Source organism: Zosterops lateralis (assembly GCF_965231275.1).
Source record: "Zosterops lateralis genome assembly, chromosome: 16".
NCBI lineage: Eukaryota > Metazoa > Chordata > Aves > Passeriformes > Zosteropidae > Zosterops > Zosterops lateralis.
The window spans coordinates 2,383,520-2,454,116 of NC_139776.1; the positions used below are offsets into that span (position 1 = coordinate 2,383,520).

The 70,597-nt window shown below is 44.2% G+C and overlaps 2 protein-coding genes across 3 annotated transcripts; both read left to right on the plus strand.

The window, feature by feature from the left end:
• The first annotated feature begins 2,900 nt into the window (after nt 1–2,900).
• Nucleotides 2,901–38,309, plus strand: LOC310915809 (formin-H-like). Of its 2 annotated transcripts, XM_083872950.1 has the most exons (17): nt 2,901–3,058; nt 14,361–14,465; nt 15,740–15,826; nt 16,746–16,919; nt 18,905–19,053; nt 21,146–21,301; nt 22,223–22,631; nt 23,563–23,725; nt 27,361–27,472; nt 31,960–32,050; nt 32,741–32,827; nt 34,376–34,528; nt 34,991–35,120; nt 35,261–35,293; nt 35,782–35,885; nt 36,911–36,994; nt 37,663–38,309. In XM_083872950.1, the coding sequence occupies exons 1-17, from the start codon at nt 3,023–3,025 to the stop codon at nt 37,765–37,767; spliced, it is 2,178 nt and encodes a 725-aa protein (XP_083729076.1). In that variant the 5' UTR covers nt 2,901–3,022; the 3' UTR covers nt 37,768–38,309. The 2 variants fall into 2 exon arrangements, with proteins under 2 accessions (XP_083729076.1, XP_083729075.1); XM_083872949.1 differs by lacking the exon at nt 37,663–38,309 and having other exon boundaries at nt 36,911–37,439.
• Nucleotides 38,310–48,905: 10,596 nt separating this feature from the next.
• On the plus strand, nt 48,906–56,266 carry CBLN4 (cerebellin 4 precursor; the record flags this gene model as incomplete). The annotated part of the gene is made up of 3 exons (XM_083873447.1): nt 48,906–49,800; nt 53,544–53,660; nt 56,069–56,266. The coding sequence occupies exons 1-3, from the start codon at nt 49,537–49,539 to the stop codon at nt 56,264–56,266; spliced, it is 579 nt and encodes a 192-aa protein (XP_083729573.1). The 5' UTR covers nt 48,906–49,536.
• Nucleotides 56,267–70,597: the final 14,331 nt, after the last annotated feature.

Sequence of the window (70,597 nt, forward strand, 5' to 3'; positions counted from 1 at the left end):
GGGAGAGAAAAACCTGTGAGGTTGTTGTCGTGGTTTGAAAGCAAAACAAGTGAGAGGCTCCAAGTCAGAAATACAATTTAATAAGAAGAAAGGCAAAATAAAATAAAATCAATGCAATAACACAAAGGAGCACTGCCAGAGTCAGAACACACCCTGAGCAGGGTGGGGGGAGCAGTCCAGGTGAGGGGCTCTTCCTGAAGCAGTGATCCCACAGAAAGGTCTGGGAGCTCTGCTCCTCTGGGAATCCAGTGGCTCAGGGCTGCTTGTCCTGTCCCAAATCCCAGATTCTCTCCAGGTGGGAATGCTTGGCTCCTCCCCCTGGGCATTGGGAGCATCTCCCCATGGGATGAGGAGTCGTGCAGTGGCTCCTTGATGGCCCATTAAACAGAGAGAGCTCCTGGAGGGAGTTCCCTGTGAGTCCTGGGCAAGGCATTGATGGGCCATGAGCAGAAGAGCCCAAAGGAGGGGCCTGGGAAAACACTGCCCCACCTGGTTCCAGCAGCTCATGGGGATGGGGATGGAATAAATACTGTGTGCACATCCTACACTGAAACCCAGGACATCCCCCCATTGTATCTCTTTTAGCCCTGTCCCAGTGTATTGTATCCCTGTTGTATCTTACCTATTGACACACCCCAGTGCTTGATGGCCCTGGCTAAAGGCTTCAGGTATCTCCACACCCCTTTTACCCCAAAATGGCCATGTAAATTTGCCCTGTACTTAAATCACTCCCCCTCATTTCCATCAGTAACTCCCTTGTACTTAAGGGGAAGTAAGAGAAGAAAATCCTCACTCAAACACTCGCACTTTGACCACCTGGGCCTTTGCCCTGAATAAACACCTTCCTAAGTAACACCAAGTGTGAGCTGCTCCTTCTTCTGAGCAAGGTCACATCTCTGTCTGAAATCCGGACCCAAAGGAATAATTGTTTATGTGGTGTCTGAAGAGCAGAGCTGGCCAGGAGGAAAAGCTCTGAAGGACCATAGGGAAAGGATCCTCTCACATCCCTGTGTGAGAGAAACCTGTCATTTCCCACTCTGAAATCCTCTGTGCTGCTACTACCACCTCATAAAGGGAAGTTCCTTGGGATCCTTTAATTTAAAAAGAAAATCGTCGTTCCTCAAGGGGTGAGGATTCCGAGGGGGAACAGGCCAGTACTAGAAATGGGATTCTCAGTGAATTGGTTGCTATTTTATTTTAACCAAATGGCTTCAGAGAGCTGTCAAATAAAGTGGTGTTTCCCACCAATCCTTTTTCTAGTTCAGTGAAAAATTTCCATCTGTCATGCTGGACGTGGAGCAGTCAGAACTGAGGGCATTGAAACACAATCTTTTATTAAATATTTCTTCAGAAGACATGGATTTAGCCAGGCCCTGTTCCATTATTGGCTGTGTTTGGCTAACACTCCTTCAAAGATTTACATTTAATCACTTCAAACAATTAAACCCTGTTTATATCAGCATATACCGACCTTCCATTTCATTTCCAGTGCCTCAAGTGATCTGGGAGAGCTCATTCCTCATCCTTTCCCTCCCAGTTCTTGTCCCAGAGCTCTGGCACTGATGGATGGGATTTGTGCCTGTGGGGGCTGAGGCAGGGCCCACCCTGGGCTCACCCTGCTTTGTGCCTGAGGAGTTTTGGGTTTCTGAAATTCTTTTCCCAGGGAATTTTCTGTAAACAGGAGAAATGTTTTTGTAGCTGTACCTTTGTTATTCATTCCTTTCCCCAGGAGGGACTTCTCCTTGCTGTCCCTCTGCTCTGCCCAATGGGAGTGAAGAGGTTTGTCTTTGTGTCACCAATCCAATTGGTCTGTGTGAAATGGGATAAAAGGGAGACACATCCCAAAAATAAAGGAGTCATTTTCAGCCTCCTGGAGTTCAGAGTTTGTGTCGTTGTGGTGTAAAACAGGGTCACAGAGGGATCCAGGGGCACCTGCTCTGCCCTGACCTCCCCAACTTCCTGCCTTGTTTCTATTAAAAATCTGCTTTTAGAGCAGCAGAGGAAGGAGACCCGTCACTAACCCCAAACGTTTTCAATTCCTGTTGCTTCTTAAAAACTCTGCTTTGCATTGACGTCTTGGAGCCTTTGATTTTCTCCCCTGCCTCTGCTTGGAGGAGCAGAAATTTCAAAACGTGAAGGGTTCACCTTCCCAGCTGTGTCTTTACAGAACTTTCAGTCCTCAGGTTGATTTTGACACGGGTTTGTGATGCTGCAGGAGTCACCATTTAAAGGTGGAGGAGCCAAGGGGTGTTTTCCTGGCAGCTGCTGAACAATTTTTGTCAGGGCTATTGGATTTCAGGAATGCTTTGCTGGTAATTCCCTCTCCTAATCACAGTTCTCTCCTCCAGTACAGACAGCAAAAAAAATTAAAAAGTTTAAAATGCTGTTTATCTTTTGCATTAAGCTGCAAGTGCCTCGGTGCTCCCATATCCATGCTGGAGTTTGGAGAGGGGTTAAAATTGTGCATAAAAACCCTTCTGGGAACACTGAGCACCGTGTTTGTAGCTCCTCAGGCAAAGTTCCTGACATTTAGCATGGAATTTATTTGGGAGCTAAGATGTATTTGGGTGTTCAGACAGCTGCAGTGTGATAAATCATGATAAATAGTGATAAGTCGTAATAAATAGTGATAAATCTTAATAAATAGTAATAAATCATAATAAATAGTAATTAATCATAATTTCAGCATTCAGGGCTCGGTGATTTCAGGAAGTCACAGGAACATAAATGCCAGTTCAGGAAAAGCAAACAACTTCTACTTTTTTTTTGTTTTTTTTTTTTAGTCTTTCCACAGAGCTGCCACAAGGAAGCAAAGCCTCATTATTGTTTCTTTCAGCTCTCAGCATAAAAGGAAGTAACACTTAATAAAAACCATTGGCTGCAAGATTTCATACGAGAAGAGAGGCAGAAAGAGAGAGAAGGAGCAGCAATGCTGAGGAGGAAGGAGCAGGTGTGATCTGTGAATGAGCTGCTCTTCCCCACCCTGCAGGACACCGATGAAACAAATAGAATTTCCCCGGCCATGGATAACACAAGAGCAGCAGACACTTTCTCACAGGTAAAAGCACAAAGTGTTATGGGCTGGTGTGGAAGTGCTGCTCGTGGAGATGGTTTTGGGAATGACTTTGTGCTTTATTGGCGAGGAGTTTGCAGCAGGGTTTGATGTAATGGACTATTATGGGGTATGAGCTCAGCCTGCTCCAATAGATCAGAGGGTGTTTGCAGAAGGTGTGCAGGAGACAATATTTCTCTGTGCTTTATTCTTGAGAAAGCTGAAACGTGCGGAGTTTTCCTGATACAAGGAGAGAAAATCTGTCTTTCTCTTGCCACGCTGGGAGAGGATTTATTAACACTTTATATTATCTGTGCTCAAAATTTCCATAAGGTAATTGGAGGGGAGGAAAAGTGCTTTATATTATGGGCAAAAGCAGCCTTTTGATAATCCTGCTGGAATCTGAGGTGATTGATGTGCCAGGATCGAATATACATCAGCTTGTGGGTTTGTCTGAGTGCCTGCCACACACACACACACACACCTGGAGCATTCTTGCTCCAATATTTGTATTTTTGGGAGTTTGGTACCTGGAGAATGGAGTTGTGGGGAGCTGTTCTCTGGCTGGGACAGCTGATGGGATTGGCAGAGGGAAAAGGGCAATTAGGGAAAGGGTAATTAGGGAAAAGAGCAATCAGGGAAAAGAAGGATTTGTGTTGAGTGCAGGGTCTGGGCTCTCCTGGCTGGCAAAGGGTGAGGAGGATCCAGCCCTGCCTGCTCAGGTTCCCCTCATTCCTCAAGTGTGAGAGATTTGCCAAGCCAGGCTCTGGAAAACCCCAGAGCACTCACCACAAATGAGATGGAAAACTCAATTTCTGCCTCTTTGATTTGTCACAGGGGCAAAAGGGCAGGGGCTGCCTGGGGTTACCTGCTCACCCTTGGCCTCAGGAGGGTTTGGGGCCGGGCAGGGACCCAAAAACTGAACTCTGGAGCTTGGCAGACCCCAATCCCTCCTCCTGAAGTGTGATAAAAGTGCAGCTCCCCTGTGGCAGGGCTGTAGGGAGGTGCTGAGATCTCTTTGGAGCAGCTGTTGATGCTGGAGGGGTTGGAAAGGTCCAACCCCATCCCTGGAAGGGTTTTCCCTTTCCCTGCTGCCCGAGCTCGGGGGGTTCTGGCTTGGCACAGGCACAACAGGCTCAATTTAAAATATTCAGCCCATAATTTCTCAATTCAACTCTCAATCTCACTCTCAATTTCAAATCTCCTGTGCTGATGCTGAGGCTGGGTCTGACAAAGCACCACATGGTGCCTGGAGGAGATTCCCAGGAAATATCTCCGCCTTGGAAATAAAACCCCAATAGGTTGGATGGAGTTTCCCAAAGTTTTTAAACCACTGCTGGGGAGGTGGGGGCAGCACAGATGTGCAAACAACCAAATATTTACTACCAGAGAGGGCTTTACACGGGTGAGAAGCAGCAAACAGGAAACCACGGCCAGATGGTGCCACTTTTCACTGATTTTCACCCCCTTGGGGCTGCAGTGGAGCTCCTGCACAGAGCTCAGCTCCTGCCAGCACCAAAATACCCACAGAGAGAGACTGTGCCTGAGAAAAAAAAAAATAAAAAATTTAAAAAAAATCGAGTTTTAGACTTCTTGTGAGCTGCCTTGAAAAGCTGACTTTATGTCTTCCTGAGGCTTTTCATCTGAGAGTTGATCAGATCGTGGTGCAGGGTCAGACCTTTCCCTTTTCCACCTGCTTTGCTTTAATCAACTGCTCTAAAGCACTTTATCCCTGTGGATTTCCCCTACAATTTTCATTGGGCTCTTTTCTTAAAGGCCACCTCTCTTAGCTGATTGATTTTTTTTCCCTATTTTTTTTTTTTTAATATTATTATTTCCCTGGTCTTTTCTGAGGTAGCTTAAAGTGGATTTTCACTGTATACTTACCAAGGGATCAATTCTATTTAAATGAGGCCAAATGATCCCATATTTTCTGATCTGTGTGTTCAGAACCCAGCAGTTCTGGTGGCCTGAGGGACAGGGGTGAAGCACATCCCCATCACCCAGACAAAGCTGAATTTACAGAAAATCCAGTTAAATTTCCTGCTGAATTTACAGAAAATCCAGTTAAATTTCCTGCTGAATTTACTGAAATCCAGTTAAATTTCCTGCTCCATCTGGAGCTCCACGTGTCCCGTTTCATTCCCGATTTTGCCCAAATTCCTGAAACTGGGAGCACAAGGAATATTCCTAAATCTTTTTTTTTTTTTTTTTTTTTGAACAGAAATTATTTTCTGACTTTAAGACTCAGCTTAAATAGGTGTCCACGTAGCTGATCCTGAGGAATCTGCCTGTTTAGAAAACATGGTGTATTTTTATAGGCAGGTATTGAGAGCAGAACAAAACCTTTTATATATATATATATATATATATATATATATATATCCCACCCTGTTGAATCTGTTGGAGTTTAGCAGGAGATGGATAAGGAGAAATTTACCTCAAATTTTATTTTGCTGGGATGAGTTATTAACAGCCCAGAATTTACTTCAATATTTTGCTGGGATGATTTATTAACAACCCAAAATCCTGGGGAAAGGAAAAGTCAGGTCAGAAATGACACATCAGCACAGGGATGTTTATTGGGGGGTTTTTTTGGTTGTTTTTTCTGGTTGTTGTTTTTTTTTTGTTGTTGTTGTTTGTTTGGTTTGGTTTGGTTTGGTTTGGGTTTTTTTGGTTTTTTTTTTTTTTTTTTTTTTTTTTTGGTTTGTTTTTTTTTTTTGTTTTTTAATAAGCTCTTAGTCCATGTTTTGATCAGAACATAATGAAGGGTTTGTTCATTAAATGTTCCAGCTAATTAACATGAAACTCATGGAGACCCTGGACCCTCAGTTAAAGGTGCATGAAATCAGTGCTGCTCTCTCTCTCTATTGCACCTCATTCCTCCTGCTCAGCAGGTGTTAATGTGCTTTAACAAACCTCCAGCAAAATGAAATCTCTTGTTCAGCACTTAAGAATTTGAGCTTTGAATAAATCTTTTTTTACAAGACACGAGGGCACAAGATGAGATTGTGTGCCTGTGAGCAGGAGGGTGCATGTTCTTCTCCAAAATAATCAGATGTCACTGTTAAGTAGCCCAGCAATCTTTGCCTCTTCACCAAATTAATTTGCCTCTCACGTTAATAAGCAAAGATGATAATCCTTGATGCTTCTCATCGCTGTGGATTATTTTAATTACCATTGCTGAAGGCACTGAATGTTATTATTTGAGTAATAAACTGAAATGCTCCTGTATGAGCCACCCTCTTTATTCCATTTCAGCCCATTTTGTAGCAGAGCATTGAAATTATACCTCAGCACCCCAAGAAATTGCTGGGCAAGTTCACACTTAAGTATTGTTTTGACATCAAGTCTAATTAAAAATGTTATGATATTTAAATATATTATGATGCTGAGGCTGGTTCTGATCGAGCAGCACACGGTGCCTGGAGGAGATTTCCAGGAAATCTCTCTGCCATGGGAATAAAACTCATTGACTGGTTTCTAAAGTTTTTAAATCCCTGCCTGCCCCTTTCCCCTGGAAAAACAGTGGAACCTTCAGCTCTTTGCAGATTGGGCTGAACTCAAGTGCGAAACAAGGTTTGATGCAGCCCAAAGCATTGGTTTAATTCTTCTTAAGGATGTTTAGTGGTGGGAAATTCCATCATTTCCCCAGAATGGCTCAGTGTTATCCTTATATCTCCCAAACATCTCAGCAGAGCCTCTTTGGCTGTAATTTCTCTCGTATTTCTCCTCATCCCACCTCACTCCTGCTCCTTCCCTTTTGGGAGCAGCTCTTTGTGAACCTGCAGCCTGTGCCTGGCTCTGAATCCCGATCCTTCCCTTGGAAATCCCAGTCCTTCCCTTGGAAATCCCGATCCTTCTTCCCTTGGAAATCCTGATCCTTCCCTTGGAAATCCTGATCCTTCCCATGGAAATCTTGGTCCTTCCCTTGGAAATCCTGATCCTTCCCTTGGAAATCCTGGTCCTTCCCTTGGAAATCCTGATCCTTCCCTTGGAAATCCTGATCCTTCCCTTGGAAATCCTGATCCTTCCCATGGAAATCTTGGTCCTTCCCTTGGAAATCCTGATCCTTCCCTTGGAAATCCCGATCCTTCCCTTGGAAATCCTGATCCTTCCCATGGAAATCCTGATCCTTCCCATGGAAATCCTGATCCTTCCCTTGGAAATCCTGATCCTTCCCTTGGAAATCACGATCCTTCCCTTGGAAATCCTGATCCTTCCCTTGGAAATCCTGATCCTTCTTCCCTTGGAAATCCCATTTTTCCAAAGCTCTGATTGCTCTCATTATCCTGAGCTGGGCTCACCCAGCTCTTTTCTGGAGGAAAATCTTCTCCTCCCATTCCGGCAAACCTGGAAATCATCTCTCCCTATTCCAGCAGAATCCTCTGGCAGTGCTGAGCGCTCTTATTTTGGTTTTTTTGTGCTGTCAGGAACCTCCCCGAGGGAAATTCCCTTTTATTGCAGCAGCACCACGCAGGGAGCTGCTGTCACTCTCCAGCTGCTCAAACTTCTGGGCTTTTTTGCTGCAAAAAAAAAAAAAATACGTTCTTCAGCCAGTTTTTGTGAAGCTGGCAGTTCCTGCTGAACATCCAGATTTCGTTTTCGTTCCTCTGCCTGCTGAATTATAGATTATTGCTGCTCTCGTTTGTTGTCAAGGTTGTTTGGAATTGGAGTTTTCCCTCGCGGTTCTTCCCAGCTGCCCGTCAAAAATCTGCACATTTAATGAACATCATCTCCAGTCCTTCAGCAGATCTTCTCATCAGATCACTGAGGAAACAGTGAACAGCAGCACACAACGGAGTCAGTCTCTGTGCAAGCAGCACCACTCCAGTTATCCTGAATTTTCACAGTGAAATTAATTTTCAAGTGTCGTTTCCTGAGGAGTTCTCAGAGCTGATGGAGCAGGAGGGTCTGTGATGGTGATTGAGGGAGAGTCTGAAGGGTTTGCCTCATGTGAGACCTATAAAATTATTGGGAAAGATGGGACAGGAAGGGCTGGTGGATATGATTGTCTGGTAAGAAATGCTGGAGATGTAAAACCTGTGAGTGGAATAGAAATGAAGGGCAGCTCTGAGATGTGACCATGGCAGGCAGGAGGACGGGGATGAGCTGGAGATGGTTGAGGGACAGAAAACAAAAGGCCCCAAGGGTGCAGCCCCTCTCCACCCTGCCAAGGCATCAGGGAAAAGGTGGATAAGAAAAGTCTCTTTAGAGTTTAGAATACAGGATGATGTGGTGATAGAGCAGTTCTCATGGGCTGCAGGCAAAGGCTGTAGGGTTTGTATCTGGCGCCGGTTGGTCACTGTAAATTAGAATATTCAACACAAAAGGAGATGGAATGGATTGGAACAAAGTCCTCACTCTCTTCTATCTCTCTTACCTCTCTCTTAACTCTCTCTTACCCCTCTCAGCTTTTTTTACCTCCCTCACCTCACCCCCTCTCCCTCTCTCTTTGGGGTTCCCTCCAGCCCAGGCTGTGGCTGAAGGCAAAGCCCTTTTTACCCACGACCCTGCAATAAACCCACGTGTGTCTAGAATATCTCAGCTCTGCAGAGCTCCCTCTCCCTGCCCTTCATGGCTGCTCCTGCATAAAATCTCTCTTTTTTTTTCCAGAGGGAGTATTAAGAAATGTTAAGGCTTTGAGATTCCCCAATATGGTGATATTTTTAATATAGAAAATAGTTAAAATTGTTGGTGTTGTAACTGTGCTATGGACACATCACTGGGCACCAGTTTATATCTTCATAATTCTGAGAACTGTTCTTGGAGATTTTTATGTTGTTCCAATCAATCACTCCACACCTTTATACCAGCAAGAAATAAATTACAATAAAACATCTTTGGGTTCCTCCAGCTCCTTCTGGGAGTGGCAGAATTTCCAGTGTCTTCAAGGAAATCCAGCTCCTGTTTGATGAATCCCTCCTTCTCTGAATAAATGTTGACAGATACTCTTCAGCCAGATATGGATCTGCACAAATAATGCAAAATATTATTCCAGGTGGATAATTTATTTGATGAATAGCAGCTCTGTTTGACAAATAACATTTGCCTGTCTCTGGGCCTGGCTACAAAAGATGGTATTGGCACATAAAAATACCACATCACTCACCTGGCTGGAGATTTCATGGAAATTAGAACTGAAGGACTTTCAGATCCCCCAGTCCTGGCAGAAAACTCCCCTGGAAATGTCTGAGAGCACTCAGTGTGTTTTGGGCAGAGTTCAGACCTGGTGAAAGTGAAGAAATTAGGAAGGGGAAGTTGATAACACTAAGCTCGAGATTTAAGGCAACCCAGATTGTGTCTGTTGTTTTTAAATATCACTGAAATGACACATTCAGCATTCAGGCAGAGTGAAGCCCAATCAGATTCATGCCCCAAAATTAATGAATTCTCTGTAAAGCAACAATTATCCCTGAGCTGATCCTTTCCTGGTGGGCTGAGCCCCCTTTTCCTTGGAGCAGAGAAGTGCCAGGAGATGCTGCTGGGGAGGGCAGAGGGTTTGGGACGAGCCCCCCCAGCTCCTCTCTGGATCCCCCAGGAGCTGCTGCCTCTGGCTCCTTCAGGGACCAGCTGAGGATGGATGTGGCCCTGATACCTCTGGGGCTGAGAGATTTCACCCTGCTGGCAGCTCCTGACTTTTTCACAAGGAAAAATTCCTCAAGAAAACTTCTCAAAACAATCTTGGGAAACAACTCTCCTCTCTCAGAACAATCTTTCTCCAGGTGGTGTTTTGCTGTTTCTCCAGTTTAACCAATGGGATCAGAGAGGTGTCGTTCCTATTCCCCAACCATGTTCAGTCTGGATGGGAACACCTTATAAAAGGCAGTGAGAATTAGACAATAAAAGCCTTTTTTCTGTGCTCTTTGCCTTCTGGAATATTTGGAGTCTCTCATATTTTCTTTCGTGTCCTACAGCGACAGATGTTCAGTGTTTAATCAGGACAAGTGTAAGGAATCCTTAACAATGAGAAGCTTGACTGGAACTGAATCAAACCTGCTCCTCTTTGGGGCAGAGACAGGATTTCTGCATTCTTTGTGACAGGATTTCTGCTCCTCTTTGGGGCAGGATTTCTGCACTCTTTGGGGCAGGGACAGGATTTCTGCACTCTTGAGGTAGGGAGCAGGATTTCTGCACTCTTGGGGTAGGGAGCAGGATTTCTGCATTCTTTGGGGTGAGGAGCAGGATTTCTGTATTCTTTGGGACAGGATTTCTGCTCCTCTTTGGGGCGGGAATTCTGCACTCTTTGGGGCAGGGTCGGGATTTCTGCATTCTTTGGGGCAGGGAGCAGGATTTCTGCACAACTGGGCTTTGTTGTCTGAGGAACTGATGGAGCTGGGGGCAGGTGAGCTGTGATCTCCTCCCAGGTGAGCCTGGAATGTCCCAGCCAGCGCTGGTGACAATTGTGACAATCCTGTGGGGCTGTGGAGCCCCATTTCCTGCCCTGGCTGTGTGTGCACACATCCCAGGAGCACTTCTGGCCCCAGATTGCTGTCACATTGCAGGGTTCAGGCAGGATGGCCCCAGGAATGGGAACAGGCTGAGCAAAAGGCAGAATTAGCTCAGACTCCTCTGCAGGCAGTGCAGGGAGAGGGTTCTCAGGTGTGCAGGGCTGGATTGTCCCTGGAGGAGCTCAGGGGGCTGCACAGGGGTCAGAGCCACCTGTGACCCTCTGGGGGAGTGAACCAGCACTCACTGCAGGCTGACAACCAAAAATAAAACCCCATAAAACACCATAAACCCCATAAATCCCCAAATTTTGGTGTTTATTCCTTGAGCAGTGCCCATGCTCCATGTTCTCCCTCTGCTCCAGGATCACTTGGATGATGTGCCTTTAACCCTTTTTTTTTTTTTTTTTTTCTCCTTGGGTCTTGGAAGATCTGGGATTATTCCGGAAATATTTCTACAGTGTCTGGACTTGATGCAAAGCCTCTGGTGAGGGCTCTGAGGGAAATGGGGAGAGGCAGGAAGGCCTGGGAGGGGTTTTGTGCAGGGCACCCTTGGCAGCTGCCCCAGAACAAGGCAGAAATCTCTCTCGTCACTGAAAACACATTTTATACCAGGCCAAAAAAAAAATCATAAAAACCTCCCCTCTCCTTCCAGAGAATGGCTGGAGCCCCATGTTCTTCCTTCAATTGTGAATTTTCAATTCACTTGTGTGGCTCTACTGAATTTGGGGAGGGGTGATGAAAATTTAATCTTGCTTTAACCTGGCAGGTGAGGGCATTTATTAACACAATCTCGTGTATTTCCTTAATGTGCTTCCTTTATAATAGAATAATTTATTTTTTTCCCTAAGTTTTGTTACTCAGTCTCGTATAAAACATTCATTTTGTGCCCTCCAGTCCCATTTTATCAGGCAATATAACACAGAGTGGCTCAGTGGCATTTTGGTGGATAATAAGACCAATTTTTGTTTCTTTTAAAGAAAAAATATAACCAAAACAAGCACATTACAAAAGTTGTGTCGTGCTGAGAGAAAAAGAGATAGAAAATGATAAAGGTCAGGGTCTGACACAGAATTCTTGTTTGCAAGTGAAAATACCATGAAACATGATTGTCAATAACCCAAGTGAGGCAGACAGATTTCTGACAGATAATTCTGACAGTTCTCACGAGCTGAAAAATACCTTTTTTTTAACCTCTCTTGGCTTTGGAAATATTCCCCTCCTGCTGCCAGATGTGCAGAGAGTTCAGAGAGGTGTAAAACCAACAATGTGCTGTTAAAAAAAAAGTGGTTTTTTTTAAACTCTGCCCCAAGCAGTTCCTTGATTCTCTGTCAGGGATTCTCTGACTCCCCAACAAACCTTCCTGGTATTAAATGCACAGAAGGATTTGTTTCTCTTTTGTGAACGTTTTTTCCCTCATCCATTATTAAGCAAATTAAGACGTGTTCCCTGTTTCTTTCACATCTTGGGCAGAAATTCATTTGAGTCTGGAGGAGACTTTGGTGAAAGTAATGAGAAAGAAGAATTGAATATTGAGTTGAATGTCTTCCTTTCTGCAATTTTTTTTAAACAAAAATAATCTTAAAATATTAAATTTGAAAAAAAAAATGGAATTAAAATTGTCATCCTGCTGCAAAAACTCTTTGAACCTTTCTCCAAAAAGCCTAACAGGCAAAAATAAAAATAGTTTCCAGCTTCGTCTCAGGAGCTGCTCTCCTGAATAAACAGCTCTTGCACTTTGGAGCTGGCAGAGCTTTGCCTCAAGGCAACTGTATTTTTCAGTTCAAATATATCCACGTTCCTGTTTACTCACACAGAGCCCGTTGGGTGGGGAATTGTCTGGTGGAGTCTGATCCTGCCCCAATGTGAGGCCGGTTAAAATTCCAGCAGCGAGTGGGGAGGTCATTGGGGGAACCTCCTGTGAATGAATGATCAGGGAGCTTTTCCTCCTCCCTCCTCCTCCCTCACTGCTCCTGTTGGTGTTTGCAGCCTGGAGCTGGGCCAGCAGTTACCTTTCTGTTGGCATTGAAAAGAAATAAATACTTCTTATCAAACTAATCTTTTAAAACAAAATATTTCCCTTGCTCCCGGTTTCATTTGGAGGCTGGAAAAAACTTGCAGAGTGTGTGACCCCCCCCCCCCCACCCAGGGACTGGGTGAGAAATTTGGATGACTGGCAGAAATTTGGTAAAATAATAAATAGTTGGTAAAATAATCGGTCACAGGTTGGACACAACGGTCTGGGAGGTTTTTTCCAACCTCAGCGATCCTGTGTGGCTCCAAGAGGAGCTTGGGCTGCATTGCTGGGGCTGCATTGCTGGGGTTGTATTGTTGGGCTGCACTGCTGGGGCTGCATTGCTGGGGTTGTATTGTTGGGCTGCACTGCTGGGCTGCATTGCTGGGCTGTTCAGCAGAGGAGCTGCTCTGTTTGTGGGGAGTGGTGGGGGTAGGAAAAGCAGGGCAGGTCCTCAACATCTCCAGCTCCAACTGCAGGGGAGGCTCCTTCCCAACCCTCCTGCCTCCTTCCTAACCTTCCTGCCTTTCCCAAACCTCCTGGCCCCTTCCTAATCCCTTTGGCCCCTTCTAAACCCTCCTGCCCTTCCCAACCTTCCTGCCCTTCCCAGTTCTCCTGGTCCTTCCCAATTCCCCTGGTCCTTCCCAAGCCTCCTGCCCCTTCCCAATCCCTTTGGGCCCCTCTCAACCCTCCTGCCCCTTCCCAACCTTCCTGCCTTTCCCAAGCCTCCTGCCCCTTCCCAATCCCTCTGGCCCCTTCTCAACCCTCCTGCCCCTTCCCAACCTTCCTGACCCTCCCCAATCCCCCTGGTCTTTCCCAACCCTCCTGTTTTTCTCAATCCCCCTGGCCCCTTCCCAACCTTCCTAGTCCCGTTCCCAACTCTCCTGTCCTTCCCTTGTTCCTGCACATCCTGTCCTGGGCTCTGCACCTGGAGAGTTTGAAAAGAACAATTGGGAATCACTGGAGTCTCTCCTGGGGGTGAAGTCGTTCTCAGGGCACAGGGAACATTGGATCTTGGAGTCTGGATTAAAAAAATCCCCTCCAAGTTCCTGAACTGTGCTGGTAAAACCTCCAGGCTCCAAACTCTGCTGCTCTGCTGAGGTGTGGCTGTCACACAGGGGGAACCCTGGGCTCTGTCTCAAAGGGAGAGAGTTTTTTGTTTATCCCTCTACAAAATCTCCGTTGGCAGTGTGGCAGCTGCAGCTCCCTGCCCCTGCTGCCTCCCCTCACCTTTTTCTCTTTGCTCGATTCCTGTTTACCATCCCAGCCACACCTGCTGCACTCAGCAGTGACAGAAATTGAGTTTATTGGCGGCTCAAGCCCCTCTTTTGGTGAGATAAAAAAGAGGAAGTGCAATTCTGGCTTTTCATGTGCTTCACTCAAGTCCCCGTGGCAGCTGCACCTCCCCGGACCAACAGCAGTTTGCCCCCTCTCCACCCTGAAAATTTCAAATCCTGCTGGTTTTTCTTTCATGTTGTCCCATGTGCTGGGCTTTGCACTCAGGATGAGACATGCAAAATTGATGTTTTCACTTCTTGCCAGGGTTTCTAACTCAAAAAAAGGTTTCCCCCCTTGGCAGTTCTATCTCCAGACATTACCATCACACCTTCTGAAGTTGTAAAAGCCCCTGTATATCTGATATCTTGTGGATTCTCACCAGGTTTCAAAGGGAGATTATGTTTGCTGGGCAGGTTGTCAGTAGAACATGAAATATGAGTGAAATTATATTTTTTATGGCAGCTGCCGTGGCTGTATCAGGAGCACTCTATATCCTCCACAGCCAGATGAAAAACCAGTCTCTAAAAACATTTGATTGACCTATTTTTATTTTTTTTTTTCCTCCTAGTTAAGCCAGGAAAAAATCCTCAAAATTATGAACATGGTGAAAAACAAAGAAGTGAGCATTGAAGGAGCCCTGCATTTGGCACAGAAGGAGGTGTACACTGAAAAGGTAAGGCTGCTCCTTTGATGTATTTTGTAACATCTCCAGATGTTCTGGGGGGCCCTGCTGAGGTGAGGAGCGTGCCTGGATTGTTTTCAAGGATACAATCCTGGTTTGGGAGTCACAGCCAGCCCAGATCCCAAAGAAACAGGACAGGGATGCCTGGCTTGTCCTGCATCCCATGGAAATGTGTAGCCCTGGTTTGGTGCTTGAGGTGTTTTGGTTTCTGAAATCCCTTTCCCAGGGAATTTTCTGTAAACAGGAGAAATGTTTTTGTAGCTGTCCCTTTGTTATTCATTCCTTTCCCCAGGAGGGACTTCTCCTTGCTGTCCCTCTGCTCTGCCCAATGGGAGTGAAGAGGTTTGTCTTTGTGTCACCAATCCAATTGGTCTGTGTGAAATGGGATAAAAGGGAGACACAGCCCAGAAATAAAGGAGTCATTTTCAGCCTCCTGAACTCAGAGTCTGTGTCGTTGTGGTGTAAAACAGTGTCAGAAATGCTGTGCCTGCACTGAGGGTAATACCTGGATTAAAGAGTTCAAATCCATGCCAGGGTTGTTATTCCAAGGGGAGCAACGAGTCCTGGATGAATAAACGTGGGGCAGAATAATGGAATTGCAGAATGGTTTGGGTTGGAAGGGACCTTAAAGCTCATCTTGTTCCACCTCCCTGCACCTCCCACTATCCCAAGGGTTCTCCAAGCCCTGTCCAGGAACATTTCCAGGGATCCAGGGGCAGCCACAGCTTCCCTGGACAGCCAGCCCTCCTCACAGTGAGGAATTTCTTCCCAATATCCCACCTAAACCTCCTCAATTTCAGTGTGAAGAGTTATATTCCAGTGCGAAGCCACTCCCCCTTGTCCTGTCCCTCCATCCTTTGGAAATCTTCTCTCTCCATCTTTCCTGCAGCTCCTTCAGGCACTGGAAGGTTTCTCTTCTCCAGGGCCTCACCACCCTCATAATAAAGAATTTCTTCCTCATATTTGCTCCAAACGCACTCTGTGTCAGTGTTAAGCCATTCCCCTAATTATTACTGTGAATAATCTCTCTCCCAATCTTCATTAAGGTGATTAACAAAACTCAGGAGGATGTTTCCATCTGTGGAACCCTCCTGCAGGGCTCCAGTGTTGTTCCTGTCCACACAGAGGGATTTCAGCTGCATTTTGGGTGGCCAAATGTTATCCCAGCCTGGGACATGCAAGGAAATATTTTATTTTTAAAGGTTTGTTTAATAAAAAGTATTTCTTTATTTTCAATGCCAGCAGATTCCTGTTCTGTTTTCCAGGATCCACAGGATTTGTTAACTGCCTCCCAATTTAACTTCATTATCTACAAGTACAAACACTACAGGTGGCAGAAACGAATTTTGCAGGTAACTTTAAAAATTCTTCATTTCTGGTGCAGCGTATGAAAATATATCAAAGCAAACTTCTGTCAACGACACCTGATGGTGATTTCCTGCTTTCATGAAGGTTTCATTTTTTTTTTTTTTTTTTCTGGATTTCATTAAAACTTCTTGTAATTTGGACAAAATTTGATAATGAGTAAGTCCAAATCATGCATGATACAGGGTGGTTTTTATTTGCTGCATCTCAACTGTACAAAAATATAATTTTTCCTGCATTATCCACCATTTTTTTTTTTGGAATGAAAAGATAATTTGTTTAGAGATAAAGTGGGAAAATGGAGAGACGTGCAGCAGACGTGGAAGTTATCAGTCTGGGAATCTGGATTAACTTAATTTCAGTTCTCCAATTGCCAGCAGCCTCCAAAAGTCAGAGATAATCATGAAAAAGGTTCTGCTTTGGAGGTTTCCTGCTGCAAACAGGACGGGGGGAAAGCCCACAATGTGGCCATTTGGTGCTGTGCTCTGCACGTACAACATTTTACCTTTTAACCCAGAAGTGCTTTTCTAACCAGCTGCATTTCAGAGATTGAAGGAGTGAGGAACTGAAGGAGAGGTTCTGCCTCACTCTGTGCTGAAAGGGAAGTTTCTGCACTGGGTTTTGTGAGACAAAGGAAAATTTAAAAAGAAATAATATTTCAGAGCGATAAATTGATGCATATTCATCAAAAGAGATGTGTGGAAACGCAGTTTAAAGGAATATTTGGGGGTTTTTGCAACTAAAACAATCACTGGGCAATATCTTGATGGCGGAATGCAATTTTTAAATTACATTTATTCTGCCCCTTTATCAGAACAATATTGGGGTGGCAACACTGGGATGCTGAAAGGAAATTTTCCTTTCAACAAAAACGGCCTCAAATGACACAGAATTTTTCCCTTGCAGCTTGATTTCAACACCAGGACCATTTTCAACATCGAGAAAGGGATTATCAAGAAGCAGTTCCCTTTCTCCCAAGTGAAGGGCTGCGAGGACACGGAGAGGAGACGTTTCAGCATCGCCTTCCACGGGAGGCAGGACTACGAGCTGGAGGCCGTGTCCCTCGATGATAAAAGGAAGGTGAGTTGGTAAAACACGTATCTGTAAACCCCAGCAGGTCCCAGGCATTGCTGTGCAGGCACAGGAGGAGGGGATGGGTTCATTTTGTGGGGCTTGGGAAATGTGTCTTGGTTTGGGAAGAGAAGTGTCTGCCAGGGAAAAGCTGGAGCTGCCCTTGGAGTGGAGAATTAAACATCCTCCCACCAAATTGTTATAATTTTGCAATTAAGAGGCTTTCAGGCAAAGATATGGGGATAGGAATAACTGTTCTTTACTAGGAATATTAAAAAATGCAAGTGTAGCAGTACCAAAAAACAAGAAAAAAAAAAAAATCCTAGAAGCACTGACAGAGTCAGAACACTCCTGACCCCCTGTTGCTCAGGGTGTTGGTGTCAGTCCAATCAAGTCCTGCAGTGCCAGATGTGGTTCTGGTGGAGCAGAGATGATCCTGTAGAAGGGCCCAGTGGTGCTGAGCTGGGTCTGCTCTCCCTCTGGGAATCCAAACAGGCTGTGCTGGGGTTCTCAATGCCAGGTTTGATCCAGGTGGGAATGCTGGGCTCCTCCTGTTAGTGTTGAAACACACAATCACAGAATTATTATCTGCAGGTGCTTTTATTGGAGACTCTGGGAATCAGGTACAGGTACAGACCCAAATCTGTACCCGACATGGATTCGGGATGGACATGTTTTTATGCCCTTTCATTATATAACTATACATTAATTATTAACCCCCTACTGTTCTATTGAATATATTGATCTTATCCAAGCATGAATTCCTGTAGTTTCCATCAGACCTCCCAAATATTGTTTCTCGTGATTCTTGTTTAAGATAATATTCATATTCCATCACCAAACAATCATTACAACTAACAATCATATCACTGATCATACAATGATCATACAGGTGCAGTTTCTTCTGTACATGATCCAGTAAAGACAAAACCCAACCTTTGTTTCCATGTTCTGTGTAGTTTTGGTTCCCTTTCCCAGGCCTATCCAGCCCAACCTTTCTTTCCACCTCCCCTCAACCTGTTGTACACAATTCCTGTGATTTTTAGAAACATTTTAACCCTGTGCTATCACTCCCCATGGGCTGATGGAATTGTCTCAGCCCTGCAGTGAGCCTGGATGGGCCATGGACAGCAGAGATCCCCTGGAGGGAGGATGGGGCCTGGAGGGGGTAAAGAACTCAGCCCCCCCTGGTTTTACAGCAGGGCCATTGACAGAAATACACCCACCCCTCCTCTATGGAGTTATGAGATAAATAAAAAACACCTCCCCAACCCATTTCAAGAGGTGGCAAATAGAATATATAATTTAGTTACATATTGCAACCCAAGACAACCCAGAACAAAGGGAATGTGAGCTCAGGATGGAGTTTGGCCTCAGGATTTTGGCTCAGCTCAGAGGGCTGGGGGTGTAAAGCTCCAGGTGAGATGTGAGAGTTGTGCAGTGCTGCAGCCCCAGCATGGCTGGAACTGCTCTGGGAGTGTTAAAACAAGCAAACAAAAGTGGTGATGTGCACAGCTGAATCCTAATTGGGATTTTAGAAGCACTTTTTGTTCTCTGTATAAGATATTTCTTAAAATGCCCGATTTTAAGGATGAATGAGGACTGTCCTCATGCTGGGAAAAGACCCAGTGGTTCATCTTTGAGCATTGTCTGAGATTTTCAATCGAGTTCTGCTTGGGCTTGAACTGAGCTGAACAGAAACTTTGTCCTGCACTGCTTTGTATATTAAAGTTATTTTGTATGTTAAAAAGTTCTGTTTTCCAGTAACCCCTTCAGAGCAAAATTATATTCTCCTTATACTGACAGGCTTAGAACTGTGGGCATAAAATCAAATTGCATCATAGAAAGACCCGGGTTATTTTATTTATTTTATGTTGATTTATTTTGCCCATTTGACTGTGGCTTTGTATTTGTAAAATCCAACAACTGATGTCTTATTCTAGGGCATTAATGTGGAAAATATTTTTTTCTCTCTGCTGCCACTTATTATCCAGATAATCTACCTGCTGAGCAGAGTTCTACAGAGCAATTCCTGCAAGAGACCAGCAGAGTCCTGCCCTGGGAGAGCTGCAGAGTGTGATGTGATCCACGAAGGGCTGCTGGATTTGCAGCAGAACACTTCAACCTCCACTGAATGGGTGAAGTATGAACTCTGGGTTTTGTTAAAACTTCTGATTGATGCATTTAGATTTGAATGTGCTGATAATGGCTTAATTATTTATTTGGTTTTTTTAAGTGTAAAGGTAGATGCCCAATCTGCATGAGCTGTCAGTGCAGTTAGTGGCACCCAAAAAACCAAAGTTGTGATCTGGAGCCTGCTGGGAGCACTGGCAGCACAATTCTGTAATCCTGATGGTGCTCAGAACGATTTTGATGCTGAGACTTTGTTTTTCTCTTGACTTTTTTGTCCATTCTCAGTAATCCTGTAGTTTTTCATGGTTTGCTCTCCATCCTGCAAACAAACCACCCTTCCCTGAGACAGCTCCTGAAACACCTGGAAATTCCTTAAAACATCAAAAGAGAGAAAGAGAGAAGGAAAGGAAAGGAAAGGAAAGGAAAGGAAAGGAAAGGAAAGGAAAGGAAAGGAAAGGAAAGGAAAGGAAAGGAAAGGAAAGGAAAGGAAAGGAAAGGAAAGGAAAGGAAAGGAAAGGAAAGGAAAGGAAAGGAAAGGAAAGGAAAGGAAAGGAAAGGAAAGGAAAGGAAAGGAAAGGAAAGGAAAGGAAAGGAAAGGAAAGGAAAGGAAAGGAAAGGAAAGGAAAGGAAAGGAAAGGAAAGGAAAGGAAAGGAAAGGAAAGGAAAGGAAAGGAAAGGAAAGGAAGAAAAAAAATTCTGTCTAGCTAATGAAAAAAAAAAATCACATTGTAATTATCTGCACAGGGCAATTATCTCAAAAGACTTCACAGTTCACAGGCAATGATTTTAATTGCTCTGAAAAGGCGAGCACTGTATGTGCTGTAAACACCCTCCTCGAGTGTGCCCGGGATTTGTTACCTTGCAACCCTGAACAGGTTTGTTAACAAACAAAAATTGATTTCTGTTTATCTTGTGAAGCAAAGCCCTCGCTGTTTTCTTCTTGCTATTAATCCTCTCTCTTCCACCTTTTTTTTATTTTTTATTTATTTTTTTTGACAAAGTAAGTGATGGTGGAAGCAAGTGGAGACCCGATTAATCCATAAGTCCCTTCCTGGAAGAGAGGAGAGATCAATAGCACTGCCAGCTCCATTAAACAATCCTTATCACTTTGACTGTTTGTGTGGGGATAGATGCAATTTGTGGTTTATGTTTAATTTGTTCTGGAGTAGCTAAACTTATTTAAATTCTTCATGGAACACCTTCATCAACCAGACACACCTCGAAGAGAGAGTGGAGGGAAGGAGAGTTTTGCCAGAACTGCCAGAATGATAAAGAAAGGCAGAAACCCTCCAGAAAAATGAGAAGGCAAAAGCTTAAATAAGAATAAAACCCACAGTAAAACCCAACCTCTTGTTGGGTTCTTTGTTATAAGGATCAGGGCAGAATTCCAGAGGAGAGGCTGAAGCAGAGGGTTCTGCTGGAATGGAATTGCTCTGAATGCTCAGGCAATTTCTCCCAGGATTAATTATCATTTAAAGAGCTTTTCCCAAATTTTGGCACAGCCACTTCTGCTGGAAATCCTCAAGAACAGAATATTTTAACCCTTTCCTGCCAAGTGACTCCTGGGAATGAGGGGCTCCAGAATTCCCACTGGATTTCCAAGAGAGAGGGACATTGGACTGGATGATGGGAACTAAATTTGGAGATTTGTTTGTAGCTTGGTGGATTGAAACCTGGAGGACACAGAAACTCTGCAGCCTTGTCACGTTCTGCACTGCTCAGTCACAGGTGGATTCCTTTAAAAGCTCAGAGTCCCAAAGATCCACCATCCCAAATAAAGAGGAGTAAATGGAGAGGGAGGGACAGAGCACGACCAAAAAATTACCAGGACTTGGGTGATTTTTATTTAATGGTCAGATTTAATTTTACCTCTCACTGGGCACGGCAGGCTGTTCAGATTTTATGTCACGCTTTATTTAGGTGTCAAACAAAACCAAGAAACTCAAACAAGACCATCTCAAAGATTTTTATGCTCTAATATTGATATTTTCGACTGTTCCATGGAAGATGCTGTAAAAACCATGGAGATTTATTGACATTTAGGAGGTGCTTTAACAAGAGCCAGGAGGAATGATCTGTGTGTCCATCCCTTTGTCCCTCAGGTGCCTGGCACAGCTGAGGGAAGGAGAGCTGGCCCTGTACAGCCTGGGGGACAGGAGCCCTGCAGCCACAGTTCCTCTGGCAGCTGGGAGCCTGGGGGGCAGCAGGGACAGTGCCTGCAGCACCTTCTCCCTCCACACCAGAGACCACAAGTATCTGTGAGTACAGATGGGAATTAATAGTTTGTTAAAGTTGATGCCAACCCGATCAGGCAGCAGAGGATCTCAATGGTAAAATGACAATGGGGAAATGAGGCCACCAGAAGGGTGTGGATCACCCCTCCCACTGCTCTGCAGAGGTTTGGGGAGGATTTTTGGGAGGAATCCAGAGTGGAGCAGAGCTGATACACTGAAATCCTGCCCCCAGCAGCTGGTGGAGCTCTCTGATGTATTTCTGTGTGGGGTCAGAGTGTTTTTAGCCCCACAAAGGTGTCACAGCTGAGGGAAGGAGAACTGGCCCTGTACAGCCTGGGGCTGGGGGACAGGAGTGTGTATTTCTGTGTGGGGCCAGAGTGTTTTTAGCCCCACAAAGGTGTGTCACAGCTGAGGGATGCCCTCAGCCTCTCAGAAATGGCTTATGAAAAGGCAAGATGGCATCAAAAGGAGTGTTTAGAAAAGCAAAAGGTTTTAATTGAAGTGAAAATAACAAACTGTACAAAACAAAGGAGTATAAGCAGTGCAAGGTGCAGGGAGGATCCAGAGAGGAGCTGGGGGGGCTCGTCCCAAACCCTCTGCCCTCCCCAGCAGCATCTCCTGGCACTTCTCTGCTCCAAGGAAAAGGGGGCTCAGCCCATGAGGAAAGGATCAGCTCAGGGATAATTGTTGCAAAACACCCACTGGAGAAAGGAGAGTTGTTCATCAAGATTGGTGTGAGAAGAAACTTTCTTGAGGAATTTTTCCTGGGGAAAAAGTCAGCAGCTGCCAGCAGGCTGAAATCTCTCAGGCTCACAAGCAGGATGTTATTTACACTTCCTGCTGCATTTACACATTATTTACAACCTGTGGTGGGCAGGATTTTTTTTTATTATTATTATTCAGGATGTTATTTCCACTCCCTGGATGACTTTTTTCCCATTGCAGGTTACGGATTCCCCTGACTGCCCACAGCAGCAGCCCCGAGGTCTCTGCCAGGCTGCTCAGGGAGTGGCTGTCCCTGCTGGAGAGGCACTGCCAGCCTGGCCCCAGGGAAACCCAGCAGGGAAAACAAGGATGTGCCAACACCGAGGCTGATTATGAGGAATTTATGGTCCCGCTGAAGGAGCAGGAAGAGGAGAGTCCTCCAAACTCTGCAAGGAGCAGCCTGAGGCAGCCCCCAGCCCCCCTGGCAGGAGGGACAGAGGGACAGGCAGCCCCAGGAGCAGCTTTGGCACCTTCCCTGGGCAGGGCTGAGCCTCCACCAGCCCCACCTGCCCTCCCACAGCCCTGCAGCCTCTCCCCGGCTGCAAAGAGAACCAAAGCCTTCCACTGGGACGTGGTTCCTTGTGACAAGGTGAGTGTAGAAATTTTCATGGATGGCAGGGACAAGGAGCTTTGCAGACCTGAGATGTTCTAGAAACACGTGGCTTTATTATCACAAGGGTGGTGGGTAAAGAGGGCTTTGCCTTCAGCCACCAGCCTGGGCTGGAGCAAAGCTTTAAAGAGAGAATGGGGGGAGAGAGAGAGAGAAGAGAGATAAGGGGTAAAAACGGAGTAGGAGCAGGGGGAAAACGTGGGGAGAAAACAGGAGCAAGCGAGGTGAGAGAGAGGAGAGGGGAAGAGTGGAAGAGAGCAAGTGAAGAGGAGCCAAGAGGGTTAGAGAAGAGGGTAAGAGCCAAGAGAGTAAGAAGAGAGAGATCTCCTTGTTACAATCCATTCTATCTCTTTTTGTGTTGAATATTTTAATTTATAATGACCAACCAGCGTGAGATACAAAACTTACAAACTTTGCACGCAGCCTATAAGAACTACTACATTACCATGGCATTTTATATTCTAAACTCTATAGACTCCTTTCTTATGTACTTATGTACTTGTTCCCTGATGCCTCTGCCAAGGTGGAAAGGCAACATTCTTGTCTTTTGGGTTTTTTTTGTCTTTTCAACCCATTTTCAGCTCATCACTGTCTTCCTGCCTGCCAGGCTCACATCTCCAAACTGGCTTTCATTCCTATTTCACTCAGCTTTTACATCTGCACTATTTCTTACTATAAAATTATATCTATAAGTCTTTCCTGTCCCATCTTTCCCAACAGTGAAAGTCCCATCCAGTGAAGATGAGACCATTAAAATGAAAAAAACAACCTAAATATTATATCCTGTGTGACAAGAGCAGTTACAAGGCTCCAAATGACCTGGATGCTCCTCTCTCTGTGTTTGTGTGGAACAAAAAGGCCTCTGTTCTTCTGCCTTTCTGTTTACCCCGTGTCCCTCCTGTATTTTTAGATTCAAAAGTCCATCTGGGCATCGTGTGAGCCGTGCAGGAGGAGAATAGACGTGTGCAGGCTGTGGGAGCAGTTCCAGAGCCAGGACACAGCAGTGCTGCTGGGCACGGAGCCTGCGCTGGGTCACCACATCCTGCTGGACAGGAAAGTTGCACACAACTTCAGTGAGTGTCTCGGGTTTTTAATCGAATGTTTCTCACCCGAGATTCCAAGGCTGGTGGTTCGTGTGGGCACGAAGGGAGTGATTTTCCCTCTTGATCTCTGAAGGATTTGGGGTCTGCTGTCTGACTCTGTGTCTCTGTGTCTGTGCTGAGCTCGGTGCTCGGTGTGCGGCGTGAGAATGATGAGGAGTTTCAAGGTCTTGGTTTTCTTGGTTTCTCCCATTGTTTATTAATTCTTATCTTACAATTCTCTGTGTCCGGCCAAGGTGTTCACAGCAGCTCGGACACAATGGGACTGCCCCGTGATGGGAGGTCACTGCCTCTTGTACAGATAACACGTACCCATTATTTACAATTCTGTGCCAATGTCCATCACCTGCACTAACAGGGTCATCTCTACTCTGCCCCAATCCACTGAAACTCCTTTGTGCCCACATCACTGCAGGAGATGGAGGCCAAGGGAGAAGAAGAAGAACCCAGGGCACCGCCCTAAAATCTCCATCTTGTCCCTTTGCATCTCCATTCTAAAAACCCAAACTACAAAATCTTCCACACAGTGATAACCACACCACTGTCTGTCACACATTTGTGACTTGCAATTCTTCTCTCTGTTGGATGTTTTTCTCATGGACCGAAATCAAAGCCTGTGTCCTCCTGGGCTCTGTGCCAGGCAAACCCCCCTGGGCAGACGCCAGACCCTCTTTTTGGGGTCCCAGGACTCTCTGCTGAGCTCTGTGACCTTCCAGGGTGCCCAGAGGGATGTCCTGGACTCCGACATAAGTGGGTGAACAAGGGTTGTGTGCTGCTCTCTGGGAGCTTCTTGGTGGTTTCTGCCCTTCCACAGGCAGTGGTCAAGGTGGTGTGGAAATCAGCTTTTAATTGATGGTTAAATTAAAGTGTCAGTTTAATGATTATCTCTTAGTAAAAAAAAAAAAAAAAACAAAAACAACCCAAAAAAAACCCAACCAAAAAACCAAATAAAAACCACCAAAAACCAAAACCAAAAACACAAACAAAAAAAAACCCAATAAAAAACCCCACAAACAAACAAACAAACAAACCACAAACAAACAAAAACAACCCACTAAAACCCCCCCCAAAACCCCAACAAAACATGGCTCAGTTGTTCCAAACGTGGCCCTGGATGCTGTAGAGATAAACCCTCCAAGCTGATTTTTATTTTTTTTTGTACAAAGCTGGCTGTGCCATCACTGACCTGTGATGTTGCTCTCCTGGGCCAGGGATTAGTTTCTGTCTGTTTTTAGTCCCACGAAGGTGTGTCACACCTGAGGGAGGCCAGCAGCCCCTCAGAAATGGTTTATAAAAAACAGAAATTGTTTTATAAAAAAAACATTTTTTAATTAAAAAAAATGGTTTATGAAATCAGGCAGCTGATTGGAGGTGTTTGAAAAAGCAAAAGGTTTTAATAAAGATGGAAATAACGAAGCAAAAAAGGTTTTAATGAAGATGAAAATAACAAAGCAAACGAAACAAAAAAGGCTTTAATAAAAATGAAAATAACAAACCATACAGAACAAAAAGGTTTTAATGAAGATGAAGATAACAAACCATACAGAGCAAAAAAGGTCTTAATGAAGATGAGAATAACAAACCATACAGAACAAATGAGAATAAGCCGTGCAAAGTGCAGGGAGGTTCTTTACACCTGCCAGGACACCCCAAAAATGCCCCAAAAATATCTGTGCTCTTCCTTGAGTATTTAATGACAAAGAAGGGGTTTTCAGCATCTTGCCCAATGGAAATATCTACAGGTCTTGAGGAACAGCTCAAGGGTCCAACGGGTGCCTTTGTCGTGGGCCAGTTATGGTGAGAAGAGCATCAAAGTTTCTGGTTCTTTGCCTTATAAATGAAACAAAGAACAAACCCCAAATCCTTTCCTAACATGAGAACTCTGCTGGGGTGTGTAAAATCATCCACAACACCTGTGAAATCAATGGAAGCCTTTGCCTTCAGAGGTTTCTCCAGTTTTGTGGGGTGCAAAGTCACCAGGAGCAGATTGGGAGGCAGAAACTGGAGTCCTGCAGTGAAATGGAATCAAGAATCCCATGCAGGGGGAGCTGGGCTGGTGTGAGGAGCCTTTGGGGCAGCTCCAGGTCAGGAATTCTTGGCTTTTCCCTGTCCCAGGAAAAGGGAAAGTGCACAGGACCCTCCCCTTGAACAGAATTTACTCTCCTATTTCTCCTCCCAACAGCCTGACCTGGGACAGCCTTTCAGAGCTGATGGAGCAGCTCAGCACCCACTCCTGGTCCTCCTAATAAAATATCATAAAGGTGTTTTAATTCCTGGATATTACAGGAGCAGCAGTAATTGTTCTTCAAAGGACACTCTGATTTCTGTGACAAGGAATTCCTGTAACCTAAAGATGCTTTAAGATGGTTACACGTGTAAAGAATTTGGGGCAGTCCGTTCTGAAGTTCTAATGATTTCATCTCGATGAATGTGATTTTAATGATTTCATCTCGATGAATATGAATAAGAAAAAAAAAAAGAAGTATTTTGGAGAGAGTGTAAAGTTTTAATTGGGAAATGTAAATGGGATTATTGCATCCCTTGACATTTGAAGGGTTAAAAGGAAGAAAGTGCTGCTGCAGATAAAACAATCTTGTAATAGCACTTTTATCTCATGAATTATTGCAATTTCTTTGAGGAAATGTCTTTCTTTTTGCTTTGCAAATAGCACCATTCCTCCTTTTGATCCTGCTCCTCTCACAGTGTTTTCCTACATCCTTTTCTTAATCTTTTCCCCATCACTGAGGGTTTTGGCATATCCTTATTATAATGGACATCGCTCAGATCAAAAGTTAATTTGATCCTGAGAATTCTGATTAATCTTCCTGCCAGTGCTGCAAACCACAGTCCTTAAATTAATGAATAAAAAGATGAAGCTCTGAGATGGCAGGAGGTTAAAAAATTCTGGAGATTTCGAGTGGAGTTGTGAAGACCAGAGGAAAATGAGAGTTCTGAGAGATCCCCACACTAAATTCAAGGCCAATGAAGGGGAAAATATAAATAAAAAACCAAGTTCTCTAATGGATTCTTGTTAAAAAAAAAGGAATTTCTGCCACACAGGGAGCAGGAATCAGCAAAAAAATCATCTTCAGATTTCTTTTTCCTTGGTGACTGCTGTGTAAATTTAAAGAAAATATGAAGACTGAGTTTCTTTGCCTTATGAGAGCAGCTGCTAAATATTTTTTATTCTGTTTGTTTGTTTTTGTTGGTTTTTTGTTTTGGATGGGTTTTTGTTGGGTTTCTTTCTGTATTTTGTTTTGTTTTTGGGGGGTTTTTTTGGTTTTTGTTTTGTTTTGTTTTGTTTTTTGGGGTTATTGTGGGTTTTTTTAATGGATTTTTTTGTGGGTTTTTTGGGGGTTTTTTTGTGTGTGTTTTTTGTTTGTTTTTTGGGGGTTTTTTTTTGTGTATTTTTTGTTTGTTTTTTGGGGGGATTTTTTGTGTTGGTTTTTTTTTTTTTTTTTTTTTTTTCGGGGCGGGGATTTGGTTTATTTTGGTTTTTTGCTTTCTTTTTTAATTCTGCTAAATACACATGAGCCCCTTTGGTGATTTTCCTTCCCTCAAGCATTTCCTCCCCAAATAACCCAAAAATCCCTTTTTTTTTTCTCCAGACATTTTCCTCAAAAGTTTCCGTATCAAACCGAGCGAGCTGAAGGACAAACTGTTCATCATCCACGAGGAGAGCGGAGGCCTCACAGACGAGCAGATTACAGCACTCAGAAGGTAATTTTGGGGGAATTATTTGGGTTTTGGGACCTTTTTGAGAAGGCAGAATATTCTGTGAATGGAGTTTGGAAAGTTGGAATGGAGAGGAGGAAGAGTTAAAGGAGGTTTGTGTGATATTGGGAATATTTGTGTGCCTGGGGGGCAGAAATTTGGGGTTTGAAGCAGAATTTGGGCAGAATTCAGGGGTGTAAGAAAACTGCTGGTTTATGAAATTCACAGGAACTGGATAGTATCTTCTTGAAGAATTTGAGACTAATAAAAAAAAGGGAAAGAAGTGAGATCCCAGAGTGGGATCTGTTCCCATGGGAGACCTTTTAATAAACATTTTACATGCAAAAGCTTGATGTGAACCTGAATCTTCCTTCAAAATTAGACAAGAAAAAAAAAAAAAAAAAAAAAGGAAAAAAAAAAAAAAAGAGAGTGTTTTGCTAAAGAAAACTGGAGAAGACACTGGCAGAGAAAGTGAGGAAGTAAATAATTGATGTTTCTGCTTCTTGTGGCATCAGTTGAATTTTGGCCTTAAAATCCTGATCTGGGGCAGTGATTTTGGAGCTGCAGAATCCTGTCTGTGCTGGGGAAGGGATGTGAGGGAGAACAGACACAAAACACAGAGTTTATGTCACTCTGTGCGATGGTTTTTGAAGCACGAAGGGACATGGGCGGGACACTGGGGATGGAAATGTTTTTTTAATTCTGGAAGGTATTTCCTTGCTGTCCCAGAGCTCTCCCAGTTAAATCCCACTCTGGTGCACAGGAATCAGGATCTGGTGGAAGGTGGATCACCCCACTGAGGGGACTGCTGAAAATCTGGCCCTAAAGGGTCTGTGAGAACAGAAATATTTTATTGCAGAGCTGGAATTGGGCAGGAAATAACTGCAGGGAAATGCCTGGGACATCCAGGGGCTGTTCCTGGAAAGGCAAAGGAAAGGAAATTTCTGCAGCCCCATTTCCCACCTCAGCTCCAAGGGAAGCCCTGACCCCACTCTGACTTTGTTTTACACCACAAGGACACAGACTCTGAGGTTCAGGAGGCTGAAAATGACTCCTTTATTTTTGGGCTGTGTCTCCCTTTTATCCCATTTCACACAGACCAATTGGATTGGTGACACAAAGACAAACCTCTTCACTCCCATTGGGCAGAGCAGAGGGACAGCAAGGAGAAGTCCCTCCTGGGGAAAGGAATGAATAACAAAGGTACAGCTACAAAAACATTTCACCTGTTGACAGAAAATTCCTTGGGAAAAGAATTTCAGAAACCCAAAACACCTCAGGCATGGAATTGGGGCTACATCACTCTGCTGCTCAGGATTCAGTCCTGGCTCTGCAGACTCAGCCCAGGGTCTCCAGGCTGCTGAATTGCTGTGGCATCACTGATTTATGACCTCTTTACCATCAGACAATAATAATAATAATAATAATAACGATGATGATGATGATGGCAATGAAGCTTGGAATATATTTTTTCCCCCTTGAAGCCTTTCTTTGCTGGCAATAATGCAGAGGGGATATTCCCAGCATTGTGCTGTGGGAGGGATATTGATTGTTGTGTTGCTCTGTGTTGTATAATTTCAAGGATTCAAACGATGCTCTGTGGCTCCGAGGATTTTATCCCTGGGATTATTATTTACTGCCAAAATCGATGAATCCACGTGCAAAGGGAGCTGCATTTTTTTTCTTTCCACCCCAAGAGTTTTGAGTGAGGTTGATCTCAAAATGAAGGAAGGCTTGGATTCCCAAGGAAGTGGAAAAGTGAAGGAGCAGACAGGAATTCTCATCACCACTCCCAGATTTCCCTGTCCAACTCTCTGTGCTGGGCTTGGCACCACTCAGCACTTCCCATTTAACACTTCAACTCAACATGAATAAATCTCAGCTAAAGAACCTTAAATTGTGTTAATTTAATAAAACCTGCGTGTAAAAACTTTAAATTGATAGGGTATAAATCTATTATCACTTAAACTTTATAAATATTTAATTTTTCACAACTCAAAAGTAACCTAAACTTAATGGAGCCCAAAATTGAGGTGTCCCAAAGGGAAATTTCACATTTGGGAGCTCAGAGAACTGTTAACTGAGAACCCTGGGCAGGACAGGAGTCAAACAGGTCCAGGGCTGGAAAATTCCTCTCAGTGCAAATTGTTCCAGTCAGAGAGTCCGAGCCAGGGCACAATGTTAAAATCCTATTGTTGGAGAGGGAAAAATACTTCCAGTCAAAGCCAAAATTCCGTTTTCACGGCTGTGACCAGGGAGCAGAGTGTGCTGCACCCAGTGCTGGGACATCACTGAAAACTTCAAGGATGGATTTGGTGCAGAAACCTCTCCATCTCCGAGTGGTTCTTTATCCTCCTGTCTCAGCACAAAGCACTCCACGTCTCCCTGAGCTTCATTTTTCTCTCAGAGAAATGAGAATCCTTTTCGTTGTGCAAATTCCATTAGAGCCGCGTTCATGTAAAATGATATTTATGGAATGAGTTCACCTGGTTTTGTGCCTCCTTTCCCACGGCTCCCGTTGTTTAATGCTTTAAGCTTTAAATAATCTGTTAGTTCCATTTTCTGTGCATTATGCAGCTGAAGAATTTTATGGGCTATCAGACTCCTGATTAAATGAAGATGTTTGCTGTCACCTTTAAAAACACCTTCTATGAATTTGCTTGGAAGGTAAAACTATTTTTAATGGTGAATAAACGCCCTTTCATTTGCCAGCAGCTCGCTTATTTTAAAATGAAAATTAATTTTATTTTTTCTTGATGGTGTAGTGGGCTGAAAGGATTTCATTTTAATGTGCCAAAGTATAGAATTAATTCAAACCCCAGCAATTTTACAATTGAAACGTCATATTAATTATTGACAACAGTAAAATAAATCTCAGTGTTTGTCCTGTGTTTAACGTGTTAAAATATTTGCTTTTTTCCATCCTTGAACAAACCCCCTGACTTTTTTACTGGAAACACACAGCTCTGCCCATGAATGTTTAATCACCTTTGCTGCAAATTTACAAGTTTGTTTTAAGAGAAAGAAAACAGAGGAGACCTGAATACTTATTTCAGCTTCTTTGTGCTCCTCACACGTGAGCTCTGCCATCGATTCCGTTTTTCTGAAGAAGAAGAGCTGTGGATCCCCCCAGTGACCGCCCAGGCAGGCAGGAGCATCTCCAAAGGAAGAGCTGTGCTTGTTTTCCCAATGTTTGAAGACACCAATCTCCTAAAAATCCGTGGCCCTGGAGGATGTTCTGTGACCTTGTGCAGAAGGGAAGGAGATGTGGGTCTGTGTTTTGTGCTGTCATTGTTAAACAAGTTAAAAATCCTGTAAAAATCAGAATAAAGGAGAGAAATCTTCCCAGGCTGGGGTTGTTGGGGTCTCTGTGCAGGGCCAGGATGGGCAGGATCATCCCTGGGGTCTCTTCCAGCTCAGGAAATTCTGCTGTAGCTCTGGTTTTGTGCCTGAGGTGTTTTGGGTTTCTGAAATTCCTTTCCCAGGGAATTTTCTGTAAACAGGAGAAATGTTTTTGTAGCTGTCCCTTTGTTATTCATTCCTTTCCCCAGGAGGGACTTCTCCTTGCTGTCCCTCTACTCTGCCCAATGGGAGTGAAGAGGTTTGTCTTTGTGTCACCAATCCAATTGGTCTGTGTGAAATGGGATAAAAGGGAGACACAGCCCAGAAATAAAGGAGTCATTTTCAGCCTTCTGAAATCAGAGTCTGTGTCATTCTGTGATATTATTCTTATCTCTGTAAGATAAGAAAGATAAGAGAGATAAGAAAGGATCCAACCTCTTTGGAAATCATGTCCTGAACTCCTCTGTCCTGTGGTTTCACCATTTCCAAACCATTCTGTCATTCCAAATTCTCTGGCTCTTTATGGACATTCTGGCTCTTTTCAAGCCTTAGAGGCATCCCCAGATATCCAGAGGGATCTTGTGGTGGTTTTGCATTTGCTGGATTTTGTTCACTAATCGGGAGAGAAGATTTTGGGAGAAAAAGGTGAAACAGGTTTAACTTAAAAGTAAAACACTGATTTTATTAATATACACTAAGAAAAGAAACTAAATATTCAATATATTTTTATATTATTCAAATATTTTTCTCTATTACAAACTGTTCACTTTTTTACTTAACACAGAGAGAAAAACTATGATTTTCAGTTAGTTGCAACTATTTAAACACAACCTGGCATTATTTTGGGAGAGGAGCCTCTCTAGAGTTTATGGAGATACTCAATGTCACAAATCTGCTGGGCAGACAATGAGCTGTCCATCGGTGCTGTAATTTCTTTAGGAAAAAGAAAAACTTTTCACATTTTTGCTAAACCACCACAGACCTGCAGGTCACTTTTGCTCCCCAAATAACCCAGGATAAGCAATAAATACTAAACACACAAACCACACACAAATTGCAGGGAATTCCAGGGCAAGGAATGGAATAATTAATTTATCAGAATGGAGAATGAGGAGGAAGAGGAAACCCAATTTTGATTTTTCTCTTTGCAGGTATTTGCCCACCCCCAAAGATGCAGAAAGGTACCTGTCCTTCAAGGGGTCTTGCTCAGAGCTGCACGTGGTGGACCAGTTTATGTTGGAGGTGAGGTGTGATGGTTTTATTTATTTTTATTTATTTATAATTTATTTTTAATTATTTATATATTTACTTATTTATTTATTTATTTATAATTTATTTTTATTTTTATTTTACAATGAGGAGTTTCAATTTTGAAAGACACCACATCCTACTTGTAGGACGTTCTCCAAGCTAAAAACCACTGCAAAGAGATGGTGTTTAGAACTTAAATTTACAATCTCTCCCAGAATCAGAATAAAAAGGTTATTCTGATGGAGAATTCAGAGAGGTAGATAACAAATAGAGAATTGTGGATCCCTTTGTCACAGTCCTACTCCCTACAGAGTAGGAACTAATTTATCCTGACCTCAATCTAGATTCCCAAAAATCCAGAAGCCATCATCTATAAAATTAAATGCATTTAACCAGTTTTGCTCACAAGAAAGGATTGATTTTCAGAATTCCTGCCCAGGAGGATACAGTGAATGTGCCAGAGTGTATCCACAGGATTAAGAAGAAAATGAATAAAATGAATAAATAAGCACAGAATAAAATGAACAAAATTAATGAATGAGTACAGAATAAAATTAATAAATGAGCACAGAAATCAGGCAAACAACGGCACAGCTGAACTGCTGGATAAATAATGAAAGGTGTGTGCATGTTTTGGTACAACTGTGAGTTTTTATTGTGGTTCTGCTGGGTTCTGTGCAGATGTGTAAAATCCCCCAGCTGGGCCAGAGGCTGGATCTGCTGCTCAGTGTCCGTGAGCTCCCCCAGAGCATCAGAGACCTGGAGCCTGTGAGTACCAGGAGATGCCACTGGGCATTTCCACACCTGAGCAGGTGTTTCCAAGAAGGAAAAGGGGTTCCAGTTTCACCCTGTGTGGGTTTTACCTCTGACGGTCCAGCCTGGCAGAGATGTGGCAAAAATCAATTAACGAGACGAGATCATGATTGAGAGGGAGAAAATAAGGGGAAAAGATGTTCAAAATTTCCTTTGGAGTTATTAAACTCTCCTCCTTCTGTGGCCAGTGATAAGACAGGAGTGAATTCCACCATTAAAATTCAATTCCCTTTGTGGGGATGTTCTGGCCCCAGGAGCTGAAGGAATCCATCGAAGACTCGGAGGAGTTTTATTTGACAAATCTCACAGGGATTTATCATTTCCTGAAGGCTGAAGGAGCTGGACAGCTCTGGACTGAAATTTTTGGGATCCAGAGCTCAAGTCCCCTCTCTGCCTTTTTCCAGGACGACCTGAGGGTTTGGGGATACAAATAACCAAGGGCCAGTCTGGGGACTGATGGGTCCTGCTGTTCCAGGCTGTGCTTTCCCTGCCAGGTTTTGTCCATGCTTTGATTCTAAACAAGAATTTCCACCCCATGAAAACATTTCAGAGGTTTTGCCCTCGTTCTGCATGGGAATGAAAAATAAAAATGTGAAAGTTCTGCAGGACCAGGTTGTTATCCTTTGCCTGGCTGTGATCAAAACCACAGGAACAGTGAGGGGAGCTCAGAAGAGGAACAGATGGAAATGCAGAAATCCCTGAGCCTGCCTGGTGCAGCTGCACCTTTGCTCTCCTCCACTGAGGCCAAATATTGAATATTTGAGAGTTATTCTATGCACTGTTTGCTTTGATGGATATTTAATGTTCACTGAAGAGCCTAATTAACATCTAAGTATGTTTTATCCATGCTAAAACCTATTTTTAAACCACCTCAAATCCTAAGGGACAATTTGAATCTTGGCTTTGAGCACCCTCTGGCCCTGAGCTGTGCTGTAAATGCCTCAACAACAGTTTTCATGTGCTTCATCCTCGCCCTGTTTTTAAACTTGTGTGTTGGTGACTGATGAAAAGAGGTGTGGTGCTAAAAAAATATAAAATTTTTAACTGAGAACAAAATCACCTCCTGTGCCTGTAGGCCTAGAAGGGAGGTGGCTTCCCTGGGAAAACTGAATTTCTGAGTTTTGAGCACAGGAAATTATCATTCTTCCTTGTGGGGAAACTGTGCTAAGACTTTTTGATAAGAGACTTTTGATAACAGCACTGAGCTGGTAGAAATGGAAAGGGAGGGAGGTGAAGGATGGAGCTGCTTCCCCTGATCCCTGAAATTTGGGCAAACAAACAGCAAAACCCTTTTTTGTGCCCAGGAGTGGTTTTGGCAGGGCTGGAAGGATGTGACTCCTTTTGGAGTTTTGTCCTGGGGAGTTTGGGGTGGCTGGAAACCCCTGAGGGGTCTGGACAGGGACATGTCCTTGGGGTGACAGTGAGGGCTGGCCCAGGGAAGGGACAGAGCCCATGGATCATCCACATTTTCACTCTGTCTGAGGGGAGGTTTGTGTGTTCCAGCTGATAATCCAGAATATCCAGGCCAGCAAGCAGCTGCAGTCCAGCCCCAAGTTTGTTGCTGTCCTGGAGTACATTTTAGCCCTGGGGAACCACCTGAATGAAAAGGCTGGGAAAGAGGTGGCCAAAGGATTCCGGCTCTCATCTCTGGCCAAAGTGAGTAAACATTGTCTTTAATTAAAGTCATCCTGGTTCAAGGTTTGTTGGCCATTCCTATGAGTGTGGAGAGGCAATAATTCCTAATGAGGAGCTCACATTTTACACCTTCCCTCGGTTAGAGGAGAATAAACCCCAGTGTGACACTGAATTCTGTCCTGTCTGTGGTCACAGGCAGCATCACTGCCTCTGTGCTGCTGAATTTGCTGTGCCTCTAATGAGGCAGAACATCAAAATCCTGCCTGCCCTGATATTAAAACCCCTTGGCACGAGGAGTTTTCTGAGCTGCAAACACCAGCTCTGAACCAGGAATGTGTGTGAAACAGCAAAACAAGAACTTTAACTCCGTTGTTTTCTATACCTGGGATGTCTCAGCCCCTCTGCCGTTCTTTTCTCGTGTTTTATTTATTTTTTTGAGGGGTGACAGCTCAGTGTGTGAGTTGTTTCTCTGCTCTGTTGCAGCTGCCTCTGCTGAGGGGCAGGGACAGGAGTTTCACCCTCCTGCACGCCCTGGTGGAACAGATCCTGCTGCACCAGCCCGAGCTGGCCACCTTCCCCCAGGAGCTGGCAGAGTTTGAAGCTGTGCCTGATGGTGAGAGGAGGGAAAAAGGGGTGGAAAATAATCAACGAATAAAATTAAATCCTTCAACTTCTGTGCAAACTCATATTCTCACTATATAAATTATATTTATTATTATTATAATGATTTTTCCGTCTCTCTTTCCTTCCCAGCGTCCATGAAGGGTCTCAGTGCTGAAGTTGATGGTATGTAAATGTGGTTTCTTCACTCAGATTTTCCATGTGCGGTGCAGTCGTTTGGAACAGCTTCTCCCTCCACCTCTTTGTAGTTTGTAAAGAGAGTTAGAGGTTCAAAACACCGAGGTGAAGTGTTGCCATGGAGATGCTGAACCTGCCACGTTACTGTGAAGAATTTTAAAAATAATAATAAAAAAAGAAATATTGAAGTGTGTCCAGGTAGTTTAGAAATGTAAAAAAAAAAAAAAAAAAAACAAAAACAACAAAAAACACTGGCTGTGGTAAATAGAGTTTATGATAAAATATAAAAGTTAAGTGGTACAAGTGATGGCTGGGAGAGTCTCTGGGAAGGTGGGAGGAGAAAAACCTCCTGGAGTTCAAGAACTTTCTGGTTTCCTTCTCTGAAAAGGATCCAGCACCAGTGAAGTCGACAGGAGGGACAGAGAACTCTTCAATGCTGGTGAAATTCCTCCTTTTCTTCTTTTCCCTTCTGTTAGTTCTAAAAAGAGAATTGGAGAACCTTATCCAGTGCAGGAGGCTCATTAAACCCAAAGGCAGCAGGACAACAGCCCAGGAGTCCCAGTTCTGCAAGGAACTCAAGGTAAATCATCAACCACAACCTCCCTGTGGGCTGGAGTAAGGCAGGAGTAACCTGGGAGTTGGTGCTCACACCTGGGGACCAGAGGGGGATCTGGTCCACACCCCAGTGTCCATGGGAGAGCTTTTAATAAATATTTTTACATGCAAAAGCTTGATGTGAAACTGATTCCTCCTTCAAAATTAGACAAAAATAAAAAAAAAAAAAAAAATTAAAAAAAGGAGAAAAAAACAGAAAAAAAAAGGAAAAAAAAAGAAAAAAATAAAAAGAAAAAAGAAAAAAGAAAAAAGAAAAAAAAAGAAAGAAAACAAGAGCGTTTCGCTAAAGAAAACCAGGGGAAAAAAAAACACTGACAGAGAAAAGGAATAAGTAAATAATTGATATTTCTGCTTCTTGTGGCATCAGTTGAATTTTGGCCTTAAAATCCTGATCTGGGGCAGTGATTTTGGAGCTGCAGAATCCTGTCTGTGCTGGGGAAGGGATGTGAGGGAGAACAGACACAAAACACAGAGTTTATGTCACTCTGTGTGATGGTTTTTGAAGCACGAAGGGACATGGGCGGGACACTGGGGATGGAAATGTTTTTTTTGAAGTTGTTGCAAATTGTCGAAAATGTCCCAAACAAGCCAAAAATGAAGAGATTTTATTCCCAGCCTTGTTTCTAAAGCCCTTTTTTCTGCCCTTTGAGGACCTGGAACTGGCAGGGTTTTCTTTACAGGCAAAAAAAGGCCAAAAATCAGAACCTTGTGACGCTTCTCTGGCTCTGCCACTTTTATTGGGTTTAGCTTTTATCATTTTATAACACAGTTAAAATTCTCTAACATCAACATTTCTTTTATTTTATTTTTGCCTTTGATGCCGTAATACTTGCAAAGGAATGTGTGTGTGCTTCTCTTTTTGTGAAATGTGAAATTTTTATGACGTGAAAATTCTGCCTCGAATGATTTTTTTTTGTTTTGGCTGCTGTTTAAATTCCTGCTTTAATCGTGTGCTCCCGCAGCAAATTAAGAGGTTTTATTTTATTACAGGATTTAATTCAGAAATATGAAGGGGATCTCTCCCAGCTGTCAAAAAGATGTGAGGAAATGAAGAAGCTTTATAGCAGCGTGCTGGTACATATCGTATTGAAATGCAATGAAAATAAACCTACATTTCTTTTTTTTTTTTTTTTAAGGGGAAAAAGGGAGGGGAAAGGAGTGCAAGAAATTCCCACTTGCTTTATATTTATACTGGGATATTTTATAATTATACTGGGAATTAATACTATATTTATTCTTTTTCTATACTAGAGAAAAAGAAAGAAAATCTCGTATTTAACAGTGGTCAGAGATCTTAAGGAAAGGGACAGAAATAACTTGTGAAAGTTGGAAAATATCCTGGTCCTGGGATTAGGACATTTTTTTCTGTATTTTTTTAATGAATGGATTCATTTAGTGAGTGCAGAGCCAGGAAACTTCAGGAATTTCTGATTTTTCTCCCCTTTAGCTGGAGGTTTGCACTCCAGATTGACCCAGGTCACTGGGGTGGTTCAATGGCAACTCCTCAGGTCACTTTTATTTGGGATATTTTGGGATCTCAGTTCCCTGGGGATTTCAGACAGCTCAAAGTTTCCTCCTTTTCTTCCTTTATCTCTTATTATTCCTCTTCTTTATATTCACATTAACAATAACGGAGGGATTTGACTTTTCTCTGCTCTTTAAATTCCATTAAGCTCCTGGACATGGTTTAGATCACTCAGATGTAGTAAATATTAAATATTCCTTTTATTTCCAATCTGCAGGTGAAGTTTGGGGAGGCAGCAGACCTGGACTCCCAGGAGCTCTTTGGGTGGATATCTTCCTTCATCACCGAGTTCAGGAAGGCGTGTGCTGAAGTCACACCATAAAAACACAAATTTTATGGAGAGGGGAGGGAAAGAGGAGTCCAGGAAACAATTTTTAATTGTTATTTTTTTCATTACTGATAAGCAGCACCTTGGCAATCTCAGCAGTGCAGCAGAGCACCTTGATTTGGAGAGAAATCCAATTTATAATGTGTCGTTTTAAGTGGTATTTAACCTGTAATATCCCAGATCACCCATGAGCCTCTCAGTTCTGTGCTTTTGTACCTTGAGATTCTCATATATTGAGAAAAAAAACACTTCTGACCTTTTGTCATTTCTCTTTTCCATCTTTTCCTCTGAAGCCCCAACTGCTGGCCCAGTTTTAATTATTATTTTCCATTAATAACTTTCTAGATCTAATTTCTAAAGAATGCTTCACACATTTTATAATGAAATGAGGAATTGTTACCCACAGAGGGGAATATTTAAACAAATTCTTGTTTATTTTGCTATTAAAACATTGCAACCTAAGTATGGAATGAAGAAAATATCTGAGTGCTTTATTTTGCCTTGTCCCCACTAGGCAGGAGAATAAAAATAGTGGTTTTTATTTCTGTGGAATGTATTTGCTAAAAAATGCCATAGAAAATAATCAATATATAAGATTTGCATTGGCAGGAAGAGAAAAATGTCAGAGCAGGAAAATAGAAAAGTGTCTTCTAATAGAAAAGAATAGAAAATAGAATAGAAAATTGTAATCTAATAGAAAAGAAGCATCTAATGGGATATGGGAAGGAATTATCCATGGTTTTCAAAAGAGAAAATATTTCTGTTGTGTTTGTTGGCTTTTCCATGTTTTTAATTAGAATAATTATCTGGAGCTCAAGGTATGAGAGGAAAACAACTGCAAAGGCAAAATGGGTGTGTTTAACATTAAAAGAAGAAAACAGCTGTAAAAAAAGTTTGATCAAAGTTCTGATAAAAAGTTGATAAAATCTGTGGTTTATCACATTTTGCACCAGAGTGGGCTGAGAGAAAAGCAAATCTGATTTATTTCAGAAAAGCTTCTGGTTTATTTTGGGTCTTTCTTTGCCCAGTTTGGGCTTTGATGGAGATGCTGAACCTCCCCCTGACTGGAGCACTGGGAGGGGTTGGGATTGACCCCCCCTGACTTTAGTCCAAAAAAAACCCTTCCAACACTTACAGATAAAATGAAAACAACAAAAAAATTAAATTAGATAATAGTTTAGTTTGTCACAAAGCAAAAATTTCTGGTTTTAAATTTTTAAAATAAAAGCAAATAAAAGCAAAATAAAAAATTTTAAGCAGTGTCTTAAATTCTTCTTCAACTCCATCTTTCACTGTGACAGTAACACAAAAACATTAATAAAATGTATATAATGTAAAAAATTACGTGTCTAAAATTAGTAGTAATTATTAATACAAAACTGTAATTATAGTACGTTTTAAAAGTTAATTGGATTAAAAAACCTTTAAAAAACCTTGAACACCAAATCTCGTGTTCTTGACTGCAGTGTCTGTCAGCACATTAAGCCTGGTGTAAAATAGTACACAAACTTTTTTTTTTTAAAAAAAATTAATAAACACATTTTAAAACTGAACTGCAAGTTCTGCCTCATCTTTTAAACCCTAGCACAAAACTTTAAAAAAAAAATAAAAACAAACTAATTAAAAAGATCTTAAACTCAAAATACATAATCCTTTAACTAAAGATTTTTTCATATTTTTTTTTTTTTAACTTGTTACCTTCGACCTTGTTCTTTACCTCTAATTCTTTATTTCTGAGCTTATTTAGCATAAGGCTGGGTTTTTTTCAAGTCTCTTAAATTGTACTGTTGTGTTGTAGTGGTGTAAAGAATTATGTTTTTAACATCTCAATATTTATTTGGGGTTATATAGATGAGCTCCAGGTCTCCCTGTGGATGATGTCCTTGGAATTCCTCCTTGGATGGTTTTACCCTGCAAAAATCATAAAAGCACTGAGGGATGCTTCTCTTGGTGGAAAATATTATTATTAGGAGCAATCTGACCTGCAAGGACTGCAGTATTTTTTACATCTGGGTTATTTTTTTTTTCCCCACAGAGCTGATTATTGGCATATTCTGGAATATGAAATATTAGTGAAGGTGTTGTAGGGAGTTCTGTGAAATCAGCGCCAATATTTGGCTGTGTGGAGGTTACAGGGAGTTCTGGTCAGTGAAATTTGTGTCATTATTTGGCTGTGTGGAGGTTATAGGGAGTTTTGTGAAATCAGTCCCAATATTTGGCTGTGTGGAGTTTATAAGGGGTTCTGGTCAGTGAATTCAGTCCCAATATTTCCTGTGTGGTGGTTATAGGGAGTTCCGGACAGTGAAATTCTGACATTATTTGGCTGTGTGGAGGTTATAGGGAGTTTTGTGAAATCAGTCCCAATATTTGGCTGTGTGGAGTTTATAGGGAGTTCTGGACAGTGAAATTTGTGTCATTATTTGGCCATTTGGAGGTTATAGGGAGTTCTGGTCAGTGAAATTCATGTAAATATTTTGCTGTGTGGAGGTTATAAGGGGTTCTGGTCAGTGAAATCAGTCCCAATATTTCCTGTGTGGAGGTTATAGGGAGTTCTGGACAGTGAAATTTGTGTCATTATTTGGCTGTGTGGAGGTTATAGGGAGTTTTGTGAAATCAGTCCCAATATTTGGCTGTGTGGAGAATATAAGGAATTCTGGTCAGTGAAATCAGTCCCAATATTTGGCTGTGTGGAGGTTATGGGGTCAATGAAATCAGTCCCAATATTTGGCTGTGTGCAGGTTATAGGGAGTTCTGGGCAGTGAAATTCATGTCATTATTTAGCTGTGTGGAGGCTATAGGGGGTTTTGTGAAATCAGTCTCAATATTTGGCTGTGTGGAGGTTATAAGAAGTTCTGGTCAGTGAAATCAGCCTCAATATTTGGCTGTGTGCAGGTTATAGGGATTTCTGGTCAGTGAAATTTGTGTCATTATTTGGCTGTGTGGAGGTTATGGGGTCAATGAAACCAGCCCCAATATTTGTCAGTGTGGGGCTGTGGGTCAGGTCTGCACAGAGGTTTCTCTGCTGACAGCTCAGCAGGGTCAGAACCGCTGGCTCCAGCAGCAAAAGGAGATTTCTTCCCAGGGTTTGTTTCCTTAAAACACACATTTCTGGCAGGGTGAGCAGGGAAGGTAATTCCTGTGTGTCAGACAAGGATGGCCCTCAGCAGAACCAGGGCTCAGAACAGCCCCACACTCCAGGCCTGGAGCTCCCAGAAGAAATTCCTGATTTTATCCAGTGGCTCAGAGTATTTAAACCTGCCCCAGGAAATGCTGGAAGAAATGGAGCTCATTCAGGAGCAGGTCACTGAAGGGATCTGAGCTCCCACAGGGGCACCATTAACAAGGGCTTTTCAAGAATTCACAGGCTGAAATACAAATATCTTTCCCCAGGGCCAGAATTCTCACAGAGTCTCTTCAGTCCAATAATGTAAAGAGCAGAGATTATCCAGCACCGGAGTCAGTGGGAAAAATTTAACTCCCATAACTGGACAATCAGATCCCAGGGCAGTGGCTGAACTTTGCTTTCCTGTTTTCCTTTTTTTATTTTCCCTTTCCTACTTGAATTTCAGGCACCAGGCAGAGTCCTCCTGCTAATTTGTGTAAATTAATTATGCAGTAAAATTAAAATTGTGGTGACTGTGAAGCTTTAATATCACTTATGAATTCTGGTTTCTGGATTGAATTTATGCCTTTTAAATGCAAACCAGTTTTAGGAGAAGGGGAAGATGCTGTTGGATAAAGATAATAAAAGTGGGGGTTCTGAGAACAACAACCAAAACCTGAAAAGTTCATAGAAAATCCCCCTGTGCTCAAGAAGCTGCTGCTGCTGATGGCTCAGGAAAAGCACAAATGAGTTTTAAATTGCTCGTCTTAAAGAAGAACAAGTGGAAAGCTCCAAACCCAGGGGCTGCTGGATGTGATGAAGAGCTGAGGTGACTCCAGGAGCTCCTGCCCTGCCCACTCCCAGATTTTGGGATGTGGATATTCCCAGGTATCACATCCCAGCCCCATCATGAACTGCCAAAATGCTCAGCTGGGTGTTTCCTCCCCAAATTCAATGTAAATATTAATTTTTTCACAGTTTAGAACGTGCTGAAAGCTGTTATATCTACAGAGGAGCAAAGACCAGGAGAATCTCTGAAAGCTCCCACTAATTCAGGTATGAACACTTGGAGAAAAGGAGATTTTCTTTAGCCCTGACTGGAATCCTTCACCTCCCGGCTGGTGTGATGTGTCTGAGCAGCACAGAGGCTTTTTTTGGCTTTTTTGGGTGCACATTGAAATGACTTCAGGCTCTGCTAAATGAGCTAAATTTAAGCCTCCCCACATCTCTGCCTATTTACCCGGGGATGGATTTTGCCCACCGGGGACATTTTACACAACGGCAGTCGGTGGTAATTAAACAAGAGAAAGCCACAGAAGTAGCTAAATATTGCTTTAAGCTCATTTGACAAATGAGACTTTTGAAACAAAAGGTTTCAGATGCGGATTTGGAGTCCCTGGGTGCAGTTTAGGAGCGCTGAAATGTGTTTAGAAACAAATCACTGACACTTTTGCATTAATGGGGAAATGAATTATGATCTCTGCCATGGTGATGTCATTTGCTCATAAGCACTGACCTAAAAAACCCCAAAGGTTATTGTCCATAAAGATCAAGCACTGATAAACAGATTTATCCCAAAATTCTCCTTGCAGCTCCTAGAAATCTTCCTGAATGAGCTCTGCAGGACTTGGCCTGAAATGATGCAGTTAAAAATAGAAATTTGCTCGACTCCATTCCAGCCCAGGAACTTTTCTTGGGCAGTAAATAACTCCCAGATTAAATCCCAAGTTTGCTGTCATCAGTGCTCACATTGGAGCCACTCAAACCACTCTGATCTCCCCCTTTGCTGTCAGGATTTAAGCTGATTAGGAAAATCAAACCCCATCCAAAGCCTCCAGCTGGTGGAATTACTGAGGTCGCCCTGTGGAAGGACAGCCCGTGGTGACTCTGCTCTCCAGGCTGCAGAGGATGGAGCAGCTCTCCACTCCCTCGGCCCAAAATGCTCAAAACTTTGTGTTTTGGGGGTGTAAATCCTTTTTCTGTGTTTGTCTCCCTCCTTTTCTTCAGGCAGGAAAGATGTGCTGACACCCTCCCCAAAGGACTGGAATTTATGCAAAAAACCCTCCTGAAATACAATAGTAAACCAAGAATTAAACTCTGCTTTATGATAAGTTTTAAATGCAAATACCTGCTTTAAAAGCAATTCATATGTGCACTTGAATTTATGGTCTTAATCCACCCAACCTCTGTTTTCATGGGAGGATTAAACACGTTTAATATAAAATAATATAAAATATTTCCTGGGAATATTTTGAATGAACATGAATGGAAGAAATATCAATGTATTTGTGGGTAGTTTAATGAAGATTTATGGTGACATTTGGTGGCCCATTGATGTCCCAACCACCTGGCTCCTACCTGGAACAAGAATTATTCCAGGGTCACTTTTTACTCTGATTTTTACACTGATGTAAACCCAGACTAAGCCTTGGACAAGCAACAGAAAAACCTGGAATATCCCCAGACATCCATCAAGGGAGGACAAGCAGCATCTGCCGGGGAGAATCTCAACCCCCAAATTTTCACCTGGTGCTCGGGGCTGCTGGAGAAACGCTGAATAAAGAGCTCAAAGTGCCAGAGCTGTCAGCACATCTGAGCAGTTTTTACCTTTGCACATCCAGGCAATCCTGCTGACTCATTTTCTTAATCACCTCGAAAATTCACGGGGAGTTTGAAGCTTCTCTTTTCCCGAGGAGGCCATGAAAACACGGATTTATCAGAGCAGAGTGTCAGGGAAACTAAAGCTGCCCGACAAATGCAGGCGGGAAATTGTTTGTCATTGTTTCCCTCCGTTCTGCTGCTGCTGCAGAAAGTTTAAAGAATTTCCTGAAGATGGGATGGACTGAGGTGAGGTGCATTAAAATAGGTGAACTACAGAAAAAAAAAAAAAAAAAAAAAAAAAAAAGGAAAATTGGATTTTAGATTAAAATAAAACAAGAAAAATCTCGGTTTGAGTCTTCATCAGTGTGAATTAAAGCCCCAAACCTTCCATTCACTGCAGCCTGTACAGCTGAAGATTTTATTATATTCCTACAGGATGTGTTTACATTTTATGCTCAGCGAGATTTACCTTATAAAACATTCACGGGCTGCTTTTAAGAACCATTCACGGGTTGGTTTGAAGAACCATTTCCAGGCTGTCTTTAAGGCTCATTAGCCAGGCCAATTTGTCTCGGCTTTGGCCAACAAACAGTTTGTTTGCTGCCAGCTGTCCTGGAGCCAGCAGGCAGATGGAGACAGCAGCCAGCTCAGGAATTACCATCCCAGCCTGAAGGGATGCCAGAACCCAGGGAAAAAACCTGACCACCAGCACAGGTGGGGAATGGATTTGTAGGGAATTCTCAAAGCCTGGCAGGAGGCTGACATGGCCTTGTGTGTAAACTCTGAGATAAAAAATGCTGATTTAGAAATGCAGTGTGATAGGGCAGTGTCCTGGGTTGCAGTGTAGGATGTACACAATGTATTTATTCTATCACCATCTTCATGAAATGTTAAACCAGGTGGGGCAGTGTTTTCCCAGGCCCCTCCTTTGGGCTCTTCTGCTCATGGCCCATCAATGCCTTGCCCAGGACTCCCAGGGAACTCCCTCCAGGAGCTCTCTCTGTTTAATGGGCCATCAAGGAGCCACTGCACGACTCCTCATCCCATTGGGAGATGCTCCCAATGCCCAGGGGGAGGAGCCAAGCATTCCCACCTGGAGAGAATCTGGGATTTGGGACAGGACAAGCAGCCCTGAGCCACTGGATTCCCAGAGGAGCAGAGCTCCCAGACCTTTCTGTGGGATCACTGCTTCAGGAAGAGCCCCTCACCTGGACTGCTCCCCCCACCCTGCTCAGGGTGTGTTCTGACTCTGTCACTGCTCCTTTGTGTTATTGCATTGATTTGATTTTATTTTACCTTTCTTCTTATTAAATTGTATTTCTGACTTGGAGCCTCTCACTTGTTTTGCTTTCAAACCATGACAGGCAGGCATTGCTGAGAGAGAAATGGAAGTGGAAACAAGTTTCAAATGATGACCTGGGCTGGATATCTTGGAGAAATGGGACTATGGAAGATGAATATATGGAACATATAAATAGGAAAATGGAACTATGAAAGATGTACTGTAGTAGGATCCACGAGGGGTGATTTTAGGTGATTGGCTTTAAGGTATTAACAGCATTGAGTTGCAAAAGCTGACAGGCCAAAAAAGGCTTATAATGGATTGGAATTAGGAAACAATTTGGCTCCTGATTGTGATGGTGTGAATTGTAACAGTCTCACCCTTCTCATGAGACTGAAAATGGAATAAAAATCCTTAAAACACCTCTCAGGAGCCCCATCTCTGGGTCAGGAAAAGACATTTTTCTGGGGCTGCCATCAGTGTTCTGGGATGGAACCCCCTGTTCCCCTCACGCCCCATCTCCTGGTCAGGGTGGGAGATCCTGGGAGTGCTCAGCTCCCTGCAGAAACCTCTCCAGGCTCAACAAACACAAAGCTCAGCCTGACAGAAGGGAAAATATAATTAGGCTGAAGAAGAAAGGCAGGAGAGGAAGGAGGGATCAGTCACTGAGGGGTTGGAATAATTCCGGAGCTCAAAAAGCATGAGAGGAACTCTGAGGCAGATTATTCCTCCCTTTTGTGAGGCAAAAAGACTAATTATACAAAGCAAGATGTTCTGTTTCTGCAGAGCTTTGGGAGGTGTCGTGCAATATTGATACAGAAATTGTATTTAATGCAGTTACAAGGTGAGAGGTGGAAGGAAATGTAAATTCAAACGTGGTTTTATCCTGATTCTCCCTGTGGCTCTTCCCTCTGTCAGAAAGCTGCCTCAGTGCTGGAAGTCTCCTGTGAAACAGCAAAAATTCTTCCAACTGGAGGCAGTTTGAGGCTTTCACAGTGTGTGTCCAGAAAGGGAAAGAAGCTGTGAGCTTAATCTAACCGAATTTCCATTGTTGTGTGCTGTTGCTGTTTATTTTGCTCATTTTTACTTCAAAGGGAAGAAACACGAAATCCCTGTTAGAGGGAGCTGGATCAATACTGAGAAATTCTTTGTCAGATGAAATAAGAACAGTCATTAACCTTGTTGCTTATGAATTAAATGCAAACTCCACTTTTCAATTCAAACTGCAAACTGCAAACTTCCCTCATTTTGCTCAGCAATTAAGGCCCAGCTCAGCCCCCCAAACAAAGATTATTACAGATAACCCTGGAGCTCTCTTCCTTCTGTTTGGGTGGGGGGAAAAAAAAGGAGGATGTGTTTCCTGATGTGGATCAGGCATTTTGGTGATAGGCTGCTTCCTCAGGAGTGGATTTGTGGATTATTATTATTATTATTATTATTATTATTATTATTATTTACAGCCCTGATGTCTCTTGGAGAAAGTTGGTGGCCACAGCCCAGCTCTGCAGTGCCCCAGGTGTGGGGTCCCTTGGCCACATTCCAGCCCATTTTACTCCTGTGAAAATCACCCAACTTGGGGTTCCCACCACAGGCAGGACCTGGAGGTGCTGCAGAGAGCCCAGAGGAGGCTCCAGGATGAGCAGAGGATGGAGCAGCTCTGCTGGGAGGAAAGGCTGGCACAGCTGGGGTTGTTCACCTGGAGAGGAGAAGATTTGGGGTGAGCTCAGTGTGGCCTGGAGGAGCCAAGGGAAAAGATGGAGAGAGAGGATTTCCAAGGGATGGAGGGACAGGACACAGGGAATGGCTTCAAATTTCCAGAGGGAAGGGCTGGATGGGATATCTGGAATGATATCTATAGAGACAGATGTCATTGTCCACCATAAAACAAAATCAAAACCAAGTTTCTAAAATTATCGTCAAGTTTTTAATCCCTGACAAACAACTGATCTCTCAAAATCATCAGGATTTTCAAGTTCCAGCTGAAATTTTTGTGCACATGGAATTACATCTGCTGCTCCTTGTGCAGGGTTCAAAGGCTCCTCGGGAGCTTCAAACAGAACAGGTTTGAAGCAGGAGATGTTGAAATGGTGTGGAACTGTTTATACCTTTGTATTTATTTACAAAACATTTCCCCCCCAGCTGTGTTCTGCTGGAGTCCTCCATCAGCTGTTCCTGTGCTCAGGAGTGAATCTTTTAATCTGCACATCCAACATCTCCAAGAGGTACAAAGCTGTGCTGCCAGTATCTGTTTGATTTCTTGTTTCCTCTCCTCCTCCTCAGTAAATGCTGCTTCTTCCCAGCTGGACCCTTCCCCCCATCTTTGTTTTGTCACTGAGCAGCAGAATATTGATTCATTCCTAGAAAACAGAAATATTTTTTGCCTCTTGCCTTATCAATGGGATTCCTTAAAATCTGAGTCCAGCCTTCTGAATTTTAGGGAGTTTGGTGCTTGCTAAGAAGAATTTTGGCTGCTTTATGGCTTCTCAAAGGCTTTGCTGAGTTCTGCAGAATTAATGCTTCGCCCTCAGTTCTCCACCTCAGCTGAGAACCAGCCCCAGCTCACCTTTGCCTGCAGAAAGCTTTGATGTGAGAGCGGATTTTGGTGCTTCCTCTTGGTTTCCTGTTGCTTCTTTAATTTCCTCTGTCTGCACCCAGAGGTGCCTTGGCCAAGCAGGGAGTGGAGGCTCTGCTGGTTAACGGTTGACCCAAAATTTGTTGCAAAGCTCTTACAGGCACCAAAAAATTGTTGTACTGAAAGGCACCGATCTAAAATCTGCTCAATTTCTTACAAACCATTGGTGATCTTATTTTTGGTTTGGATGGAAACGTGTGTAGCCAATTCTGTGCCATTCCTGCCTGTCCCTGAAGTGAGTTTAGGTTTTACCATGAGATTATTTTGAATAAAATCACAAGGCCAGGTGATGCAGGAGAGATCTTGTTGGGAAACCAGCACCAGCACCAAGCCACTCATGTTTTTAATAACCTCAAAATTCATGGGAGGACTAAGCTGAGGTACCTGCTCAGCCTCCCAACCCCTGCATCACACACCACAAAAATAAATCAATCACAGGCAGAGGTGTTAAATCACACCAGGAGCACTGAGAGGTGGCAGGACAGTCCTGCCTGGGAGCTCAGGGTGAGGTTTGGGGAAAGCTGATCCCTCCTGGGATTGTCCTGTCCCAATCCCAACACCTGCCTGGGGGAGCTCAGGGTGAGGTTTGGGGAAAGCTGATCCCTCCTGGGATTGTCCTGTCCCAATCCCAGCTGCCAACACATTCCCTGGAGTTTAAGGTGGGTTTGAGGAAAGCTGTTTCCTCCTGGGACTGTCCTGCCCCAATTCCAGCTCCCAACACCTGCCCAGGAGCTCAGGGAGGGGTTTGTCAAAAGCTGATCCCTCCTGTGATTGTTCTGTCCCAATTTCAGCTGCAAACATCTGTCTGGGAGCTCAGGGTGGGGTTTGAGGAGAGCTGTTCCCTCCTGGGGAATTGTCCTGTCCCAATTCCAGCTGCAAACACCTGCCCAGGAGCTCAGGGTGAGGTTTGTCGAAAGCTGTTCTCTCCTGGGGAATTGTCCTGCCTCAATCCCAGCCACAAACATCTGTCTGGGAGCTCGGGGTGGAGGTTTGAGGAAAGCTTTTGCCTCCTGAGATTGTCCTGCCCTAATCCCAGCTGCAGACTGGGATTTGGCCAGGAGCTCAGGGTGGGGTTTGAGGAAAGCTGTTCCCTCCTGGGGAATTGTCCTGCCCCAATCCCATCTGCAAACACCTGCCCGGGAGTTCAGGGTGGGGTTTGGGGAAAGCAGATCCCTCCTGGAGTGTTCTGTCCCTATCCCAGCTGCCCAGGGGAGCTCAGGGTGGGTTTGAGGAAAGCTGTTTCCTCCTGGGATTCTCCTGCCCCAATCCCAACTCCTCCCCAAGCAGCTCCGTTGCCGGTTGGAGCCCGGCGGGTTCAGGTGTTGGTTCAGGGGGGCTACAGCTCTTCCCCACCCTCCTCCTCCTCCTCCTCCTGCTCTTCCCCTCGGGCAGTGCAGGCGCTGCAGGAGCGCCCGGGGGGGACGGGCAGTGAGTGCGATGCTCAGGGGAGGGGTTTTACCGTGAAATCTCGAGCGGATCGCGCCAGGTGAGAACTGGGCAGGTCGGCTGTGACATAAGAGCTGCGAGGGGGGTTTGTGGTGTGGAGAGAGAGACAGAGAGAGGGAGGGAGGGAGGGAAGGGGAGTGTGCAGCGCCGCTATCACTGACACCACCTCCGGCACCTCCAAACGGCTTCATTTCTCCTCTCGTTCCTCTCTCTCGGCAATAATTTATTCACCTGAGGGGTTTTTTTGCTGTCCCCCACCTCCCTTCTTCTCACGTTCTTTTTTGCTGTGGAGGGAGGGGAGGGAAGGGCGGTGCGGGTTTCCCCGGGCAGCTTTGGGCGGCCGGATTTAAACAGGAGCCGGGGACAGAAAGAAAGCGACAAAGAAAAAGAAAAAAAAAAAAAAAAAAAAAAAAAAAAAAAAAAAAAAGAAGAAGAATAAGAAGACGGCACAAAGTGGTGGCGGTGGGAGGAGGAGGAGAAGAGCAGAGCAGAGCAGAGCTCGGGCGGGAGAGCGCAATCAATTCCATCCTGCACCTGAATGCGACTTTTACCCAAATCCCGGGAGTGAATCGGGACCCGGCGCGCCCAGCACAGAAAGCCCAGACTCTGCACACACACACCGCTCTGCCGGCCGTGCCAGCCCCCGCAGGGATTGTCTGTCCCGGGGCGGCCCCGCGGTGGCCGCAGCGGGCCCGGACCATGGGCTGGCGGCTGCTGCTGCTGGCCCTGGCTCTGGGGGGCCGGGTGGCCGCGCAGAACGACACGGAGCCCATCGTGCTGGAGGGCAAGTGCCTGGTGGTGTGCGACTCCAACCCGGCCCCCGACAGCAAGGGCTCGTCCTCCTCCCCGCTGGGCATCTCCGTGCGGGCGGCCAACTCCAAGGTGGCCTTTTCGGCCGTGCGGAGCACCAACCACGAGCCCTCCGAGATGAGCAACAAGACGCGCATCATCTACTTCGACCAGGTGAGCGCATCCCCCTCCTGAGCATCCCCCTCCCTGCCCCGAGCATCCCCCCTGAGCATCCCCCGAGCATCCCCCCTGAGCATCCCCTGAGCATCCCCTGAGCATCCCCCCTGAGCATCCCCTGAGCATCCCCCCTGAGCATCCCGCGAGCATCCCCTGAGCATCCCCTGAGCATCCCCCGAGCATCCCCTGAGCATCCCCTGAGCCTCCCCTGAGCATCCCCTGAGCATCCCCCCTGAGCATCCCCTGAGCATCCCCTGAGCCTCCCCTGAGCATCCCCTGAGCATCCCCCCTGAGCATCCCCCCTGAGCATCCCCTGAGCATCCCCTGAGCATCCCCCGAGCATCCCCCCCGAGCATCCCCTGAGCATCCCCTGAGCCTCCCCTGAGCATCCCCTGAGCATCCCCCCTGAGCATCCCCTGAGCATCCCCTGAGCATCCCCCGAGCATCCCCTGAGCATCCCCTGAGCATCCCCCGAGCATCCCCTGAGCATCCCCTGAGCATCCCCCCTGAGCATCCCCTGAGCATCCCCTGAGCATCCCCTGAGCCTCCCCTGAGCATCCCCTGAGCATCCCCCCTGAGCATCCCCTGAGCATCCCCTGAGCATCCCCCCTGAGCATCCCCTGAGCATCCCCTGAGCATCCCCTGAGCATCCCCCCTGAGCATCCCCTGAGCATCTCCCCCGAGCATCCCCTGAGCATCCCCTGAGCATCCCCTGAGCATCCCCCGAGCATCCCCTGAGCATCCCCTGAGCATCCCCTGAGCATCCCCCCTGAGCATCCCCCGAGCATCCCCCCCGAGCATCCCCTGAGTATCCCCTGAGCATCCCCTGAGCATCCCCCGAGCATCCCCTGAGCATCCCCTGAGCATCCCCTGAGCATCCCCCGAGCATCCCCCGAGTATCCCCTGAGCATCCCCTGAGCATCCCCTGAGCATCCCCCCCGAGCATCCCCTGAGCATCCCCTGAGCATCCCCCCTGAGCATCCCCCGAGCATCCCCCCTGAGCATCCCCTGAGCATCCCCTGAGCATCCCCCCTGAGCATCCCCCCTGAGCATCCCCTGAGCATCTCCCCCGAGCATCCCCTGAGCATCCCCTGAGCATCCCCTGAGCATCCCCTGAGCATCCCCCGAGCATCCCCTGAGCATCCCCTGAGCATCCCCCGAGCATCCCCTGAGCATCCCCCGAGTATCCCCTGAGCATCCCCTGAGCATCCCCTGAGCATCCCCCCCGAGCATCCCCTGAGCATCCCCTGAGCATCCCCCCTGAGCATCCCCCGAGCATCCCCCCTGAGCATCCCCTGAGCATCCCCTGAGCATCCCCCCTGAGCATCCCCCCTGAGCATCCCCCGAGCATCCCCTGAGCATCCCCTGAGCATCCCCCGAGCATCCCCTGAGCATCCCCTGAGCATCCCCCGAGCATCCCCCCTGAGCATCCCCTGAGCATCCCCTGAGCATCCCCCGAGCATCCCCCCTGAGCATCCCCTGAGCATCCCCTGAGCATCCCCTGAGCATCCCCTGAGCATCCCCCCTGAGCATCCCCTGAGCATCCCCTGAGCATCCCCCCTGAGCATCCCCTGAGCATCCCCCCTGAGCATCCCCTGAGCATCCCCTGAGCATCCCCTGAGCATCCCCCCTGAGCATCCCCTGAGCATCCCCCCTGAGCATCCCCTGAGCATCCCCCGAGCATCCCCCGAGCATCCCCTGAGCATCCCCCGAGCATCCCCTGAGCATCCCCCGAGCATCCCCTGAGCATCCCCCCTGAGCATCCCCTGAGCATCCCCTGAGCATCCCCCCTGAGCATCCCCTGAGCATCCCCTGAGCATCCCCTGAGCCTCCCCTGAGCATCCCCCGAGCATCCCCCCTGAGCATCCCCCCTGAGCATCCCCTGAGCATCCCCTGAGCATCCCCTGAACATCCCCCCTGAGCATCCCCCCTGAGCATCCCCCGAGCATCCCCTGAGCATCCCCTGAGCATCCCCCGAGCATCCCCCCTGAGCATCCCCCGAGCGGCAACAGGTGATGCTCCTGCATCCTTTTCCTGCATCCCCGGCGGAAAGTTGGGAATCCGCGCTGAGGAGGAGGGGTAGGGATGGGATAGTCGAGCCTGGGGGGTTGTAGAAGGTCCCTGTTTGTTCTCAGGTCCAGGACCGGCCCCAGAGGGTCCCTGTTTGTTCCCAGGTGCAGCCTGGGGAGGGTTTAGGCGGTTTGTGCAGCTTTTCAGACGGGAAAATGAGAGAATTTTAGAGGAGAAGCCTTTAAGTTTCCCAGCTCAATTCATGGTCCAGCCCCGCTCAGCTCAGCACCAATATCAATGTGCAGATACCAGCACACGTTTCAATCCCAGCTGCCATCCAGTTAGACAGTTTGTGCACCTTTTGAGAGGGGAAAACGAGAGAATTTTAGAAGAAAAGCCTTTACCTTTCCCAGCTCAATCCAGCTCCATTCAGCTCCAATATCACCCCGCAAATACCAACTCACGTTTTAATCCCAGCTCCCATTCATTGAGATGGTTTGTGCAGCTTTTGAGAGGGAAAGAAGAGAGATTTCTACGGGAAAAGCCTTTACATTTCCCATCACAATTCTAAGGGAAAAACCTTGTAATTTCCCAGCTCAATCCAGCTCCTCTCAGCTCCAATATCACCCTGCAAATACCAACTCACATTTTAATCCCAGCTCCCATCCTGGGGCGACCCCAAAGTCCCTGAGACCGATGTTTCTCCTTGTCCCCACACCCTGCTGTGACCTGTGGGGACCCTGGGGACAGAAGTGCCACCACAGCTCAGTGCTGGCACTATAAATGGCCCTAAAACTGTAAATGACCCTAAAAACGTGGACAGCCCCAGAGGCTTCCCAGGGCTGAGGAGCCTGGAAATATCAATTAGAAATAAAGCATAATTAGGTGTAAAGAGAGCAAAATGCAGTCAATACAGAGGGTGTGTGGCATATGGGTGATGCACTCACCTCATGGGCTCCCCTCTGTCATTTCTCTGTTTAATTAAACCCAAATTATTATCAGGGCTCGTAAAAGCAGCTGAAGGCTCCCAGGTTTTGCTGGGATGTGCTCCAGTCACTCAGCCTGGCTGTGGACAGGGAACAGCTCGTGTTGTTCCTGCAGTTCTTGCTCACACCTGGCTCTTTGGGAAGGCAGTGCTGGCTTGGCCATTCATTGCTTTCCAGCCAAAAGCCAAAATTGGTGTTTTCTTCTCATTATTTTCCAGCCAAAAACCAAAATTGGTGTTTCCTTGTCATTGCTTTCCAAGCAAAAACCACTTTTCAGCCAGAATTGGTGTTTTCTTTGCATTGTTTTCCAGCCAAAAGCCAAAATCGGTGTTCTCTCATTGCTTTCCAGGCAAAAGCCACTTTTCAGCCAGAATTGGTCATTTCTTGTCTTTGCCTTTCAGCCAAAAGCCACCCCCAGAACTGGTGTTTCCTTGTCATTTTTGATGAACAAAAATGCCTTTTTTGAAAAAATGTGTGTGGAAGAAAGGATTTGAGGGTATGGTACAGTAGCAAAGGGAGAAATAATTCCCGTCTTAGTTTATTTGTAGTAAAGTTGTCCTATAAATACAACTAAATACCCATTTCATGAGTTATTCCCAAGTAATTGGGTGAAAATGAATAAACCAGTTTAAACGTAGATTAAAATTTCTCAGTGGGTGAGTGGTTTCTAAAGTTAATAATCTGTATTTTTCTCTAGCACTCACTGCCTGCACTAATCCTCACGCTGTATTTTTCTCTTTGCAGATCCTGGTAAACGTGGGCAATTTCTTCACGTTGGAGTCTGTCTTTGTATCACCAAGGAAAGGAATTTACAGTTTCAATTTTCACGTCATTAAAGTCTACCAGAGCCAAACAATTCAGGTATGTTGATGAGTATGGTTATATATATAAAAAAAAAAAAAAAAAAAAAATCTTTTTTTTAAATTGTTCATTTAGGACAGAATATTGACTGAGCCTGGGACCAGTTAATATGATTTTCAGGAAAAATAATTTAATTTACAGCAACCTGTGCTGTTGACTTCCTAGCAGTAGGATTCATTAATTTCAAGTGAACAGGAATAAGGCAAAATCCTCACCTCAGATAAATCACCACAACTTCATTTCCACACCAGGAATATCTGGGGTGACATAAAAGCATTCAGCAGAATGAATGACCCAAGGGTGAGAGAGAGCTCTGAATTTCCCTTAAATGATGCTGAAGAGTCGTGTTCTGCCACAGGTTAAACTCCCTGTGTGGAAAACAGGAGTTTTGAGTATTTTGGGAATAATTTGTGCTCTGATATCTGGTGCCAGGTACCTGGTTGTGCTGAGAACTAAGGTTGGTTATATCCCTATAGCAATGTCCTCTAGGGATCCTTTACAGCAATTTAAACTTCTTTTTTTTCATCATATAATATACAAAAGACGTGTGAAATATTAGAGAAATGGGGTAATTCTGCACTTCCTTCTGTAGATTAATAACAACAGAGCTGCCTAATTAAATACAAGAGGGGGAAAAAATATTATTTTTTTTAATTTAATTTAAATTCCTGAACATCCCCTTGCTGAGCCAACAGCAAATTCCTGGATGCAATTCCTTCATCTCCCTGCCAGGTCCTGCTGTGACCCCTCCTGCTTTTCCAGGGCTGGAGGAACATCTGTGTCTTCCCTGGTTTCCACCCACGGGGCCTCCAGGTTCACTGAGGTGTCTGATGGTTTTCCCTGCCCTCTCCTGCTCCTGGAGGTGGTTTTTGGTCTCCAGGCTGAGCTGAGGTGGATTTCTGCAGGAGGAGGGGTCAGACATTTCTCTGGGGGAAGTGGAGGTGGCAGAGAGCTGGTGACAGCCACGTTCCCATCTCTGCTGAATTTCCCCTCCAGTTTACGATGGAAAATCTTAATTCCAGTCAAATCAATGACAAAGCCTTAAGTGAAACATTGACCTCACGAAAAATATCTCTGATGAGCTTATAATAAGTTTAATGTGCTCTAAAAATATCCTTTTCACTCTCTTGCACACTGAAGGTTCACTAACAGTATGTCAGCCACCCCAGTGGATTTAAAATGCCCATTGCCAAAAGAGGTGCCAGGCCTTGGGTTCTGGAAGTCCCTTTCCCAAAGCAGGAGCTCAGACCGGGAGTTTGGGGCCCCTGGCAGGGAATGTCCCAACCTGTGCCCCAAATCCTTCCATGGATCAGAGATCCTGAAGTGATGATGGGTTTGCTTGGCTCCGTTCTGGAGGAGTCAGTGTGATCCTTTAATCACCCCAGCTGTGATTAAATTCCTGTCAGATGATTCCAGGGGAACCTGATGGACATAAAAAGTGAGAAGCCCAAGCCAAGCAATGAGCAAAGCCTTGGTGCCCTTTTTCTGTGAGGTAAATGGGGAGGAGAAGCAGAATCCACCCTTGCAGTGGATCAAACTGCTTTGAGTCCAGCCCCACTGAATCACCTGCAGAATTCCCACACAGGTGATGTTCCTCTGTCCCCACAACATCTGTTAGAGCCATTAAATATCATTAAAACTGCAACTGGTTCCCCGGAGACACCTGATTTAGTGGATTTCCCAGACTGGTGAATCCCAGATAAATCCCAGCCTCTGCTGCCCTGGCTCCTGCTGAGCAGGAATTTATTCTGTGGTGGCTCCCATTGAAATTAATGGGACCACATGGAGGGCCAGCACAGTGGGTGTGGGTAATAATCCCATAATTCACCCCCTGGGGCTGCTTTAGGGCTGTTGGAAAGGAGGAACAGCAAAGCTGGTGGTTTGCCATGGGGGAAATGAGAAATGCCTGGATGTGCCCATTCCCCCAGGCCCTGCCTGTGTTTAGAGATGCTGCTCTCAGAGCAGAGGCTGTGCTGGTTTGCAGGAGTGTTTTATAGGAAAAAAACAGATAAAGATAAAGATAAAAACCTGCTCTGAACTTCAGAATGAGCTGCCATCAGTACTGAGAGGGACACACATTTTGTCCCCAGTGCAGTGTAAGCTCCCAGCCCTGGTGATTCTGACACCTCCTGTAACACCTCTGGGTGCCCAAATTTCTGGAAAATATTTTATTTTTCCTCCTGTGTGACTAAATAACCTTTGAGATAAACAAAGTGACACCAACTTCGAGGTGATGCCTCACTCAGATGCAGGTCCAGCTCACGAACATCCCCGCGCTTGTGCCAAATAAACATCATTATTAGCTTGAAACAACCCAAAAATCACTGAAGCTTGGGCTGTGGTTGATATCCAGGGGTGGTTCTCGGTGTGTTGCAGTTAATTAGAGCCTCTCAGGGTTTCTCTTGCAGGTGAACCTGATGCTGAATGGAAAGCCAGTGATCTCTGCCTTCGCTGGGGACAAGGACGTCACCCGTGAGGCCGCCACCAACGGGGTCCTGCTCTACCTGGACAAGGAGGACAAGGTTTACCTGAAGCTGGAGAAGGGAAATCTGGTGGGTGGATGGCAGTACTCCACATTCTCTGGCTTCCTGGTCTTCCCTCTGTAAATTCAGTTTCCTGTGACCTTCATCCAGGCTGGGCTCGTCCTTGCCTCCGTCACACAAAGATCATTTTTGTCATCATGGGAGTGATGGTTTGTGTTTCCTCTTCAACTGAAAACCAGGCTGTGCTAGCCCACGGCACGGCTCTTTATTGCTTTCTCACGGGTGGTTTTTTGGATTCTCTCCATGGATTTTGGCTCCATCTGAACCACTCGAGAAGTTCCACAGAACTTTGTGTGCTCAAACGAGACATCTCTGGACTGAGACTAAAGCAGGCAATAAATATCAAAGCTCAAGGTTACAGCCTGCAAGATTTATCCCAGTTTCATTCCCTGGACTTGCCGGATTTGTGGAAGAAGTGGATTTTCTCTAACTGTGCAAAGACTGGCACCAAGTCTGTCACGTAGGAGACTCTGAGCTGAGACTTCCAGCAGGAGTTGTTCTGTGTTACTGCCAAAGAACTGTGCATTGAAATATTGGTCGTGTTCCTGTCCTGGGCCTGCACTCCACCATCCATTCCATTGTCTTAGAGAGGTCATTCCTATTGCTGGGGGGCCGAGTCCTCCTCTGCCTGTTGTGTGTTGGATGGTTCACCCAAATGTTCCAGCTCAGTCACGGTCAGGTCCAGCCTCTGTCGGTGTCAGGGGTCGTGGATGTGTTTTGGTTGGATGAGGAAGGTGTTCCTCTTTTCCACCTGCTGATTCCCAAAAGGAAAATCAGATTATAACCATTCAGGGTTAAAATTGGTCATTGAGGCACCACTTGGCCAAACAGCTTTGCCCTGCAGGACACCCTCGTAACTCTCGTTCTTCTCACACTCATTCTTCAATTTTAATTAATTCAATTGACAATTACTGGGTTATTCAGCTCCTGAGGGATTCCTTCCTCTGTGTCAGCTGGAGATGAGATTCCCCTTGTTTGTATTTCTGTGTATTTTCCAACCCTTCTGTTGTGTTAAAGGTCTGATCTGGTTTTTGCCTTAACTCCACAGGTGTATAAAGTTTTAAATCATTTGTTTAACAAATATGAAACCCAAATAACTGGTACCTAACTTGGTACAGAAGCTTCCCAGACTTTTTTCTACAGGTTGTGTGAATCCATAAACTTATTTATTATCTCATTGTTCCATAATAAAGATTAACATATTTTAGTTGAATTTTTTGACCTTTGGATTTTGGGAGTTTGCTTCATTTTTTTTTTTTTTTTTTTTTGAAATAATTATTATATGCAAAATGGAAGCTTTTGGGACTCCCAGAAAATATCCTGGGAAGCAGAAAATCTGCCAAGAGTTAGCCTGGATGTAATCAGAGTGATCTAGAAATAACCTATGCATTTTATTTTAAAATAAAATTTAGGCAGAAATCCCAGCCTCGCTGAAGTTGGTGTCAAGAATCACATTGATTCCAAAAGGTTTTGGATGAAACCTCTGCTTTAGGTTCTGCCATCAGCATCAAACTCCAGCTCCATCAGCCTGAACACTCAATAAAATGATTTTCCCATGAGCTGCTGACAAAACCTCCATCCCCCGTGCCCCAAACACGCCGAATTGATGGATCTTTGTGCCTTGAGTATCATGAAGGATGTGGTTTGAAATTAAAAATAAATCTCTGTGTACTTGAAAATATTTGTGGGTGGAAGCATCTGCACCAACCTGGGAGCTGCCCTAAAAGCCACTTTGGGCTGGGATTTGCTGCTTTTTGGGATTTGTTTCCAGTTCCTTTCCCTTGCTGGGCCAAGTGCAGAGTGTCCTGTTGGTATTTCACTGACTGGAAATCTAATTTATCTAATCTGATTGGTGCTCCTGGTAAAAATATCAGGGAATTGTTGGCACAGCTTTGTGCCCAAATTCCTGATTTTTCCTCACCCACCACACCCAGGATTTTTTGGGTTGGTGGGTGCTTTGCCCTCCTGTAAGTCAGATAAAAAGTGATTATTTTACTCACAGTTTTGTCCCTGGACTGACCACTGCACTTGGGGAAGAAGTGGAAAGGACCTGGCAGGAAGGTGAACGATCCACAGTGCTGAAAAAAAAATCTTACAGAGTTCTGATGGCCCAATGAAAATGTGTCACTGCTGTAACCCCCCAAAACGTGTGTATATAAATGTATGTATATCTAACCTGCCTGGGACTGCAGATCATAGTTTTGCATGACGTTATAAAGAGGTTCCTTGTCCTGAGAGTCTATTCCAGATGGGAGCATCGGTATTTTGTATGAAATTGGTCAAATCTGCCCATCTCCCCTTGCCCATGGATATATCTGTAATGTAAAAGAAATGTTGCTGCTGAGACAGAAGAAAAAAAAATGGCATTAAAGGTGTCAGTATAATTTCCGAATGATCAAATGCATCCAACTCCTTTAATTTGTGAATTTTTGATCTTTAGCACCCAGCAATAATCCTGAGCTCTCTCAATATTGCTTTGATTGCCCCTCAACATTTCTGGTTTCTTCAGAGTCATTAATGCTCATTTAAACCTGAGCTGGAAAGGCTGGGAAGTTACTCAGTGGAGGGAAACATTTTGATGGAAAAGCTTCTAAAAAAACAGAATTATCAATTAATTCTTCTGCTGGTTAAAGGAAAGGTTTCAGTGGAGCTGCTGTCACCACACTGAGCACTCAGAGGTGGCTCTGGGGACAGGCAGGTCACATTTAAACATTTAAATAAGAACAAACTGTGGGGTTTAGACACAACTGGAGCTGCCAGATTTTTGCCCTCGTTTTTGTTGTGTTGTCCCAGCTCAGCTGTGTCAGCAGGGGCTGCTCCCAGAGCAGAGAGGATGAGCCAGGCTGGAAAACAAATTAAAATAAAATAAAATAAAATAAAATAAAATAAAATAAAATAAAATAAATAAAAATAATAAAATAAAATAATAAAATAAAATAAAGTAAAATAAATAAAAAATAAAATAAAATAATAAAATAAAGTAAAATAAAATCCCTTCTGCCTTCCCATGTCCTGCCACAGCATTTTCCTGTCTAGAAGCAACAGCTCAGGAGACACTTCACTTTTTAAAGGATATTTAAGGTGAGAGGTTTGATTGTTTTCAAAGAACTCCAACCCCACTTTGAGCTGCACTGCAAAGGTGAGAGCCAATTTTGTGATCCTCTGCAATTCCAGCAGCCCCGTGGATTTTGGGGAGGGCAGAATCCCTGTACCCACATCTTCACCCCCTCTGCAGGAACTTTGCACCTCACACGGGCTGATTGTGCAAGAAAAACTTCCCAGCCAAAAGGAAAAAAAAATATTTCCTGAGAATAACAGATTTATTTTATTATCAGCGATTTCTTTGTGAACAATAACAGGATTGCTACTTTTTAATCTGGTTTATTCATATTTTATCCATATTTTTTTGGTGAGACAAAGAGGAAAACCCCTCTCTATTCTCCTTTTTTCACTGCTCAGTGATGTAAATGCTGTTGACAGAGCCAGGTCTCCCTGCTCAACTCTGTTCACCCAGTGTAGAATCTGCTCTGCCTGTTGAACCCTCTGTGCTCTGGAGGATTTGAGCCAAAAATCTGCAGATCCCCCCAAAAAATCCTGTTCAAAAGGACTTGGTGGCAAAAGCCTTTTTTGAAAAGGCACCGAGGGAGCTTTGAAATTTTCACGAGCTCTTTTGTCTCTACATAAAAAGGAAAAAACAACTTTGAGACACAGAGAGAAGGAAAATAGATTCCCTTTTTTTATTTTTAACCAGGTTTTATATGTGGTTTATGTCACATCGTTTTCTAGCAGTGGCTGAACATTTTATGTTAATAATTTTTAGTTAATTCCATCACTTTTGCCTTTTTATGGCTGAGAAAATGGGAAAAGGGTTTGGGAAGGGACTCCCAGGTGTCGACAACTCCAATCCTGGTCCATTCACTTTGTTGGATCAATCCTTTTTAAAATACATTTTAAAATACGTTTTATAAATACAAAGGGAGGTTCTGGAGTAAATGGAATTCTGCTCTGTTTTCCCCTTCTATATTTAAACACAATTCCTAGAAAGATGAATGCAGTGAAAGGGTTTGAAATTCCTGAAGAATTCCACAATCAGCTGCCAAAATCTTTGTTCAAGCCCCCAGAGGAACCCAGAGAATTTTCACAAACAGCTTTTAGAACAGAGAAATAAATGCAAGCAGCTCTATGCCATAATCACACCATTAATATGAAATATGGGCTGAAGAAAACAGAAAAAAAAAAAAAGTTATCCTTTTTTATGTTCTCCTCCTTTCATAGGGGGCTCTGAGCTGGGAACATCTTTTACCTCAGCAATTCACGTTGCCCTTTTTGTATTGTAAGAGCTCTTTAAAATATTCAAACCCTTTGTCTTGTGCAGATAAAATCACCCAGATAACTCAATGGGAATAAATGAAGGTGCCCAGGGACAGGATTTATTGCCTGGCACATGCCACAACAACATTTTTTGTGTGTGCTCTTGCTGTCCAGGCAGAAAAAGCTCCTTTGAGAGAAGAAAATTGCCTGAGACACTCAGCTGGAGTTATTTATCTGTTGCTGGTTGGGAATGGGGAGGGGAATAAAGCCCTTTCCTTCCCTAAGGGGAATTAATATGAAGAATGATGATAAAATCAGTGCCTGTTATAAAATTGATGATGGGAATAATGAATGGGGAAGTGGCTGGAAGGGAAGGGTTTGTTTATGTGAGCTGAGCTCCAAACTATTGTGGGTGGGTGTTTTTTTTGTTGTTATTTTTTTTTTTTTTTTTTTGTGACCGGAATTTACTTTAGGGATAAAACAACACAGTTTTGGAAGTTTGTTCAGATTTTTTTTCAGTTATATTTCCAATTATTTATTCTTTTTTTTTTTTTTTTTTTTTTTTTTTTTTTTTTAACATAAAGCAAATATTTCCCCACAATCTTTACAATCTTTACTTTCATCCCCTTAATTGATTTTCTAAAGCATCCAAATTTCCAGCCAGAACAGGAGACAACCCGAGCTGCAGACCCCCTTAAGGACACCTCATCCCTCATTCCTTGGAGAGAAATAAACCCTGGCTCATTTCTACAAAGCCAAGTAATGAAAACATTTGAAGAATGAATACCTAAAGCACAGGAGCGCTGAGGGAACATCAGGGGCTGTGTAAGAAATGAATTCACCGGCACCATCGAGTGTTTTACTTTTTGTGGAGTGTTGAAATGGATTTCTACAAAAAAATAATAAAGGTTTCTGGAGGAGATAACTCCAAGCCCATCCATCTTTGTTGCCTGGGATTCAATAGTGGTTAAGTGAGATAGTCTGGACTGGTTCTGCTGCAGACACTGATTCAGTGGGCAGGATTCAGCTGTCAGCTCCTTTTTGTACAGGAATTATTTCCCTGAGCGAGCAGGGGAAGGAAAAGCTTTTTCTTCAGGTCTGTGAGAGACAGCAGAGGGTTCAGAGCTCTGATCACAGCACAGTGTCAGGAACAGGAAATGTGCTGAGATTAAAGGCCTGGCTTGCAGCTTCAGCCCAAAATCCCTGGGTTTTCAGAGCCTGGATCGGATATTCCGCACTTACATCTGGTGGAAAAGGCTTTTTTTCTGTGCTTGTAGGTGTCACTCCTGGCTCAGACTTCAGTGAGGTTTGGGAATGACAGCAGCTCAAGGTAACAACTGTGAGCACCTCAAAACTCTGATGGTTTGTCAGGAAATCAACCCTGAGATGAGAGATTTCCCTGATCTGAGGGTTTACAGGGGAAGGAACTCACCTTGAAATGAGAGATTTCCCTGATCTGAGGGTTTACAGGGAAAGGAACTCACCTTGAAATGAGAGATTTCCCTGATCTGAGGGTTTACAGGGGAAGGAACTCACCTTGAAATGAGAGATTTCCCTGATCTGAGGGTTTACAGGAAAAGGAACTCACCTTGAAATGAGAGATTTCCCTGATCTGAGGGTTTACAGGGAAAGGAACTCACCTTGAAATGAGAGATTTCCCTGATCTGAGGGTTTACAGGGGAAGGAACTCACCTTGAAATGAGAGATTTCCCTGATCTGAGGGTTTACAGGGGAAGGAACTCACCCTGAGCTCTGAGATTTCCCTGATCTGAGGGTTTACAGGGAGAGGAACTCACCTTGAAATGAGAGATTCCCCTGATCTGAGGGTTTACAGGGGAAGGAACTCACCTTGAAATGAGAGATTTCCCTGATCTGAGGGTTTACAGGGGAAGGAACTCACCTTAAAATGAGAGATTCCCCTGATCTGAGGGTTTACAGGGAGAGGCTGCTCAGCAAACACATTTTACAGAGAGAAAAAAAAGGTGATGGCTCACAGTATTTATTTTTTTTTTTTAGATGCAGGAACAAAAGAGCAAAGCCTGACGTGCAACAGCACCAGCAAAACTTGGGAAAATACCATTCAAAAAGTCACATTGTTTAAAGAGGAAATAAATCAATAACTCTTTCTGCACTGCAGGTTGTGCCACTTCAGGGGCAAACCAGGGGTGCCCATGAGCTGAGGTTTGTCCTCTGCGGTAAATCTGAGTTTAAGGTGCTTAAAAAGGCCATTGTTGGGGTGATTTTTTTTTTTTTTTTTTCTGGAAAGCTCAGCCAAGGAATTTGCTTTTCATGATGCCCCGGAGGGTCCCCACAAAGTAATAAGTCAGCATCATTTTCTAGCTGCAGCTGATAACATTTATTGCTAATTCTTTAAACCTTTCTTTAAAAGAAAACAAGTCTGCAACCTGCATTGCACCCGCAGGAATAATCTTTCTTTTCCTCACTTTGGTAATTCAATTGTGACTTGTAAACTTGTGCAAAAAAAAAAAAAAAGTCTCCAGTCAACTCTAATCTATCTTGAGGAGAGTAAAAAGTGCTTACCAGTGCTGCTGTAGTAAATTCTGGCTGCTTTATTAAATAAATGTAGAATTTCACTCAGAAGCCTTAAGGAAGAAGAGTTTTTAAAATATCTGAACAATTTAGCACGTTCTGAAGCGGAATAAAGATTGATTGAATTTCCTAGTGAGATATAAACTGATGACAAACCAAATCCCACTTAAATGAACTTGAAAAATGTGGCCATTATTGATGTGCTCTGAGTGGTGAGAGAGAAACCAGGGGAAACGCCTGAGGATCACAATCTTCCTGCCAGGGGAAAAACAGACTCCAAACAGATCCCAAAAGCTACTTATAACTGTGAGTCAGATCTTGAGGGGTCTTTACATAATCAGCACACACGAAAGCAGGAGAGGATCCAGCAGGGAGTGGAGCACACGTCAAGAGCTAAAATCTGAAGTGACTTCCTTTCCTTTCCTTTCCTTTCCTTTCCTTTCCTTTCCTTTCCTTTCCTTTCCTTTCCTTTCCTTTCCTTTCCTTTCCTTTCCTTTCCTTTCCTTTCCTTTCCTTTCCTTTCCTTTCCTTTCCTTTCCTTTCCTTCCCTTCCCTTCCCTTCCCTTCCCTTCCCTTCCCTTCCCTTCCCTTCCCTTCCCTTCCCTTCCCTTCCCTTCCCTTCCCTTCCCTTCCCTTCCCTTCCCTTCCCTTCCCTTCCCTTCCCTTCCCTTCCCTTCCCTTCCCTTCCCTTCCCTTCCCTTCCCTTCCCTTCCCTTCCCTTCCCTTCCCTTCCCTTCCCTTCCCTTCCCTTCCCTTCCCTTCCCTTCCCTTCCCTTCCCTTCCCTTCCCTTCCCTTCCCTTCCCTTCCCCCAGTGCAATGATCCTGTAGAAGGGTCCTGTGGTGCTGAGATGGGTCCATGACTTTTTTTTACACCACATGTACACAGACTCTGAACTTCAGGGGGCTGAAAATGACTCCTTTATTTCTGGGCTGTGTCTCCCTTTTATCCCATTTCACACAGACCAATGGGATTGGTGACACAAAGACAAACCTCTTCACTCCCATTGGGCAGAGCAGAGGGACAGCAAGGAGAAGTCTCTCCTGGGGAAAGGAATGAAAAACAAAGGTACAGCTGCAAAAACATTTCTCTGGAAGTCACTTGTTCAGTAAAATGCTGAATTCCCTCCTGTCTTCTCCCTGCTCTCACCCTCACCACGGGTCAGGTCTGTAGGATTCCTTTCCCTGTCTTGATTTGGGTTAAAAGAACCCAATTTCTCATGTTTGTTGAAGCAGCAACACCTGCCAGAGCAGCCTCTGGCACAGGTCGTGCTGCAGGTCCCTCCCCTGGGGCTGCCACATCCTCCCCGAGCCCCAGAGCAGCTTTTGGGGTGAAATTCCCTGAAACCCCATTAAAATCCTGCTGGGCTTGGACCATCCCAAACAACCTTTGATCGCTTTATAACTCAGCAGCAAATGGAGCTGATTTAACTCTGTTGTAAAAGAAGGATGTGCTGCTATTTCTTTGCAAATCCTGCCTTGCTTTTGGAGCATTAAAAATGTCTTTTTATTTTAAATGTCGTTTAACAACTGAAAAAAAGTGAAAGAAATGTATTTATGACACCACGATCTCAATCCTCACATCCCTCAGTCTGGGAATGTGTCATCACTTTTTGCTCAAGTGTAGCTTTTGTTGGAAGCTTCCCTTATTTTAGTTTTTTAATGAGAATGTAAGAATGGAATGAAAATATAATCCTGCTGCTTAATTCTGGCATGAGCCTAATCGAGTTTATGCATAACAAAAATGTCAAGGCTTGTATATTCTGCTCGAAGCCCTTACACTTTCAAGAAATGCAATTAATTACACTTGAACATCCCAGAGGTTTATTGCTTCAGATAAAAGCATCCTGAGCACCTTCTTTACTATTATTTCCAGAAGAAAACCAGTGTAAAATAAAGATAATTGAAGTATCTCTGACAGACAGGTTGTTATTTTCTCTTAAGGAACTGCGTGGCTTTAACAAAGAACCTCCTTAAAGAGATTTAGGAGCGGCTGCTTTGCATAGAAAATTCGGGTTTGTGGCAGCCTGAGTCATAATTTACTTTATTCTGTGCCTTTAAATAAACTATTTTACAATTCCATGGGTGATCTGGGTGCCAGTTTAATTACCCAACGTGGCTTTATATAAGACTGATCAAACTATTAAAGCAGAAATTTGACTCTGATTTACACCACAGACTCTGAACTTCAGAAGGCTGAAAATGACTCCTTTATTTCTGGGATGTGTCTCCCTTTTATCCCATTTCACACAGACCAATTGGATTGGTGACACAAAGACAAACCTCTTCACTCCCATTGGTCAGAGCAGAGGGACAGCAAGGAGAAGTCCCTCCTGGGGAAAGGGATGAATGACAAAGGTACAGCTACAAAAACATTTCTCCTGTTTACAGAAAATCCCCTGGGAAAAGAATTTCAACAAACCAAAACACCTCAGGCACAAAACCAGGGCTACAGAAATTCAGTGCTGGGGCAGGATGGTGCTGCTAAAACTAAAAAATGTCCCATTAGTTCTGGCACAGCTGAATTTCCTTGCCCTGGGAAAGGTGTGGGGTGGGAGAGATTCTGGATGGAGCTCCTAGAGCTGAATCTGAGCCTTCCACAATTGTCCCAAACTGATCTTTGGCTGGGATCAGGATTTTGACTCTCTGAGCATCTTGTGGAAGAGGGAAAAAAAAAAAAAAAAAAAAAAAAAGAAAAAAAAAAGAAAAAGAAAAAAAAAATCCATGCAAATGTTGCAGTTAAATAAAAGCCCCCAGCAAATCGCTTTGCTGCAGGGAGAGTTTGCATCAGAAGGAAACAAGGATATAAAAAGCTTTCCCAAACTCCTGGAGGATTTATTCTGATCAAATAAATGTGTAATTCCTGCTGCTCACGGTGCATTCTCATCATCGTGTCAGGCTGGAAGAAACTCACCCTGATCTTCATCACTTTGATTTAAAAACTCTGTATTTTTCTTTCCAGCAGCCAGATTTTATAACAGTTTCATACGGAGCTGCTTTTATTTTGTGGGATCAATGATATTGATTTCCCTTTAAATATAAAGATTGCCCAGTTCCACACTGGATGCTACAACAGCATTTCAAAGATGAAGTGACTGCCTGGTTTGTTAAGGTCTCTTCTCAATAAATCACATTTTGTTTCACAATTTTGGCTAAAACGAGTCCTCAAGAACGAGTAGGTTTTGATCCTTAATGTGAAATATATTTTATATTTATATTTTTATTTATAGAATATATTTATATTAATATAAAATACTATTATTTTCTATTTATTTTAATATAAGCATAAATAGATTTTATTTATATAGAATATAAACAAATACTTTCAAAATATATTTTGAAATACGCAAACTCAAATATCTTTCTTTATTACATGTTACACCAAAGGTTTTATGACTGTCCAACCACTCTATAAAAATTCTGGATTGTTTTTGCTGATTGATGTTTAATTAAGTAAAATACCATTAAAGAACTAAGAACAACTCAGGGCTCCTCCAGGCCTCACTTTTCTGAGTCTTTCCCTTGAAAATGTTGGAGGAAAAGGTCTAAAGTGAGCAAGTTTCAAAACCCTCCAAACCTGTTTTTCCACAACCTGCTGAGAGTTTTAATTGAGATTATTTAAAAATATTAATGAGCAAGGATACTTCCAGAGCCAGTCCAAGTTCCTCATCCATTTTCTTGCTTCCCACTAAGGTTTTTTCTGCAACAAAAGCCAAAAATGAGAAAAAAAGGAACTTTACACTCTCCATTTTTCACTTTGTTACAACTTTCTTTGAAAAACTGAAGAAATGCTGGACAATGGCAGCGATGGGGGGAATCTGTTCCCCAAATAACTCCCATTTTCCTCGGTGAGAAACTGAAAAGCCCCAAGTTTTTATTTCGAATCGTTGGGCTGGAGGAAGAAGAGCTGCTCCATTCGGGAGAGAAACTTCTGAGAAAGCTCCAAGGGGAAATTCCTGAACGGGCTCAGAGCTGCAAAGAGGAGGAGAAGCCAAAGGGAGGTGAAACATTTGACCAGGTGCAGCAGGAAATGTCCAGGGCTGATTTTTCCATCCTCTCTCTGCAGCCAGGCTGGAGTGTGCTGAGCTCAGCTCTGGCCCTGCTTTGTGCCTGAGGAGTTTTGGTTTTCTGAAATTCCTTTCCCAGGGGATTTTCTGTAAACAGGAGAAATGTTTTTGTAACTTGTCGCAAGAGGACACGGAAAGAACCGCAGTCACCTGTCAGGGTGTGAGACGAGAAAGAAGAAGGAAGTTTATTTAGGGATCTCGACTTATATAGTTTTTTGAATTTGGTCAAGGATTGAGGCCTTTTATACCTGTCCTTTGTGTTTTTCATTCCTGTCTTGAGGAGGGACAATTGATGGACTTCTGGTTTAACCAGTGTGGTGGAGAGGTGTCAACCTCATCCTCCAATCCATGATCATTGTCTAAAATCTCTATAAACCCAAGTTAGAAAATAAACTTCCCTTTTTGCCCTGACACCTGGACTGTGTTTGTGCTGTTCATTTTGTGTCCCACATGATTTTTGTGGCTTCCTGTCCTTCCACTTTGTCCTGAGCCCCTCAAAAATCCTCTTCCCACCCCATCAAACCCTGTTAGCATTTATTGCCTCCACAGCACAGTGTTTGATATCCTCTAAAGCGACAGATCCACCTGCTCTACATTTGACATCTGAATTGTGTTGAGGAAGGAAAATCATTATAAAATGGATAAGGAGAGGCTCCACTCCTCTGGATCAGCCCACGAGCCACTGGAGCCAAGGAGAGAAAGGACATCAGAAATCCCAAAAAGGGCTTTGCTCATGCAGTGTAAGCAACCTCTTATTTGTTTTGCTCAGCACCACAATTAGTGGAGATCAAAGTGCCTGCGAGGGTGTTTTTATACTGTAAATGATTTGGTAATTAACCTCAATGCACCCCGCTTAAAATCTCCAAAAGAGCTGAGAATATCCTTCAAAAGCAACAATACACCACTGCATCACTGCTTAATTATAAATAAAATGGATAAAACGAGCCTCTGATGGAGTGTGAGGGGTTGGGGTGGTACTGAGAGGGTGCAGGAGGGAATTAAATCATCTTTCTTCAGGGCTGAGAGGCAGAGATCGGTATCACAAAGATGCAAATAAATAAAGCAGCATCCAACCAAAATCTGCTTTGCTGGCCAACCAATCCATTTCCTGATGTTTGCTGCATCCCATGGGGGATTAGATTTAGCTTCTTCTCTTTTACAACCAAAACTGGCTTATTTTTATAAAAAACAAGGAGTTCCTGAGCCACCTCAGTGCTGACACAGAGCAGAATGAACACATCAAGGGCTGGAAATCATCACTGAAACACAAAAATCCCCTGGAATTAGAGCTGGAGCTGCCCTGACCACAAAGGTTTGGGAGGCAGGGCCAGGAATGTCTCTCGGTTTTTAATGATTTCTGGAAAATGCTGCTGTATTTTCGTGGATGAAACTTTCGGAAGGTGGGAAGTGACAGAAACTGCAATAACTCCCCTGGAGCAGGGCCAGCCCATCCCTCCAGGCAATCTGTCTCTATTTGGGAACGAGAGGTGAGATTAAATATAGTGAATATGAGAGCAGAACTTTCCTTTTCAGCGTTTTGTTAAAAATACTCCCATTTTCTCACCATTTTAATGAGAGAGTAACCTTTTGTTAAAAGGTAAAAGTATTCAGAAGGTTTTTTTTTTTTTCCAAAAGTTGATCACAGAGAATTAAAACTTCTTTAAGGACGATTTTTTTCTCTTTGAAAAGAGAAATTCGGAGCGTTCTTTCAAACAAAAGGAATTCAGCAATTTTCCTATTTTAATTACACTCTTCTGGCTGAAAAGGTGGTGCAGGAACGAATTTCTTCATTCCAAACCATGCAAGTCCCAAATATACTTGGAGCTTTCAGCTGCTCAAAGCTCTGCACACTCAAAATCATCAACGTGGTCAGTGTGAACCATTCCAGACCCTGCCAGGAGAGAATAAAAAATGCCAGAACAGAAAAAAAATGCCAGAACAGAATAAAAAAATTGCCAAAAGAGAATAAAAATGTTGATCTCAGGAACCGTTGGAGCATCTGGAACCATCGATTGCCACGGAAGGAAATTCATAAATTCATTCCCAGACAAAACATTGGCTCCAGCTCTGCCCCAGCCTGCCAAGCTGAGCCAGCTCCTTCCAGGAGAATTATTTCTGTGTTTTCTGACAAGCTATCGAGCTCCAGCTCCCGGAATGAAGCTCAGATCAGACAGAGATTTGTCAGGAATAAATGAGAGTTTCAAATTCAGCTGTTCTCAAAGCCCTGGACGTGTCAGTGCTGGTGCTGCCACGGCCCCTGCAAGGAAAATTCTCTTCTCTCAGAGCTGCTCCTCCTCAAGGCCAGCCCAGAGTTGGGCACTTGAAAGCGTATTCATAGTCATCAGTGGGTTTGGAGGAAAAAATACAACCTTAATAACCTCTAAGAGTGGTTATTTTTGGTTTTGTTTCCTAATTTTTGTGTGTGTGTGTTTTTGGTTTTTTGGGTTTTTTGAGTTTTCTTTTGGGGGGGAGTTGGGGGTTTTTTGTTGCTTTGTTTTTGGGTGGGTTTTTTTTGTGGTTTTGTTTTTGTTTTTCACTCAAAAGATAAGCTCAGCTACAGGACTTTTTTTATGTAGAGACAGGAAATAATGTTGATTATCTCCTGCCAGGGCTGCTGCTGTGGCTCCCTGTCTCCAGGAACACGGGATGGAGCTCCTGGGATCCCCTCCCTGTGTGAAAAGTGCTTTATTGCTGGTCTGCACCGTGGATTCTCCTGCCAGAAGTTCCCACACCCCTGGGAGCACCAGACTGAGCATTTTATGAACCACCAGAACCCAAATCTGCCTCTGTTCCCCTGGGCTGCTGAAGGGAGAGAGGACCAAACCCTGCTGGGGTGGAGAGGCAGCATTTCCTGCCTGATCCCATCCATTTGCTCCTGTAGCACTTGCAGGACGTGTTTTAAAAGCACAAATATTTTTAAAGCCCCAGCCAGGAGTTTATTGCTTCCTCATAACTGATTTAGTGCCTCAAATCAAAGGTTTTACCCTCTTCCTCCACCCAAAATATGCAGAGCACAGAGCCAGGTCGTCTGTCATCTCTGTAAAAATGTCACCCACTATTAGTTCTCTCTATTAAAATGCATCTTTATTACCTGCTGCAATGATGAGGAATTTGGGCTGCCTCGTATCTTTTCCAGGGGAAGGGAATTAACAGCATCTCCTTTTCCCAGTGGGCCTTTCCCTGGGCCCAGTCTGCCTTTATCAGTGATGTCACACAGGGAACGTCATTTTAACGGGATCCTTTTAATTTTGTAATTAAAAGTGGTTTGAAAGCAAAACCAGTGAGAGGCTCCAAGTCAGAAATGAAATTTATTAAGAAAAAAGGAAAAAAAAAAGTAAAATAAAATCAATGCAATAACACAAAGGAGCAGTGACAGAGTCAGAACACACCCTGAGCAGGGTGGGGGGAGCAGTCCAGGTGAGGGGCTCTTCCTGAAGCAGTGATCCCACAGAAAGGTCTGGGAGCTCC

Coding starts and splice junctions, on each gene's coding strand:
- LOC310915809 (XM_083872949.1), top strand. CDS start 3,023: ATGGATAACACAAGAGCAGCAGACACTTTCTCACAG. Junction 21,302..22,222: donor ACCAGAGACCACAAGTATCT/GTGAGTACAGAT, acceptor TTCCCATTGCAG/GTTACGGATTCCCCTGACTG. Junction 27,473..31,959: donor CAGATTACAGCACTCAGAAG/GTAATTTTGGGG, acceptor TTCTCTTTGCAG/GTATTTGCCCACCCCCAAAG.